A 72,089-nucleotide genomic window follows, 5' to 3' on the forward strand; every position below is an offset into this window, starting at 1 on the left:
AAAAGGTCGAAAGAACTAACCAATCAGCGAAATGAACACAGCACACGATACTATCACAGATCATGATCATTATCAGTCTAAAGGCAGTCTATCCAACTTTGCATAATTTGACACAATACACACCAATGGGCCACACACAGTTGTAAATTCAGAAGGTACAGTAGCATTTGCTAACATTTGAATATGCCCACAGAGTCGGTCAACATAAGCTCTAGCTACCTAAGAGTTGACTCACGTGCAAGTACTAACACTATCATAGTACGTATACGCCAAGGAAATATAAAGTTCAAAGTCTGAATCATTAGTGAAACAAACACCAGTAAAACTTGAAGCTTATGGTGAGATTCCAATGAAATGTAAAGGTACACTTGACATAAAATGTTACAGTCGGAAATGGTCAACACAGACATTCTATGTACCAGATGTCAATGTTTCAGCTATCCTTGGGTTGTTAGGTTGCACTGATCTTGGAATTATCACAGTTCACTCTATGTACAATTATGACACACCTACACCTAACCCTAAACCTAAACAAACACCTATCACAAGTGATAAGGATCTCGAACAAGCATTTCCAGAGTACTTCGATGCTATTGGTAGTTTCAAAGGAAAAACGATGCTTTATGTCAAGGACATCGCTAAATCTACCATAGACGCACCACGCAAGTCTATCACACTAATTGAAGGACAAAATCAAGATCAACGTGGAGGAACACAACAAGAAGATGTACTTGTTCATGGAGACGGCAAAGCAAGAAGACTCAGTGTTCAACAGCTCCAAGTGCACAATCAAGAAAGAAGCTATCAACTTCTTTGGCTCCAAGTGCACTAGATCAGATATCTACCCAGATCCTAGCAAGGTAGAAGCCAACACATTACCCAAGGACAAAGAGGATGTTCAGAAATCCCTAGTATTGTTCAAATACCTAACAGCATATGTTCCTAATTTGTGGGAAAAGTCAGCACCACTTCGATAACTTCTCCACAAGGAATTACCGTTTATCTGGGACGATGATCACGAATATTCCTTGAACAGCCTGAAATGTGCAGTATCATCAGGTGCATGTCTACAGTTCTATGACCCAGAGAGAAAGATAAATCAATGAAAGATCTAGGAGCATGCCTGCTTCATGAAGGTAACCTGTTGCGTTTGCATCCAAAGTCTTTCCACTGCACATTCCGACTACTCAAACATAGAGGGAAATCTTACGACATTATTCTTTCCGATCCGTTGAGTCGACTTCCTAATCCTAAGGAAGCATGCGATGTACCGTTAGGTGTCAGAGTTAAATCCATCTGCTCTGAGGAAAAAGATTCGCATATGCGATCGACTTATTACTCTTCGGAAAACACAAGAGGTCAGAACTTCAGAGAGAAACGGCTAATGATCCAATTCCCAGATCATTATAGCAGATTTGGCCTGAGTTGGCCTGAAACAATCCAAGAGTTATTGAAATCCCTTAGGCAGTATTGGTCGTATAGAGATAACATCGGATTATCGCATGGAGTACTCTTCACGGGAAGTCAAGTCATCGCACCGAAGTCACTGAGGAATGATATCATTGGACAGCTTCACCTAGGACACATGGGAATCGAAAGTACCAGACGACTTGCTCGTGAGACAGAGTTCTTGTCAAACATCAATGAGGACATCGACCAGTTGATAAAGCAGAGTGAAACTTGCCAGAAACATCAAGCAAGGCAGCAGAAGAAAAGAAGTGGAATATCAAGCACATTACTTCTTCTCCACACTATCCAGGATCAAACGGATTAGCTCAGAGGATGGTTCGTACAGTCAAGAATCATTTGAAAAAAATGTTCTCAGACTGGCCAAGACAGTCAACTAGCAATGATGAACCTGAGAGCAACACCAGTCGAAAGAAACTTGAGATCACTAGCAGAAATGTTATTTGGTAGACCCATCAGAACCACATTATCAAGTCACTATTTCTCGAGAGATTCTACTACCACTGATTTTCTCTTGAATAGGCAACTAGGCAAGACAAGGTGAAGGAAGTGCATTATCGACATGCAAGTTCTAATCTACCACCTCTGCATGTAGGACAGCCAGTGAGAGTTATACATCCAAGATAACACACTTGGATACCAGTTAAAGCATCCAAAGTCTCTGAGGAACCCAGGTCTTACGAAGTATCAAAGCCGAGCGGAGGAATCTTGAGAAGGAACAGATCACACGTGAGGGAATTACCATCCCCACTCCAAAGCAGGGCTCGAAATTAGCGGTGCCCGGGTGACATTGGCAACCAAAACTGCCATCATGGTTGCCCGGATGGCAAACAAGAAAATTCTGTGGTTTTTTCTCAAAGAGAATAAAAATCTCTTGAATTTTGCAGCAAGCAAAATTGCTTTTCCAGTCCAAAGTTTACAACTTCTGGATCAGGAATATATCTTTCAAGATCACATTGGCACAAAGTTTTAGCTCAAAAAGATCGCCCGAATCTAGCACATGAGCCTGCCAATGACTTCTAAGATTGACTGCCTGTCTGGCAAAGTCCTCCCTAAGAACCATAAGGCTTACATTTTGACATGATATAAGTTAATTGTTGCAAGTTGTAAAATGCAATTTACAGGAGGCCTTTTCCGTGGTACTGACTCGTCACCACATTTTCTACTTTTGAAAATAATAAATAGATTAATATCACAACCATACACATCACATCTCGATGTTCCAAAAAGACCTACCCCTTCTTTACATTGGTCAACAGAGGTTTTTGTCATTTTTGGCACTTTAATGTATCAGAATTGTTTGATTCAAATCGTAAAAAATAAAGATAACCCACTCAATTAATTTCTCATAATCAGAATACCCTCAAAACATTTGTAATTTGTTTTCCTATGACGTCGAATTGAAAAGTTCTGTAAAGAGTTTTTGTCAGAATCCAAGATGGTCGTCAAGGTGGCGGCCAAGGGACAATATTCAAGTTTTCAGAAGATCAAAATAAAGTCATTCAGTATACGACTCCAGGATTGAAAAGGTGTAGGTTAGAAAAACTTATCAATATGTTGAAAAGGTTGGTAGAGATAATGACAATATAGTACATTTAAGTCTGTAAAATGCAGTAAAAAACAACTCAATTTCTTAATAACTGTATATTATTATATAGGAAAGTTTTCTAGAAAGTTTCAAGACAACTCCTTTATTTTCCTTAGATACATGTATATGGTAAATCAAGTATTTTGCAAATTTTCATTTTTGGGGAAACAATTTCAAAATGCAATTTTCTTATTAATATCTCAGCCGAATTACCTTTTCATCACCTATGAATAATATCAACTAGTAGAAAATTCATTCATCTTCATATGAAACTAATTTTGTGTTCGAAGATAAACCTGATTTAGAAATACAGGCCTTAGATTCAAAATACAGATAAAGTGGGGGTAGCTTTCGACATATTCCTTTGAGTTGTGTATTGATGTGTAAGAACTTCATCTCAATTACCTGCAGTGCAAGTGTATCTTATAACTGTTTCCAAGAGACTTCATTAAATAAATTTCTTTATAATGTAACAGAAACACCTTTTTTGCCTTTACATCCTTCTGATTCACATTTCTATCACCATGCACATTACATACTGTACATTACGGTGTGTTAGTCATACCAACACAATCGATGCGAGAGGCTGATCTAAGCTATTGTATTATTTGAATGGCATACCATTCATCACTTTGCAATCGTTTTCATGGGTGTGACTGCCACACTGAGGTTGCTTTTTGGCATCACTTTAGCGCAAAATGGCTTAATACATTCAGCATATTTTCCTTTTATCTGAAGCAAATGAAGATACTTATGGTGGCATGAAGGCTGCCAATATTCTCGTTGATACATCCTCTTTCATATCGAATGTTGAGATTGTGAATTTATTACTAACATTCATGATAAATCTGATCAATAACAGTGCATATCCATTTTTTTACCAAAAGCATACAAAATTTTGGCCAAAAGTCTTAACTCTTTCAAAAACTATATCAACCAACTTTAAATCGAAGAATAAAGGGATTGTAGTAAATTCTACCAACAAAATAATACATAATTTCGCATTTTATTAAGGCCTTTCTCCATTTTCTGGGTTGAAAATGTGACAATATACATTAGTGTATCCAAGTCTCCGATATGCAGTAAAAAAGCTAAATTTCTGAAAATTGAATTTTCAAGTTTGAGACATTATACGTTTGTGACTATAAACGATATGGATTTGGAATTTCGTCCACTTAATAATTGTATATTAGGAAAGTTTTCTAGAAATTTTTGAGGCGATTCCTTTATTTTCTTTAGATTTATGGTAAATCATGTATTTCGCAAATTTTCAATTTTTTGGAAAAAATTCTCAAAATTGCACTTTTCTTATTAAAATCTCAGCCGAATTAGCTTTTCATCACCCATGAATAGTATCAACTTGTAGAAAATTTATTTATCTTTCATATGACACTAATTTTGTGGGAAATGAATGTTTGTGTCGGAATCTATGTACGAAAAACCAAATCCCATGAATATGGCGGCCATTTTGGACGCCATCTTGAATTTGAACCCCATGGGACAATATTTCGTTTTGGGAACATCAAAAATCATTCACTACACATCTTACGGATTACAAAAATGTAGGTTAAAAAAATATATCATTCGGGTGCATGGGAACCCTACCTCCCTACCAGACTATAAGAGGTGATTCGACCCCCCATTTTCTTTTTTCAAAATAGTGAATTTGAACGATTTATCCCTACCCATTTTCCCTGAGTTCGCTCATGCAATGCCTACCGAGACGGGTGTTCTTTGACTGTGACGTCACCGGGGGGTATTCGGTACTATGTACGTACACGCCTTCATATGGAATAACTGCAGTTGAAGTTGTATCTGCGAGCCATAGAACTTGCAAAGAGGAAATGATTAAAATATTTGTGGCCGTACTATTATTCCAAATATGTAAATTCCCTCAGAATGATACCATAGACCAGGGGTTCTCAAACTTTTTCTTTGAAGGGCCAGATGAGACTCCAAGTAAACCTGAAAGGGCCAGGGTGAAGTGGATACTTAGACAAAAATGTGCGCGAAGCGCAAAGACCCTTGTAGTCGGGGTCCTAGATGCTCTATAATCTGGCCCTTATTTTGGGAGCTTTTATTCCAACAAATTTATAACAGTTTCATACAGAACGCAGGCAAAATTAAAAAAGGTTTCAAAATACAGCGAGAGTCAATATTAATGATAACAAAATTGCAGCACTTTGTTAGAAGGAATCTAGATTTTACCTAGTATACATAACTGGTATTGGGGAGACAGATTATGTCTTGAAGTATCAATATTTTTGCAGTCAAAGTAGAATGAATAATAGAGTATGTCTGTTGTAGACTCTAACAAGGATGTCAGTCTTTTAATCACTTTCAATATGGGAAAAGTGACAGTCTGTCAGCAACAAGTTGCTTGAACCTTGGCACAAAAGGTGTAATTACCAGACGAAGGCACTGGTGCAAATGTTCACTGGTCAAGCAGGGGCCGCGGAAGCGGGGGGGGGGGGGGGCTTCAGCCCCCCACTTTTTTCCAAAACCATTTATATAAACGTAAAAATGACCATACGACTGTGATTTTTTGCATGGCCAGCGCCCCCCCCCCCCCCCCCCACTTTGAAAACCGTTCCGCGGCCCCTGTCAAGGTACTTCGGTATGAGTTAGTTCTTTAAAATGTTCATTGTGGAAAATGCACTTTCACACCTGTATGTAGATCCAAACATGGTGAGAACAGCGCTGGTCATCTAATAAGTAGATCGAACAGACAGAAAAGACTCCACTAAACTTTGTTTAAATGTCAAATTAATTTGACTGCCATTACTTTTATTACGGTTAGGTCTACATGGATACACAATGTAATCATATTGAGCTTTGTTTCATATTGTGACTTTAGTGATTAAAAAAAACCCAGCAGAGTCTCGCGGGCCGGATAGAGAAGCTCTGCGGGCCGGATCCGGCCCGCGGGCCGTAGTTTGAGAACCCCTGCCATAGACCCTAAAGGAATAATTTCAAGGTGAATAATATGAAATTTGATCGAGATCTTCTCACCAGTCGATAACGTAGCAGACGTGTTATTATGACATATTTATCCGCGTGTGACGCGGCCCTTGCAAAAAAACACAGTTGGTTGCGGAATTGCTTTGTGCCGACCGGCCGCCCGCTCCGGCGCAGCTAGCTGTCGAGCTACCGTACCGCATACCTTTCTTGTTGTCTTCAACCATAGATATGTATACTAATTACTATAATATCTCTCTGTCTTCAACTTACTTGCGAATTGCGTTTGTATGTGTGACGGTGACCCCTAGCGTAATTAAATATAGAAAACAACTCAGAAGGCCGAGGAAGAATAATACGTTGGGTTCAAGATTGTTCTGTGGAATGAGCTATGAGTGGAAATGATCCAGAGGATATAAAAGTGGAGTCAAAGACAAAAGAAAAGAAGAAAAAACGCCAGGGGATCGCTGCACGGCCATGAACTAAGTCGACATACCAGACCATAACAGTACACTCAATGCCTGGGTGTTGTGTGTACTAGTCTAGTATTATGCGTTCAGCGCGCGCTGAGCGAGAGCTGAGCTAGCCGCCGGAATTACTTTCCAGCTATTCACTTGATTGAACATCGTGATAAAATAAATGAGAAATAGTGAAAATATCATTCAATAACTCACTGTTTGCTATCTTACATCATGATTGAAGAGTTCATGATGGTTATTCATACTGTTTTTTATACAGGGAAAGTAAAGATTTGTACATATCAGTCCTATTTGTTTGATTTGAGTTGCTTTGAAAAAAAATTGTAAAATATCTTTCTCTCTCTGCATAGCATTTCTGTATGACATTCAGGCACCTCTTATACTAAATTCCCCCCGGTGACGTCACACTCCGAGTGGCTTTTCTGTACACTCGTCTCTCGGGCTCTGACAGGTGGCTAATTTCATAGACTTTCAAAGCAAAATATCGAGAAGGCAGAGGATTTTTGTGACTTGCTATCTGTTTGAACAACTTATATATACTATATATTGTGTGTAGAACCTATATTTATGGAAACTCACCCCCTTCTTAATTCAACTTTAACACTTCTGCATGATGGGGGGACCTAAACTTAGACAGCTGGCAGCCGTCTGTTTCGAGGAGTTTTTCAAAAAAAATTTATTTTGTTAATTTCTCCTCATACACAGACGGCTCGCTAGCGTGTCGCCACCAAGGCACCATTAGGGGAGGTACAATGCAAATTCCCCCCGACGGGGCTCATCGATTTTTGTCGTTATTTCATAAATATAGGCCCTATATGAAAGTAAATGGACAAATATGCGAATTAATATTCCCTCTTGGCATTAATTGCCAAAAACGAGGGAAAAATAAAGTTAAAAGGAAAAAAAACAGCGACTTACCTCGGCTGTCGTTTAGCTCCTAGTTCACTCGTTCATCCGAAGTTGATATAACACACAAACATATGCCGTTGGAAGAACTTCCGGGTCAACTGCGTATCAAAACCATTGGCCAATCAGATCATCTCTTTTACGTCGGGTTTATGAATACTAAAATTCTAGACGGTTTTTTCCATTTTCCTTTATCTCTTTCTCTTTCGTTTTCTCTTTCGTTTTCTCTCTCTTTTGTTTTACTTTTCTTTTCATTTTTTATTTCCCCTTTTTTCTTTTGTTTCTTTAACTGCTCTTTTCTTTTCCCCTTCTGTAATGTGTGATGTAAAGGTCATGGGGCGGAGTCTGACTTTCGTCGGCCACTTTTTCATGAATTATTCATTACCAAGATGGCTGCCCACTAGTCCGAGTCGCAAGTGTCAACTTTCAGAGTTAATCCCCAGATTGCTAGTTTTAAAGGGGGAATTTAGGGTAAGAAACTGTCGTTACTTATACATTTTCAGCTATAGGTGCATATGTATGAACTTTTGGTGGAAAATATCGCGGTATCGAGGAGAAAAACAAGAAATTAGCGGTGGCCATTGAGCCCCTGTACAGACGACGGTTTAACTTCGGTCTATGTATTTGGTGAGTGGAGCCAACGTAGTTCAGCGGAACAACCAACATAACAGAGACCGAAGCTTTTGGTCTAACCTAAACTAAGCTACACACTTTGTTTTCAAACAATAAAAACTATCCCAATTTTAATATTTCAACAAATATCTTTCACTAATTTGTGGCAAAAATTCTAAAGATCATTAACCAAGAGGAAAATATCGCAAAACTCACTAATACCAGTAATAGTAATACGAAAATCCCGCCGTGTTTTCCGAACGCTTCTTCATTCGCCACCCGATGTAGAAGGGGTCCTAAAGCTACGCACTCGATTTATCATGCAAAAAATAGTATTTCCTGTGCCTCAATTTCTAAAATATATTCATATTATTAATATTATAGGATAAAATGAAATTTAAGCGAATAAAGGCGGAATATAACTCCAAAATTCCAAACAGTTGTTGGTTTTCTCTGCATTTAGAGATTTACTGCAGCCTCTGTGAGTCTGTAGAAAAAATTGAATAGGAATCGTTCGTCACTCTGCAGTCACAGTTCCACACACAGAGTGCGCATTTGCCATAAAAACTGTATGCGCGATGAGTGGTGCGTAGCTTTAGGACCCGCGCAGCTTTAGGACCCCCAACCATACATGGGTAAAAATATTGGTTGGCAACGTTTGGCAAAAAATGGATAGTTATGGTTACAAAATGACATGAAGTAATAAAAGTAGAAGAGAGTTTACTTACACTTGTTGACATCGCCATCTTTGATCCTTTGTTAATGCAACCTAGTTACGTGACGCGTATAGAGGGCGGCAAAATCATGAGCGGTGCTAGATTAAAAAGTGCTAAAATGACCCGCTTCAACCACTGAACTAGAAATACGTGGAATACGTGTCCCTATTCCCAACGTACACAAAGCCGTGCGGCAACGAAGAGCATCGGGCTTCACGCTCGACTGAGCGCGCCGCCATTTTGCTAGGTCAATACTGGCTGGTCGACAAATGCTGCGTGTAGGCAGATGGGAAAAAGGAACGCAAAGAAAGTGTTCCTTGTGCTGTTTAAAGTTTTAGTTTGCTTTGTTACATCATGAACTATATATGTTATTGAATACTTTCATAACTGAAAATGTTGATTTAGTCACATTTTTGTATTAAAGGGGAGTAAACATACAGACATGAAATCATAAAAACTCGACCTTTTCACGAGCACACTGTGACAAAGGGAATAGGGACACGTATTCCACGTATTTCTAGTTCAGTGGTTGAAGCGGGACATTTTAGCACTTTTTAATCTAGCACCACTCATGATTTTGCCGCCCTCTATACGCGTCACGTAACTAGGTTGCATTAACAAAGGATCAAAGATGGCGATGTCAACAAGTGTAAGTAAACTCTCTTCTACTTTTATTACTTCATGTCATTTTGTAACCATAATTATCAATTTGTACAGAAGTGAAAACCTCAGATTCTAAACATAACTAGCAGTTTGGCGCATTTTTATAGTTGCCTTTTTCTTTGGTGCGTGGGAGCCTATATGTACAAGCGCCAGGCGTTCGGGGAGTGACCATACGTAGAGTATATTACTTTTACTCCCCAGACGCCTCCAGGCTAGTCCTGACCTAACGTTAGACCAAAAGCTTCAGTCTCTGTATTTTGGTTGTTCCGCTGAACTGCGTTGGCTCACTCACCAATACATGTGGGGATTATAGTAAAATGTCAGAAATTGTTGAATAAATCCCCAGAAACGACGGTTATTCCTGTCTAGTCCTGACCATGACCATGGCGTACGGTACAGCCGCCAAGCAAGGCAAGGATTCATATTATTACAACCACCCATGGGTTCAATTCATCTCACGTGCGAAGGAACATCACATATGCACGCAACACATGCAATTATATCATGGGCTTTTGCCCAAATAAAATATAATAAAACTCAAGTTAGGATTTCACATTGCCATTGGGTGATTTCAAGTATGGACTATGGTGTTGAAATCTGGTGTTGGTGTTGTGACAACACCAGCCACAACACTGTACTTGAAATCAGGCTGGTGTTGGGATTGACCTCGGAAAATATGACGTATTTCCTGCAGTTTCCCCATTCACCAACCCCCAGGGATTGGGAAAATCATGATTTCAAGTTCGGTGTTGGTGTTGCTGTTGGCAATCTCAAGCTCATGAACAGGCGGCGAACATGATGAAACATCCCCGTAAAATTAGCTTTTACAGTTAAGATGAGTACAAATCATTTGAGCTGTATGATGGGGGGGACCTAAAGCTACGCACTTTGTTTTCAAGCAATAAAAACTATCCCAATTTTAATATTTCAACAAATTATCTTTCACTAATTTGTGGCAAACATTCTAAAGATCGTTAACCAAGAAGAAAATATCTCAAAACTCACTAATACGAAAATCCCGCCGTGCTTTCCGAACACCTCTTGATTTCGCCGCCCGATGTAGAAGGGGTCCTAAAGCTACGCACTCGATTTATCATGGAAAAAATAGTATTTCCTGTGCCTCAATTTCTAAAATATATTCAAATGATTATAAGATAAAATGAAAGTAAAGCGAATATAACTCCAAAATTCCAAACAGTTGTTGGTTTTCTCTGCATTTAGAGATTTACTGCAGCCTTTGTAGAAAAAATTGAATAGGAATCGATCGTCACTCTGCAGTCACAGTTCCACACACAGAGTGCGCATTTGCCATAACTGCATGCGCGATGAGTGGTGCGTAGCTTAAGGACCCGCGCAGCTTTAGGACCCCCAACCATATATGTTTTGATGAAGAATAATGTTCACTCTTTCGAATTCTTGAATTAATTAAAACATTGGTATTCTGTATGATGAGAATTTAATGCATTTCTCTCCGATTTCATTTTCGTCGTCGAGACTTCTCGCGTGAAGTCGAGATGATTTAGCAGCGCAGCGCAGAGGCGTGACGTCATGTGCTATCGATAACGCAATTGGTATCATTCCTCTGAACCCAGCTCAGTGTTGGAGCTCGGTTCAGCGGCCTTTTTACGCTCTCAACACCAACACCGAACTTGAAATCACCCATTGTGCGATGAGTATGACACTTACCGAACCATTTAAATCCTTTGGTGACTTCTCTTTGAAGTTTGCTTTAAAAACAATGTATTTTTTCTTCACTCAGTGAAGATTTCACGGAGATGCCGTTCGGTCAGCAACAAAATAAATTTTTGGCCTAAAGAGGGTGCGCGATTTATATTCATATCAAAGACACAAAAAAGGAAAAGACTAGGCACCTAAACTATTTTACACGCAAATCGACGGAAGGCATTAACTACGCGAAGTCCGTGAAGTGTCCAATCTTTTCATTGTATAGACTTTGGTAGACCATATTTTTTACGTTCATTCAAGCTTGTACTGCTGGTTTCGTTCCAGGTACATAGATTTTTTCAAATTTTTTTTTATTAGTCATCGTTTTAAATTATTTTCCAAAAAGTGTTATCGCCAATAATAATCTTGAATTATGTTTTTGAAGGTATTTCATTTATTGGTGCCCATAATTAGTCAAGTAATTATAAGAATTGCGCATTCAAAGAATTTAGACACAGTAATAAAATTACAGAGGAGCTGAATCAAGGCTGTGAAATTTATTAGCACCACCAACGGGTTTCCTTGTATTTCCGTAGAAGAGACATGCGAAGTCACTTTCCAGGCCGAGGTAAGCGAATTTTGATCCAATCGACTGTAACTCTATGGAAATCCATCAGTGTCATAATTTTCTTCTACCGGAAAATTTGCACAATGTCCTTTGTAAACAAAGACTAGATCTAACACTAACAGTTAAGTATAGATATCGCTATCGTGCAGCCACCATTAGGGGGATAACAATGCAAAATCCCCCGTTTGGGCTCATCGATTTTTGTCTTTATTTTATAAAAAAATATAAAAAGAACTGTACCAAAATAAAGATTTTTTATTCTTTTTTGGCCTGAAATGCACCAAAACAGGGAAAAATAAACTTAAAAGAAAACAGTGACTTTTGCTGTCGCGCAACTTCACTCCCTGTTTTATCCGAACTTATTACATAAACATATGGCCATTGAGTCCCTGTACAGATCAAGCTAGAACTTCGGTCTCTGTATTTGGTGAGTGGAGCCAACGGAGTTCAGCGGAACAGCCAACCTTAACAGAGACCAAAGCTTTTGGTCTAAGATAGCTCTAGACTCTAGGCCCAGTGAATTTTCAAGAAAACAATGAGTGCTTGAATATATATATAGGCCTACATTATAGTTTGAAAATATTTTGAACAAACATGAATAATACATACCTAACCTTACCTTACCGCAAATACTGGAAGAATGCTGAATCAGCAGTCGAGCTTCTAGGTCTATCTTCTTGTCAGTTTCCTTCATGCTTCAATAAGTTTAAGGAGGCAGTGGGGCAAGTTGGTGAAAATTGACTTCTCATATCAAACTAAGAGTAGTGGGAATCATAATGCTTATCTTTCCAGTGTCGGTCTAGCCTGATTTTGAAGGTGTCTACTGTGGGAGCTTCAACTACCTCAGCTGGGAGAGAGTTCCAATCATTGACTATTCGGTGACTAAAAGCTTGCTTTCTCACATTTGTTCTGCATCTTGGCTTTACAAGTTTGAACCTATGACCTCTTGTAGTACTGTCAGCTAGTTGAAAAAAGTGGTCTGGGTTAAGCCTGTCGATTTCATATGTGATCTTATACACTTGAATCATGTCACCTCTCTTTATTCTGTTCTCCAAGGATGGTAAGTTTAGGTGTTTAAGCCTTTCCTTGTATGGAAGATGTTTGATCCTGGAGATTACTTTTGTTGCTCTCTTCTGAACTCTCTCGACAGCCTTAGCATCAGCAATGTACTGTGGTGACCAGATGACATTACCATATTCCAGGAGTGGCCGCACTAACCCTTTAAATAGTTTGGGGATAGTGGTCGAATCAAGACACTGGAAATTACGTCTGATGCTGATCAGTACCCTGTTTGCCTTATTGACAGCATTTGACACTTGCTTGTGGAATTTTAGATCGTCGTCAATGATGATCCTAAATCCTTTTCTTCTGTAACTGCATTCAGTGCTGTACTCCCGATGTTGTAGTGCTCTCTTTGGTCACCTGATCCAAGATGTAAAACACTGCACTTGTCAGTGTTGAACTGAAGTTGCCACTTTGAGGACCAGTCCATCAGTGAGTGCAAACTTGCTTGGAAAAGTTCACATTGATTAGGAGTGGAGACAGAAGAAAAGGCCTTAGTGTCATCTGTATAGACCCTTTCCGTGGATTCCATAACATCAGGAAGATCATTGATGTACAACACAAACAATGTCGGGCCGAGCACGCTACCCTGGGGCACCACACTCTTTACTGTGCACCACTGAGATCTGGCATTATTTACTACTACCCTCTGGGTTCGGCCACTGAGAAAATCAGCAATCCAAGTTTTGAAGCTCCCCTGGATGTTGTATGCATCTAGTTTTGCCACAAGTCGTTGATGGGGTACACTGTCAAAGGCCTTTCTAAAATCTAGGTAGACAACACCAACCTTTTCACCTTTATCCAGTAAGGACGTCCAGTCCTCTAATGTCTGGAGCAGCTGTGTAACAGTTGATCTTCCTGGGACAAATCCATGTTGGGTATCGCTGATAAGTTCATTTTCCATCCGATGTTCGATGATCTTGTCTCTGATCAGCGACTCCATGATCTTACATGGTACTGAAGTCAAACTTATTGGTCGATAATTAGTAGCTTCAGACTTGTTTCCCTTCTTATGAACTGGAACAACGTGACTTGCTTTCCATGCTGAAGGAAGTTTGCCTTCTCTGAACGACTTAGTGTAGATGATGGCCAATGGTGTACACACTGAAGGTGCCGTTTCCCGTAAAATGCAAGGATGGATACCATCCGGTCCAGCACTCTTGAATTTGGAAAGCAGATCAAGTTTGCGATGTACATCCTCTGGGGTTATGTCAAGAGCAGATAAGCATCCAGCTGACTGTCTGGGTTCAAGCTGTGGGATGGAAGAAGTGTCCTCTTCAGTAAATGTTGTCTCAAAGAAAGCATTCAAGATTTCAGCTTTCTCTTCATCTGTTGAAGTGAAGGTACCATCTGTCTTTTTGAGATCAGGAAGCCCCTTTCTGGTCTATAGATTATCAGATGCATATCTCCAGAATGCTTTTGGATCCGTCTTCACATTCTTCGCAAGGTCCTTTTTCGAAGTTACTTTGCAGTTCTCTCGTGAGGCATTAAAGAGCCTTTGCTAGTTTCCTAGCTCTAGCAATGTCAGTTAGGTGTTTAGTGATTTGGGCTTGTTGCCATGCACAATGCTTTTGTCCATGCAGTCTGAGTGCTTGATTGTTCATCCATCTGTGCTTTTTCTTACGTCGTCGTGATGACGAACACGGTATGTGTTCATAATGACCTGTCAAGATTGTATGAAAGAATGACCATGACTGTTCAGTATCCATGTCCTTCATTGATTCTTCCCACTCAACTTTATCAAGCTCCTCACATATGTCATTGTATTGTCCAAGACTGAACTGAAGTTTTGGAAACAGTGCTTCTTTTTCTGGAGCTGAGAGGGTGATGGTCAAAACAAGCCCAAGATGGTCACTCAATCCAAGAGGAGGCAGTGATTCAGTATCATCAATCAAATGGTCATTATTAGTGAACACCAAATCCAGAGTGCTGTCATTTTGTCCTACCCTATGTCTTGTTGGGAAATGGACATGCTGGTGTAGGAAGCAGTCAGCTATGGTGTCTATGAACTCTATATCTGTGTTGCTTCTTCCAGTGTAGGATTCCCAGTCTATGTGAGGATAATTGAAATCACCTGCAATCAAAAGGTCAGCTGAGTTCTTATTAGAGACTTCAAGCATGAGATCGCGTAGCTGGTTGTGATTGCTGACAGATGGACTTCTGTATATGTTGACGTTGCTGGCCGTCCATAGTTGCGATTGATTGGATCAATCACAACTCTTTGTAAGCGGAACCCTGAAGAGGCGTCGCAGCACGCATGACCCGCTAGGCCTAGATCTAGTTACCTCTAATAAAAAAGTCTTTAAGTTAGACAGCTGGCAGCCGTCTGTTTCAAGGAGTTTTTTCACATTTAAAATTTTTTTTAAATTTCTCCTCCTACACAGATGGCTCACGATCATGCAGCCACCATTAGGGGATTAACATTAGCAATGTAAAATCCCCCCGACGGGGCTCATCGATTTTTGTCTTTATTTCATACAAATATATAAAAAGAACTGGACCAAAATAAAGATTATTAGATCTATTCCGTTTTGGCCTGAAATGCACCAAAACAGGAAAAATCAACTTAAAAGGACAAAAACAGTGATTTACCTTTGCTGTCGCGCAACTCCCACTTCCTTGGTTTATCCAAACTTACATAAACATATGGCCATTGAGTCCCTGTACAGATCGAGTTAGAACTTTGGTCTCTGTATTTGGTAAGTGGAGCCAACGGAGTTCAGCGGAACAACCAATTTAACAGAGACAGAAGCTTTTGGTCTAAGTTACCTCAAGTGATGTTCGTGCAGGCTCCACTCCACTTCACTACTGCTACACCTACCTGAACATCAAGCCCATGAACTCGCTCTGATACTTCGAGTGGCAAAGGTGGGAAAAAATACATATTTATTGTAAAATCCTACACCAAAATTAGCTTAAAAAGAATAAGAAGCTTAATTTCTTACTTTTCATCCTAATTTCACTCCATATATATCCATCCTCCAGTTAGCCTCAAAATTGGTGATTTAGAGCCAACATCGAGTTCCTCACACATATAAATAATTCGCTGCAGATTTCAAAACATTGCATGCGCGAGGGTCTGAGCTTTTTGACGAGGAAAAAAAGGAAGAAATTATAAATATTTATATTAAATACAACCAGCCTAACCACCTTTCCGGAAAAAAATTCGAATTTTGGTAGCTCTCCGCGATCGTAGAAGAACTTGGCTGATCCTGATCTCTTTGTCATAAAAATTCGCTATTTTCCAGCATATTTTTGTGAAAGGTGGTATAAGCTGATTGTATTCGATATAAATTTATCTTTATCATTTCTTCCTTTTCCCCCGTCAAAAAGCAAAATTTAGGAGTAATCTAGGAGGGTGCAAAATTGCACCCTTTTCTCCACAGACATTGTAGTTAAGGCGTCGGTAGAGCTCCACCACTACGAGCCTCGCCGTTATTGGTCTATTGACTGAAGGGATGCTGCAAAGCCAGACAAAGTCTCAGCAGAGCATATCCCTGACAGAAATAGACCTATTTATCGGTCTAGTCTCCAATATGAAAGAGAGTCTCCCATATTGACTGTGCACCTCTACTGAGTACTGACACTTGGCCATGACAGTTCGACAGTGCAGTGGGAGCTTACCGCGCAGGGTGTGCACTTCCACAGGTGATGGTCCATGCATGCTACACTACCGCAACCCTTGGGTTGAGTCCATAGACATTGGACCATCAATTCATGACTTGTACAAATTACTTTAAATAACAAAATAATAACAATTCACTGAAAACAAATATTTCACATTTTCCCTAGGGAAAATGGACTATGCGTAAGGAAAATAGACTATTTCATGGGAAACGTTTTTCCTAGAAAAACACACTTGTGTGCACTCTCAATGAAACAAATTTTAGGCAATGGATATTTTTACAATTGATCAAGGTTTTAGAAATTTTATCGAGAAACTTTTATTTGTCTTTTAATTATACTTTTACCACAGATCTGGCTTTGATTATCTTGTTTGATATGAAGTACAGGTGTATCAGGTATGGTTTACAATTTAACTTAAGTTATTACTGTACTCTTACAGTTCTTTGTTTCTACCTTTATTCAATAGGACGGGTATAATGAAGGAAAGTAGATGATAGGCACAATGTTTGGGCCAGTACATCATGTCCCATCCCCCTACTTTTATGATCAGAAGAAAGTTATTCAAAGGCCTAAGAGGAGACGCAAGCAACCTCAGGAGCTCCCTCGTAGTTTACGCTTTGCCAACCTCAATCCTCGTTTAGCTGCTTTCCTTAGCAGCCAGGAACGTCAAAAGAAGAAGCAAGAAGCAGAATCTTATGAGGGACACTTTTCTTCTGACCAAACATCTTTACTTAAATACTCTGAGGAGGCAGGAAATAGTTTCTTTGCTCTTCAAAACACTGAACTTTATCGGCAAATATTCAGAAATAGCTTTGATAATTTAACACTTGATGGAGAACAAACTCAGAGACAGCTCTACCATGAATCTGTTCAAGCAGCTCCAACACTCTTAGTCAAGCTTACGTCCATTCTCTATCTCTTTGTGGACCAACATCTAGATCTTCCTCGGGAATTAGTGAATGCGCTGAGCTGTTCCTATGAAGAACTAACAGCAGAAGCACAATTTGAAAGGAAAGAATGGCAATGTATTGAAAATCTTCCTGATGATGGAGAAAAAGAAGGAGTGGAAGATGGACTTGAAGAAGACAAAGACTTAGATGATAGTCCCATAATTGAAGATACAGATGGCAAAGATAAGAAGAAAAAGAAGAAGAAAAAGACATCTGGAGAGGACCCATCTCAATCACCTGCAGATGGATTTCATGTTCCTAAATCGAAATTAGGTAAATATTATTCAGATTGGTGCTTATATATTGAATAACATTTCATCTACTGATTTTACCTGCATTTGAGAAAATATTGTTCTGAGGAAATATGTGTAGTTTCAAAGTGGTGATGAATGTTTTTTTCTTTTCATTTTTTATTTTATCCTACTTGTCATCCCAACAATCTGTTTGAGGCCTATTCACCAAGTAAGCTTCAAACCTCCTTTTCATTTTGACCAGCAAGTTTTCCAGAACGCACTGCCATGTATATTGCTGAAGGATTTACACTTTTATTTGTTAAGGCCATGGTCTTGGTCATCCTTTTAATTTTCTCAAACCCCCTCTTACAGTGTATTTCCTTCAATATTTTGGTGTTATTTTCAATTTTTCCCACCTTGCTGTATTTATAGACACAAAGTACCCTTGTAAAGTGACTGTGCTCACCTAATTTCAAATTTAACGCCTGTTACCATAATTTGTTTTGTGTACTTGAATTAACTACATGTATTTTGCTTCATGTTTGATATGTCTCCTGTTTTCCAGGGAAAGATATTCCTCCAGGGACTGCAAAATCAGCTCCAGCAGGACGTTATTTAAGTAAAACTGGAAGAGATGGAAAACATTCTGCTCTCAACAAAAGTCCAGGTCTAAGCAAGCGAGCTCATACTGCAGACCTGATTGGGGAAAGCCAAGATGGTATGTACATTATTGTATTATTTCTTAGAGACAGTGACACATGTTGTACACATGTACATGTATGTAAAGGGCAGTTTGACATGGTTAGTGTTATTAAAATTAGTAAAACAAGAGAATGGCTGATTGGATGAAAATCTATCAGTAGTGAATAACAGACTTATGGATTTTATAACATTTCAATTTTGTGATGCCACATGTGAGCAGGTCCCAAATATTCATGTCATGAATTTCTTAAAATACATTCACTACTTTCTCAGATAATTGAGCATGATTTTTACCTGTACATTATATTACAAACAAGATAAATACATGTACATGTAGTTTTTTTTCCTATTAAACTTTGAAAATTATCAAAATGGATGTTAGGTAGAATAATGTCATGAAGAGATTTTGGCCTCTGATAGATATCATGGGAAGATGATAATGAGTCTGAATAACCATTAGTCACATGTACATAAGTAAGTGTCATCAAATTTTCGAAATTCATAGAGAATTCTATACAAAAGTTATCTAAAACAATAATAGTAAAGCTAATGTAATCTGTTTTATAGTCTAACATGCCCATGAAGCTTGGGTAATCTTACATTTAATTTTTTTGATTTAAATACTATTAAACTTTATATGATGTATAGCCAGTTGTTTCACTGACTTTGTCAACATTGGGTAGCCAGGATCTTGTGACTTGTTTCCAGTATGTTGTATGTGCAATTCAAAACTTCATAGAGTTATTCTGCTTTGCAATGTACTGTTGAAACTTAAACGTTGCTGGTAAAATGAAACTTCTCCTGTAAATCAGGGTGTAATCTACCAGAAGTAAGCTATGACCTTTACAAGAATTCAACAAGAAAATAAGTTTGCAACATTCCACCTTTCACTCCAGTAGTTTAATTAATTTTAAACAGGAAAAAAAACTTACATGAGCATGAGCAATTATATCAGATTCAAGTATAAATTCTGTAATTCATAATGCACTTCAAATTTATATTTTCAATAAGTAAAATGTAGCGCAGACCGTGTAGTCATTTAAGAAGCTTTAAGTAACTTTGTAATCATGCGCATAGTTGTACCATAAACCATGGTACAAAATGCCAGTTCCTAAAATCACTCGATGCATAAGGGTATTATCTTCGTCCGCTTTTTATTACACGCCCGTCCGTCCGTCTGTCTGTCCGTCCATTAACTTTTCCTTGTAAATGCGATAACTTCAGTTTGACTTAACCTAGGCTCATATAATTTAGTGTGTATAATACTAGCATGGATCCCAGGAAGCCTATTGATTTTGAGGTCAAAAGGTCAAGGTCACAGTGACTTATTTTCATCTTACACTTCTGCAGTCTTTGTAAACACGATTACTTCAGTTTAACTTAATCTAGGCTCATATAATTTGGTGTGTATGATACTAGCATAGATCCCAGGAAGCCTATTGATTTTGAGGTCAAAAGGTCAAAGGTCAAGGTCACACAGACATGTTTTTATCTTACCCTTCTGAAGTCCTTGTAAACGCGATAACTTTAGTGTATCTTAACCTAGGCTGATATAATTTAGTGTATATGATAGCAGCATGAATCCCAGGAAGCCTTTTGATTTTTAGGTCAAGAGGTCAAAGGTCACAGTGACATATTTTCATCTTACCCTTCTGCAGTCCTTTTAAATGCGATAACTTCAGTTTAACTTAACCTACATGTAGGCTCATATGATTTGGTGTGTATGATACTAGCATGGATCCCAGGAAGTCTATCGATTTATAGGTCAAAGGTCAAAGGTCACACTGACATGTTTTCATCTTACACTTCTGCAGTCTTTGTAAACACGATTACTTCAGTATAACTTAAGCTAGGCTCATATAATTTGGTGTGTATGATACTAGCATGGATCCCAGGAAGCCTATTGATTTTGAGGTCAAAAGGTCAAAGGTCAAGATCACACAGACATGTTTTTATCTTACCCTTCTGAAGTCCTTGTAAACGCGATAACTTTAGTGTAACTTAATCTAGGCTGATATAATTTGGTGTGTATAATAGCAGCATGAATCCCAGGAAGCCTATCGATTTTTATGTCAAGAGGTCAAAGGTCACAGTGACATATTTTCATCTTACCCTTCTGCAGTCCTTTTAAATGCGATAACTTCAGTTTAACTTAACCTAGGCTCATATGATTTGGTGTGTATGATACTAGCATGGATCCCAGGAAGTCTATCGATTTTTAGGTCAAAAGGTCAAAGGTCACACTGACATATTTTCATCTTACACTTCTGCAGTCTTTGTAAACAGGATTACTTCAGTTTAACTTAATCTAGGCTCATATAATTTGGTGTGTATGATACTAGCATGGATCCCAGGAAGTCTATCGATTTATAGGTCAAAAGGTCAAAGGTCACACTGACATGTTTTCATCTTACACTTCTGCAGTCTTTGTAAACACGATTACTTCAGTTTAACTTAAGCTAGGCTCATATAATTTGGTGTGTATGATACTAGCATAGATCCCAGGAAGCCTATTGATTTTGAGGTCAAAAGGTCAAGGTCACACAGACATGTTTTTATCTTACCCTTCTGAAGTCCTTGTAAACGCGATAACTTTAGTGTAACTTAATCTAGGCTGATATAATTTGGTGTGTATGATAGCAGCATGAATCCCAGGAAGCCTATCGATTTTTAGGTCAAGAGGTCAAAGGTCACAGTGACATATTTTCATCTCACCCTTCTGCAGTCCTTTTAAATGCGATAACTTCAGTTTAACTTAACCTACATGTAGGCTCATATGATTTGGTGTGTATGATACTAGCATGGATCCCAGGAAGTCTATCGATTTTTAGGTCAAAAGGTCAAAGGTCACACTGACATATTTTCATCTTACACTTCTGCAGTCTTTGTAAACAGGATTACTTCAGTTTAACTTAATCTAGGCTCATATAATTTGGTGTGTATGATACTAGCATGGATCCCAGGAAACCTATTGATTTTGAGGTCAGAAGGTCAAAGGTCAAGGTCACACAGACATGTTTTTATCTTACCCTTCTGAAGTCCTTGTAAACGCGATAACTTTAGCTTAACTTAACCTAGGCTGATATAATTTAGTGTGTATGATAGCAGCATAAATCCCAGGAAGCCTATTGATTTTTAGGTCAAGAGGTCAAAGGTCACAGTGACATATTTTCATCTTACCCTTCTGCAGTCCTTTTAAATGCGATAACTTCAGTTTAACTTAACCTAGGCTCATATAATTTGGTGTGTATGATACAAGCATGGATCTCAGGAAATCTATTGATTTTGAGGTCAAAAGGTCAAAGGTCAAGATCAAAGTGGCATATTTTCATCTTACCCTTCTGAAGTTCTCTTCATGCAATAACTTTAGTTGAACTTAACCTAGACACATATAATTTGGTGTGTATGATACTAGCATAGATTCCAGCAATTCTATTGATTTTGAGGTCAGAAGGTCAAAGGTGAAATCGCCACCTTCCACTTTTCTTGCTTGACCAATAACTCCATTTTCCGCGTTACAGGCGGGCGAATTATGTGTTCGCCTTAGCGACACTCTTGTTTACCCTGCTATAGTGTAGAAACAATGGTTTAGCATGATTTGTAAAATCAGAGGGAGGGGGTTATCAATTTTGAAAAAAATTTCAATCTTTTATCCTTAAAACAGTAAGAACTTTCAACTGAAATTTGGTAAGTCAATAGAGTTGAAGACTTTGGTTAAAGACATGCTTTCGGTATCTAGCCAAAAAAATAATTTTATGAAATTTGATCGAAAATTAGGTTTAGGCCAGTTCATGAAATCACTGATGTCATGTGTATGCCTACCGGTATATAAATGGGCATGCTGTCAGTCGGTCAGACTGCCTTACCATGGTTACTGCATATTTTCTTCACATGTAAGGCCATCATGATAGAACAAGGGACCCAGAGGTAATAAGCCTTCATTAAAGGACAAGTCCACCCCCCAAAAAAGGTTGATTTGAATAAAAAGAGAAAAATCCAAAAAGCATAACACTGAAAATTTCGTCAAAATCGGATGTAAAATAAGAAAGTTATGACATTTTAAATTTTCGCTTAATTTCACAAAACAGTTCTATTCACATCCTGGTTGGTATGCAAATGGGGAGACTGATGACGTCATCCACTCACTATTTCTTTTGTAGTTTATTAAGATGAAATATTCTAATTTTCTCCTCATTGTCAAGTGAAACAATGATTAATTCCTCCCTGAACATGTGTAGATAGCATTGTTTTATACTATATGGTTCAGTCAAGTTGGTCCTTATTTTCAAATCTGTAAAAAATTAAAAATTGTATAATTCAAACAATAAAAAACAAAAGAAATAGTGAGTGATGGACATCATCGACTGACTCACCTAATTGTGCATATCACAGTTTTGTGAAAAATAAGCAAAACTTTAAAATTCCATAACTTTCTTATTTTACATCCGATTTTGATGAAATTTTCAGCGTTATACTTGTTTGATTTTTCTCTATTTATTCAAATCAACATTTTTCTGGGGTGGACTTGACCTTTAACAATTCTAGATTTGTCTCGCCCTCCAGAGGTGAAGGCGAGACTTAGGGATCCAAATGTCGTCCATCCGTCACAAACATGACACATAACTCTGCAACCGAAAGTCACTTTTCAACCAAACTTATTTGGTAGATACACTTAGGGGACCTGCATGTTATGCTGTAGTCGGAGGTCATATGTTAAGGTCAATGGTCATTTTCAGGTCAACGTTAAAGTGTACATGCAAGACTCTCTTATGACACATAACTGCAACCATAAGTTACTTTTCAGCCAAACTTAGATGGTAGATGCACTTAGGGGACCTGCATGTTATGCTGCAGTCGGAGGTCACATGCTAAGGTCAAAGGTCATTTTCAGGTCAACGTTGAAGTTTACATGGAAGACCCTTACGACAAATGTTATTCCATCCCAGTTATTTCACAATGAAGTTTTGATACGATTCTTATGGATGCCCTTGTAAATCGCGATATTACTGGTCATTTTTCACAAGTGGGCGAGACACAACATCACTTATGCCTTGTCTTTGCAGAGAATGGACAACCAATTCAATAGAGTATGTACACAATGAAACATAGGGCATTGTGTAGAAAAAAAACGTTAATTTAGAATGATTTTCTCTTTTTGTGATTATTCCTCCCCTTTTTACAACTTGAAGATATAAAATCAGTGAAACAGAAATCAGATGAGAAAGCAACAAGACGTTATATGAAGAAGGGTCGTAGGCATGCTACTACAGCTGTGGAGTATTACACCTCATGTTATGGTAGACATTTGTAGATTTGTATGGTGTTTTGAAGTTGAATTCACACGGTTTTTAGTTATTATTTTTTGTTTTGAGGTTTGGTTTAAATTACTCACTATTAAAGGTTTCAATTTGGTGTTTGAATGGGTTTTTTACTCATTATTTTTTTTTACTTTTCTACAATGAATGTATGTATACATTAGTACTTAATTAAAATATCAAGACATGCATGTACATTTTTTCAAAATAAGATATTTCTTAAAGGGATGTACATGTACAAGTTTAATATGGCCTCATCCTCATGAACACTAACATAATTTTATTTTCCTGAAGGATATGATTTTAACATTTGGTATATCTACCTGGTACAGCTGATACAATTCCCTAACAAATATATAACAAATGATACCCTCTGTATTTCTATTGAACTTACTTTCGTATGGAGTACTTCATCATTTACCTTGTGAAATATTTTTGGGGTTATTTCTATTCATTTTATCATATTTTGTTCTCACAACCGTATGTTTTTTTTATACACCTTTCTCTTTCATTTACATCTTGGTAAAGGGAAGCCATTCATTTTCTTGGCATAAAGGTATTAAATCAAAGCCTTTTGGGTAAATCTCTTCTTGTGGAAAAAGTGGATAGATAAGAATATTTTCATTTTGAATTTGAAAAAAGAAACTTATATCAAAATTAGTTTGAAAAGTTGATGTTGGATGATCTCAATTCATTTTCTACATTTATCCTAAAATTTGCAATGTTTCTTCATAATGAATTGCATTTTAGACAACTCTGTGATGCCTAATCCACTGAAATTTTCAGATTTCCAACATGATCTCATAAGGCGCAGCCTGCATGTCTCCATGTAAGAATAGATACTGTGCATGATTTACTTAAGAAAATCAAATTCACACAACACATTGAGTTAAAAGTAGAATTTTTTTTTGAAAATTATAGCACACAACATGGAAAGTTGTCAAAAAGAAAGGCAATTTTGAGGGAAATATTCCGGGGGGGGGGGGGGGGGCAGTCAAATATATTGCTGTACACACGTGTGACCAAAAAAATGCATTTAAATGGACTCTTTAAAGGAGAATGAAACCCTTGAAACCAGCTGAATCCATATCAAAGAGAAAAATCAAAGAAACATATTGTTGAAAGTTTGAGGAAGATTGAATGAATGATAAGAAAGTTATGAGCATTTAAATATTGAGATCACTAGTGCCATGTAGATCCTCCCATCGGCAATGCGACCAAGATCTGTGATATCACACACGTACAACTCCCTCATTACTCTAGTACTTATTTCACCTATATTCTCACTTTTATAGAGTCTATCACAAGGTGAGGTGTTCTCTTTATGAGATGACAAGTACAGAGGTTTCACAACATTATACCATTGATGAATCGTTTGTCATATGATTAGAATAAGCAAAAAGAGATGTTTTGGGGTATATTTTCAGTGTCCAAATGGGAGAGTTGTACGTGTGTGACATCACAGATCTTGGTCGCATTGCCAATGGGAGGATCTCCATAGCATTAGTGATCTCGACATTCAAATGCTCATAACTCTTTTATTGCTAGTCCTATTTTACTCAAAGTTTTGTTGATCTTATTCTTTGATTTTTCTGCTTTCACAAAAGCTAACTTGCTCCAAGAGTTTCATTCTCCTTTAAGGGTATCCAAAACACAGATTTTCAAGGAAAGGGTGGTTTAAAAGACTGGTCAATGGTCAAACGTATTTAGGTAATTTTTTCTCAAAGCTTTTTTTTTTAAAAAGACTAGCCCCAAACATGTTTATTTTTATTTATTTATTCAAATATATTTATTCAGGATGACAAGATCAGTTAAAAACCTCATTCCCCGAGCTTTTCCCCCGAGGCCATATTTTGGCGAAAAACTTGTTTAGGGGCCAAAATGTGTAAATAAAGCCCACGAAAATCTTGTTTAGGAGGTAATTTTGCACACAGAGAAAAACTTGTTAAGGGGGTGTTTGGAAATTACTTGGTCATGTGCGTGTACAGCAATATATTTGACTGCCCCCCTCCCCCCCCCCCCCCCCGGGCAATATTGCCAATTTTTTAATGTACACTATACAAGTAGTTTTTCTTAATAGAAAATGACCATATTTAAAAAATATATGCTTTCTCTTTTCCATTATGATTGAAAATGATTCCACCCCAGAGGGTTTTGGTTTCCTTGGAAAAGTATACCAGTACCATAAGTCCCGCAGCAGGTCTCAAGCTCATAACCCCACAAGAGATAGACTTTTCTCGAAGTGTTGCATTGCTGTTCGGCATGTACGTTAACGTTACCCTTCGAGAAAAGCCTCCCGCCCCGAATGTGATTAAATTTAGTTGTCTTCTAAACTCTATTTTGATTTTTTAAAATATGTTAAAATGAATTTTTATGTATTGTATTGGTTTATGAATAATGTATTTTTTGTATTTGATTATTTTTGTGAAATATTTTTGGACATTATTCCAATCATGAACAAATATTGTCTTGATAAGAAAAATTTAAATATTGATACCTTTATGAATTTTAGTTAGAAAATGATTATTAGATTTGGACATGAAATTGAGATTTGAGTACATGAAATTGAGATTTGTACATGAAATCATGTTTTTGAGCAATTTTGGAACTGTTTATCTGAGAAACCAAATGTTTGTTTCAATACAACTGAGTCTGTTCATCTGTTCAAAGACACTGATCTTGGTACAGAGCTACAAAGTTTCGAAAGTTTCAAACAGCGAACTGAGGAATTTTATTACAGTTCAGATGTATGTATACATGAATTAACTGGTGTATGAATTTTGTACTTTTTATGAATCTCCAAACTTCTGCAAATAAAGAGCCCTCTTTATTTTTTTTCTTTCAAGTTTAATGTGGTGTTTGTTTTTCATGGATACGTGTGTTTAATTTCATTTTGTTATGATTTGCATCAAATTCAGTGCACAGGAACCTTTTGTTTCCTAGTGTTCAGAACTGCATTTGATGTAATGCTGTTTAATTTTCACATGATTTTTTGGGGGGTGGGGCTGTGGGGTTTATTATGTCCTCTATTTTGAACTATGTTTGTAAATTGTTTTTCATACTGAAGTTCCTTACAGTTTACTTGATTTTTTATACGCCCGTCCTAGACTGGATGAACATACATGTATTATGGTATCATGCTCAGTGTCCGTCTGTCCATTTGTTAACTTTTCCTTGTAAACGCGATAACTTCAGTTTGACTTAACCTAGGCTCATATAATTTGGTGTGTATGATACTAGCATGGATTCCAGGAAGCCTATTGACTTTGAGGTGGAAAGGTCAAAGGTTAAGGGCACTGACATATTTTCATCTTACCCTTCTGCAGTCCTTGTAAAACGCGATAACTTCAGTTTAACTTATCTTAGGCTCATATAATTTGGTGTGTATGATACTAGCATAGATCCCAGGAAGCCTATTAATTTTGAGGTCAAAAGGTCATGGTCAAAGTGTCATGTTTTCATCTTACCCTTCTGCAGTCTTTGTAAACGCGATAACTTCAGTTTAACTTAACCTACAGTAGGCTCATATAATTTGGTGTGTATGATATCAGCATGGATCCCAAGAACCTTTTGATTTTGAGGTCAAAAAGTCAAAGGTCAAGGTCACACTGACATGTTTTCATCTTACCCTTCTGACGTTTTTGTAAACGTGATAACTTTAATTTGGTGTGTATGATACTAGTATGGATCCTAGGAAGCCTATTGATTTTGAGGCCAAAAGGTCAAATGTGAAGTCGCCACCTTCCACTTTTCTTGCTTGACCAATAACTCCATTTTCCACATGATAGGCGGGCGTATTATGTGCTTGCCTTAGCAACACTCTTGTTACTATTACAATTTTAACATATAGATGAGTGCATGCATCTTAATGGTTTGCAAAGAACAGTTGCTTAGCATTAAGCATAACATGGTTCCAAGTTCACATAATGTTTTTAAGTTTATTTCCAAATTTTCACCCGAGGTATTGCATGTTGTCGTGCTTGAAGATGCATGCTTACTCTATATAATTTATTATGTTTGATGATTACATTGAAATAGAAAGAAAATTGGCCATATCATATGGGAGCTATATTGAAGCTGTGGTTTCTGTATGTATCTTCATTTTCTTTTGGTCATTTTCAAACTTTCATACTGATTTTCCCACATACCTGTAATTACAGATTATACTCATCAATTTTAAGTTACAAATTCAAGCTTCACAGCACATTTACTCTTTTAAATCTCCTACCTTAAGTATTTCCACTTTATACATTGTACATGTAAATGAATTCAATTTTTGTTCATCAAATTCTGTATTGGAGTGGAAAGATGTGATTCTATATTTAAATCCCTTACTTTTTCTCCTCTAATAGATGTTTTTAATTGAATTCTTGATTAGTAGGTGGTGGTGTGGCTCAGCCTAGTTTTCTTCAAGTAATAAGTTTCTCCATTACTAAGGCTAAAGAGGAGACTGGTTGGTTGATTCAGCATGAAGATGAAGATGAGGCTGTTAGGAGAAGTATCTTGGAGACTATCATTATGAGACTCAACCAGTCATCACAGGAAGCGTGAGTATTTGTATGGATTATTGTAAAAACAAATTCTACTCCTCAAAAAATTTTAATTTAAAATTCCTTGTCATGAACATAAACTATTATATCCCGGTACTGTTGAAGTACATTTCATTTCTTATTTCTGTCAACTACAGGAAAGTTGCTGCATTTGAAGCTAAAGAGAAAGGCCACACTAATCCACTATCTAAGCGTTATTATGGTGATAGCAGAAGAGAGGCAATGGCAAAGTATGGCAAGAAGTCAACTGTTGCAGTAGCTCCAAGACTTTCTTCTACCAGTATGCAGAGGTTACCACCACCTCCTAAGCTTCCACAGGCAGCACCTGAAGAAATGAGACCAAAATTTCTGACTGGTTTACCTGATGGATCAATAACTTTATAGTATCCTTCACAAGATTTTTCCACATATTAAATGGGAATTGTAATATTTTAGTTGTTATAGTTTTTGTCTTACCTGCATGGCAGAGTGAGACTATAGGCGCCGCTTTCCGGATGCGGCATCAACATCAAATCTTTACCGAAGGTTTGAAATGACGGCATAACTTAGAAAGCATATGGACTTAGTTCATAAAACTTGGACATAAGTTTAATCAAGTATTACTAAACATCCTGCTTGAGTTTCAGATCACATGATTAAGGTCAAAGGTCATTTAGGGTCAATGAACTTAGACTGTTGGGGGAGTCGATATCGAAATCTTAACCTAAGGTTAAGTTTTTGAAATGTCATCATAACTTAGAAAGTATATGAACCTAGTTCATGAAACTTAGCAATGAGGGTTATCAAATATTACTTAACATCCTGCCTGAGTTTCAAGTCACAGGTCTAAGGTCAAAGGTCATATAGGGTCAGTGAACTTTGGCCAAGTTGGGGGTATTTGTTGAATCGATCCCATTCCAACTCTTTTTCTGAAAAACTTCAATAGATGAATTCCAATTATGACAACAATTGTTAATGATTTGTTTGTAACTGGATGCTTCTCTGATAAATTCAAATGTGCCAGTATTTTATCTTTACTTAATTGAAACTCCTTGAATTCAGAAAAGCTAAAAAATTATCGTCCAATCGCTAATCTGAGATTCTTTGCCAAGATCTTAGAAACTCTTGCAGCCTCCCAGTTACAAACTTATCTTAAAAAAAATAGTTTGTATGCAAAATTTCATTCAGGTTATCGTCAGTTCTATGGTGTCGAAACTGCTCTGCTTCGAGTCACAAAGGATATATTGGTGTCTTTGGACAAAGGTGAGAAAGTTGTCTTATATTGTTAGATATTTTTCAGCTGCTTTCGACACCATAAGACATGACATTGAGATAGCTCCATCATATTTGACCGAACTATTAACTTTACATCAGACTAAAGTGTACTTATACTCTTAAGATCAAGCACAAAGCGGCTGTTTGCTATTCCTCCCATTATCACCAAAACATATGGTGAGCGCTCATTTGCACATGCCTCTTCAATCTTTTTATGGAATGCACTTCCTAATTATATGAGAAATATACATGATTTAGATAAGTTTAAGTCTTCCCTAAACAAGTGTCTGTTTAACATATAATGAATTCAGTGCCCAACACTCTTTACTTGCTTTCAAATTTCATTCCTTAAATTCAACCAAGTGCAGAGGGATATGCACAGCTATGTGTTATGCGCTATAAAAGGACTGAATATTCTTTATTATTATTAATTACCATGATAATTTTGAAAGTTTATGGATCTGAATCATAAAACTGAGCATCCTGTGCGAGTTTCAGGTCACATGACTAAGGTCAAAGATCATTTAAGGTCAATGAACTTTTGCCAAGATGGGGGGATTTGTTCAATTACCATCATAACTCTGAAATTGTATTGGTCTAGTTCATAAAGCTCGCGTAACGCAGGTGAGAATGCCAGAGGCGCCCCACTTGTTTTTATTTTATTTTTTTCTTTCAACTCAAATTTAATTTCCAGATTTTTATCATGCCAAAAGAAAGTGCATGCACTGACACAGATTTTAGGTAACCATAAATAGCTGCTCGTTAACATTAAACAACTTCTGTGATTGTCCAGAAACTCATTGAATTATTCATGAAACTCAATTCCATGGAGATGAATGCATCAATTTAGGAATGATGCTGTTAAAAGTTCCTCCTCTGATAAGAGAGAGGGGCTGTTATTGTGTAAGACTTGTCAGATACCTTAACCTTTGTTTTACCAGCTATCCATCAGGTCGTATTGCAATCATCACAAGTCCTTCAGGGGAAAATAGACAGGGACATTATACACATGTGTATGAGGATGATGAAGAAAATTCCTATCTTGCTGTGTTCACACCTACAGGAAGAGGGTGTGTCTCTGATGTGAAAGGAACTATCAGGTAATATTACTATACATGTAGCTAGCCTTTTTTTTTAAATCCAGATATAAATTATTAATGTGTTTGAAATCAGTAAATGCCAATTGCATTGTTTGTATCAGTCAGAGGAAAAATTTTATATTCTGCTTGGTGGTAATTCATACATGTATTAATAAATATAATCCCTAGTAACTTTTACTTATTTGAAATATGCTTTGACATGTAAATTTGAAGGATATTTCTCTTCCAGGTTATGGTGTACAGAGAAAGGAGGCATGATAGCTGATAAGGATGGAGCACTCACCACCAAGTGGGAATGGCCTTTACCTCATCTCAGACTTAATAATCCAGTGGTTTACAAGATCAATGATTACATCAGTATTCGCTGTGTGAATAGGGCAGGAGTTTCATTAACATTCACATGTCATAAGGAGACATCCAAGGTTTATGTTGGTCAGACCATCATGGCTACAGAGCCTCAAACACAGGAAGAGATGGTAAGTTTTAACACTTAAAAACTGTTTTCATTTCATGGGAATTCTTACCACAGGTCCTTGTGCAATATGAGAAGAAAAAGATATTGAATCAGTAGGAACTTCCAAACGACTTTGGATTTTCTTTGTATTATTTTTTTACTCCAGTTCTCACAGTTAAAAGATACTGTGGAATCGGTGCATTTTAATCAGGTACCAATGCATACTTTCTCTGCACCTATTTTGGGGAAAGAAAACAAAGTACTCTCACCCATAATGACCCTGCATCCCCATTTTTGTGAAAGTTTGTCAATAGGGCTGTGTAGAAATGTTAGTAATCTTTTGTCCCTGTTGCTGGACTTGCAATGTTGGCAGGTATGCCAATGTACTACATATTTTGTATATTAGTTTTTGTCTCACCTGCATAGCAGAGTGAGACTATAGGCGCCGCTTTTCCGACGGCGGCGGCGTCAACACCAAATCTTAACCTGAGGTTAAGTTTTTGAAATGACAGCATAACTTAGAAAGTATATGGACCTAGTTCATGAAACTTGGCCATAAGGTTAATCAAGTATTACTGAAGATCCTGCCTGAGTTTCATGTCACATGACCAAGGTCAAAGGTCATTTAGGGTCAATGAACGTAGACCATGTTGGGGGAATCAACATCAAAATCTTAACCTAAGGTTAAGTTTTTGAAATGTCATCATAACTTAGAAAATATATGGACCTAGTTCATGAAACTTATACATAAGGTTAATCAAGTATCACTGAACATCCTGCATGAGTTTCACATCACATGACCAAGGTCAAAGGTCATTTAGGGTCAATGAACTTTGGCCGAATTGGGGGTATCTGTTGAATTACCATCATAACTTTAAAAGTTTATGGATCTGATTCATGAAACTTGGACATAATAGTAATCAAGTATTACTGAACATCCTGTGCAAGTTTCAGGTCACATGATCAAGGTCAAAGGTCATTTAGGGTCAATGAACTTTGGCCAAATTGGGGTATTTGTTGAATTACAGCCATAAATTTGAAAGTGTGTTGGTCTAGTTCATAAAACTTGGACATAATAGTAATCAAGTATCACTGAACATCCTGTGCGAGTTTCAGGTCACATGATCAAGGTCAAAGGTCATGTAAGGTCAAAGAACTTTGGCCACGTTGGGGGTATTTGTTGAATTGCCATCATATCTCTATAAGTGTATTGGTCTAGTTCATAAAACGTGGAAATAAGAGTAACCAAGTATCACTGAACATCTTGTGCGAGTTATAGTAGTTTTCAAAATCAGCACTGCTGCTATATTGAATTGCGTGATGCAGGTGAGACGGCCAGAGGCATTCCACTTGTTTATTTGTAAACAATCAAGTATAGTCAATTACAGGTTATGTTGATGTGATGAAGATTTATTGCTGATTTGATTATTTTGCCACAAAATCAAACTGTTAACAAACCATGTCAGGATCAAAAGTACTTTAACATCATGTGGTTAAGATAATTATTTGTTAATTACAGGGATATCTGGTGTTAGCTGAAGACACTTACACATCTGTATCGGCTAGTGAGAGCTATGCCCCACCACCCCCACCAAAGCGGAAGAAACCCAAGGATGTTAATGTCTTGAAACGTACTCCTAAACCCAAGGTGGTCATTGACCCTATGGAAGAAATCATAAAGTCTTTAGAGCTGCCCAACATTGGAGAGCATGGTATCCAAGCAGAGAAAGAACTCTATACACTCAAAACAAAAGCAAGGTATTTGTCATGACTTTACTCTGTGTTAAACAGTCAAAGATAGACAGAATTTTAAAATCTTTATGAAAATAATTCTTTATATCCTTGATATTTTAAATTACATAAATTTCAGATAACAGCGTTTATAATTATATACAAATTAATTCATAGGAAACATCCTCATCCTCTTTCTGCTTATCTTCAGTACTTCAGCCATAATTATGGAACAAGACAGAAGGAAAATGATAGTCTAGTACTTCGAGAGTGCATACAGAACAAGGGAAAAGGTCAATTGCATTTTGTTGATCTGAAATGTGGAATGCTTTACCAGAAAACATCAAATGTAAACAATCAGTTAAATCCTTTCGAAAATCATTTAAGTAAAAAATAATGCAAAAAATCAATGAAAATGACTAAAATGTTTATATAGTGTATATATGCATGTAAAAATCTCAAATCTTTTTTTTTTAATGCAATCTTTTGTGCTCATTGTACTCTAATGAAATCAGTTTATTTGTTTTATTTTTCACCATGCATAACAAAAGTAAATTGACAGAATATATTTTTACATTGATAATGATCATTGGCGGCTGAAGCCAAAAATTTAAGGGGGGGAACACCACACAATTTTTTGACAAGCAAAAAAAAAAAAAGAAGGTTATCAACCACAAATTATATATATGGGGGATGCAGGAACAAAAATTGACAAGCAAAAAAAAAAAAAAAAAGTTACCAACAAAAAATTTAGGGGGGACACGTCCCCCCGCTTCCGCCGCCTATGATAATGATACATAGTAGGAACTAAGCAGAAACAAAATATGTTTGGGTCAAAACCACTATCTCGGCGCAATTGGAAAGTCAACAAATCAGAAAAATAAACTTTGTTCAACACATATCATTTTATTGTGAAAAGAATGCATGTATTGTCAAGTTAATATCCGTTGATTATTGGCTTTTGAATTTTGCTGATTGACTCAATTTTCACGTTTTCGTAATGACATGTATAATTCAGTGTGAAACCTACGTTACAGAGCATTACACCTTTTATAGTCGTGGTGAAATCTATTTCTATTGAGTAGAACTTATTTGCCACTTCTGAAATAATCAATTTGGTGCCAAAAATTGTACGATAATGGTCTATTACTTCCCTTGAGTTTGATTGCGAAAACCACTGAGGGGAATTGAAGTTTGAAAACATTAATTTCTATAAAGAAATTTGACTGTCAAAATCACGAATTGTATCTTTTTACTTTGAACAATAAATCTGAAAGATAAAGGTAAGATTTAAACATTTATAAAGTCATGTAATGATTAAGTTTACAGGATGTTCATCAAATTCAACGAACGGGCAGCATGTACATGTAATACATGTATGTAATTGTCTCATTAAATATGGTAACGTAGGTTTCATGAAAGGTAACGTAAATTACATGTTATAAAAATCTGAAAATAACTACGAAGGTTTAGAATTGTATGCACGAAAATAATTGAAACTTAAATGGTTACATTCTCAAATAATATCATGAAACAAAATGGACCCAACTATTATCACAAAATGGTTTTAATCAACGGGAAATTTAGATTACATGGTGCTCAGAATATGGGCATTTTTTATTCAAATGAAAAGTGCCAGACATGTGGAAGTGTGAGTGATAATCAAAACGCGGTAAGTTGTGTTTTCAGATAATGGTATTTATATCAACTCCCTCTTTCTGTTTGCAATTTTAATTAAATGTAGAGAGTGAAAATTAGAAATAAAGTTACTTTGAAAAGAGTAACGTATGTTACTTTAATATCTGACAATGCTAAACAATTGTCCTACCACAACTAACATTTAAAATCTGCTTGTTTGGATGAAATATAACACCAATGTGCCAAGAAATTGCTATTGCAACTTTAAAATTTAACAATTTGTCTTTTTGAACTTTACCAAGGTATGAAATACTAAAGTGTGAAAGAACTATAACACCAATTTGAAATTGTGAATAAACTATAACTCTTATAGATCAACTATACGTCAACATATATGGAAATGTGGTTGATCATCAAAACGTGGTTATTACCTTTATTTTCCAGATGACTTTATATCAATTCCCCATTTTGATTACAAATTTTGATTACGTTTACATAGCAAAAATTACTAATAAAATTATTTTGAAAAGAGTAACGTATTTTAACTTCAATATCTGACAATGTAAAACAATTATTTCATCTCAGCTAACATTCAAGATCTGAAATTGTGGATGAACCACAAAACCTAATGTGCAAAGACTCGCAACTTAAAAATTCAACAATTAGCCTTTTTGAGCTATAAGCAGTAACTATACTATGGACTGTTCTCCAGATTCTATTCGCAACATGACAACCACCTACTGTGGATTTCCATTAAATGGAAATTGTTTTAAAACACATATCATGAGAGCTGAATAGCAAAATGATATAATGAAATTGTATACAAAGCTTATTGTAGCATGAAAGCTGATGAACATGCCATGTACATTATTAAAAACGTTACGGTATGAGTATCGTGATTTGCTTGAATTGAAAAAATCCCCCACTAATTTTATAAGACATTGATTTGCATTCCGAAGAAGGTGTAATGAAAATTGAAAGAGAGAGATGAAATGAGGAAAAGGGAGATTGCAGTAAGTAGATACAAGATGAAAAACAGGAAGAAATTACCCCCCCCCCCCCATTAATATATTTCAAATCTTATTAAAAGGTGTCGCGTTTATCTGATATCAACAACTTCTTGACACAAATATGCCTTATACTGCTATTTATAGTTTTTTTTCTCTCTTTCATTAAAAAAATATTAAGGTATATATACATATATTTTTTTAAAGAAGGCAATTATATAAATTGATATATATAAAAGAAATTTGAGGGAAGGAAATCAACAATAATACATTTGATAAACCGATATACGCCCCTCCTTTATATTGCGAAAAATAAAATTTGATCATGGGGTTGGGAAAAATCTCAACTACATGCACTAGGCAAAAAAAGTTCTTGGACACTTATAAAAGTTAAAATATTCCATATAGATATTTGATTAAAGGCAAATTATTGTATATCAACATGTATGACATGACATTTTCATGTGAACAGTCATGCATGGGTGGTTAAATGCTTTAAACAATAATAGCAATGTCAGTAAAAGAAAATTGCAAGAAATGGCTAATGATCATGGCCATCCTGTAGGCATACATTAAACAATTTCAACAGGGGGTTATCATTTGAATTGAATGCGTAGGGATGCATCATGAGATGCACAATGAGATGGATCATTTGGACACTCACTTTCAAGATGAAGCTTTCCAACCAAGAGCGTGCAAGAGCAATAGGAATGTTGCAGTCTGGGCAGTCATTTAGTGGCTCGATATTTCCAAGTTTCACCAACAACAATTTCAAATTTGAACCAGCGGTATTTGGCTACTGATTAAGTTAGAGACCGCCCTAGGAGTGGTCAACCTAGGGCTGCCACCCCTGCAGAAGATAGGAGGATAAAGATAATTTTCTTTTGCTTATGCCCAGATACTGAAATTTGACATTTTTTTCATCGACTAACTTTGACTTAAAATTCCATTGGAATAGTGATGCATCCAAGGTGGATAACTTTCTCTTCACTTTTAGAGTGGTATTTGACTTTAAGTTTGCTTTTATCGTTTAATGGATAATTATGCCACACAAACTTTCACAACTGAAAGAATGACTGATCGTTTTTCTTGCAATTTCTTTTACTGACATTGCTATTGTTTAATACCTGTAACCAGCCATGCACTGACTGATCCATTTCTTGCAATTTTCTTTTACTGACATTGCTATTATTGTTTAAAGCATTTAACCATCCATGCATGACTGTTCACATGAAAATGTCATGTCATACTGGAAGAGGAATATTTTCTTGTCATGTTGACATAAATATGGAATATTTTTACTTTTATAAGTGTCCAAGAATTTTTTTTGCCAAGTGTAGTATTCAAAACTCGGTACCAAATCCTGAAACCTACGTTACTATAATTTGAAACCTACATTACTATAATTAGGTCGATAAAATATTAGCATATGAACTTTGTTATATACCTTAATTCAACCAATTGAGAGAGATCTTATTTATGAAGACTATTGGCAAGTATAAATGTAAGAAAGGTATGGACAGTGTAGCAAAATACCGAGTCCTTTAAAGGGCTAGTTTTATCTTTAAATATTTCATGAAAACAAAAATTGAACGGAACATAAACAATGCTTGAAGTGATAGTAATTGTACTATTTTTCTTTTTTTGTTCCCGAAATTCCACTGGTAATGAAATTGAATGTAGTACTAGCTTATTATAAACATAAAGTTACGATTAGCAAGATTAAATCCCCTTATATCATCTATGTATAGGACAACTTCTATTGTGAAACATACGTTACTAGAGTTGAAACATACGTTACATTATTATTACTAGCTTCCAAGGTATAAAATATTGATTTAAGAGTAATTTCACATTCTTAAACTTTTGTTTGATTTTCTACCACTTCTTAAGAAGCCCTTGACTAATGGTTGCACCTAAAATACACTCAAATATTTAGAGGAGTAGAACCTTTAAACATTTTGATGGAATTGAATACTTACTAGTCAGCTTGTGATGCAAGGGATTAGAAAGATGGGACGAGATCCACCATAGACTTGTAAAAAGTTGTTGCTTAGCTATATAGGCTTTCTGAGAATGATCATAGATGGCTCATCTTCGTTATATATCAAGAAAAATCCTTTTAATGCCAAAAAGGCCGAGGTCTGCACATACGGTAACGTAAGTTACATGATGGGGTAAATAAATAGTTGCTGATCCAAAATTGCTCTTTGTAAGTATGATTTTGTTGGCCCTCTGACTTTCCTTTTATCAATGCTAACTGCTGATATACATATCAGCATCTAAAGTCTATACACATTTCCCCAAGACGGTAACGTAAGTTTCATCTCTTAACGCTACGTTTCTATAAATTGCATTTAGTTTGGTTTTGATAAGATAATTCTTACTTAGGAATGGGAGTACATAGGTATCATTTCTTATCATATACCGGAGGTGTCAAATAAATAAAAATAAACATATTTACGATGACATAAAGTAATTAATTATTGATCTAAAATACGGTAACGTAAGTTTCACTACATTTGGCGACACATTTGGTTTTATCCGCATGTGAAAACAAAAATTTTTTATCAAAAACATTGATTGTATTTTGTGGAGGGATGACTTATATGAATATTAATTTAGTTTTAGGGCAGTTGCTATTTACTTTATTTTGGCAAGATACAGAAATTTAGAAAATATATGACCGGCGACACGCTGTTTTTCAATATTACAACGGATGGGTTTGCTAATTTCTCATATACCAAAAGAAGGTCAATAATATGACTTTCTTTTTACAGAATGGATCTCATATAGTAAATAGAATAGCTTAACTCGACCATTCTATATCGATTTTATTTTTAATTGGACCCATAACATGCGGGACACGAATTTTACGCAATTGCGCCGAGATAGTGGTTTTGACCCGTTTGAAGCACAGAGTCCCTTAGATAACATCATAGGTTAGTAATTTTTTTAACTAAAACATGTCTCAAAATAAGCATTTATAGATTTTAAAAAAATTGACAGTATATTGAATTTAGTCCTTAGATTATACATTTAGCCCTTAGATAATACATTTAGCATGTATCAATTACTTTTGAAGAGTTATATTTACAGGGTGTCACCCAATTAGCAGCTATTGCTATTTTGTGGTCCCTTTTAGAAAAGACATTATTTTCATGTTTGTACATCAATAACAGTTTCTATGCAATGCATTTATATTTTTTGTATAATAAAGTCTCAACTTCAACTTCAATTCTAATGAGTTTTAAATTCTAGACTGATTTGGAATGGTAATATAGGGGGTTTAATTTTTCATTTTTGTATTTGATTTTCCCTCTATTGATATAATATTTAACATGTTTATGTTTTAGAAAAAATATATGCTCACATAAGTTCATTTTAGTGAGAAGTAGTGTTCTGGGTGTCAGTGATTATACATTTTTCATCATAAATGTCTTTATAGGCAGTCAGTCCGCAAGCCCTGAAAAAGTAGCTTCTTTTATCCAAGTGATATTCATGACTAGAGGGTTTTTGCATAGTTAATGAGCTTGGTGCGAACCAAAACACCTCTTTTTATTTGGCCATTGCTGCTCTAAATATTGACAAAATTTCATGTTTTTGGTATCTTTGTAAAGAAGAAGAATCATTCTTTCAGGTCATGTGTTTGGATTTTTAAAAGAATGTTGTAATATAGGAAAAAATTTTGATCTAAAACATGAAACAAAATATTTTTTTTCATGCAACAAAAGTTGTTGTTTTCACACTTAATTTCTGTTTGGGCACAAATGATTTTTAAATCATGATAAAGCTGAAGATCGAAGCTTTAATATGATATAATTTTTATAAGAAGATGTATTTTAGATGGGTCAGCAGCCAGCTTTTCATAGGCCAAGTACATTTTGCAGCTCAAAAACAAGAATACTGCGCTCTGATTGGTCATAGAGACCACACACCCACGCAAATTCCAATGTTCCCCACACTGGGCCTCTGCAAGGTCACACTCACCATGTGGTAATCTCTTCAAATTACCCGCGCCTGTTTGTTTTGAAAACAGTATTCAGCCAATCAGAACTCTGGATTTTATGTTACTCAGAAATTTCAGAAATCTCGTCTTGCATCTTGATGGAAAAAGCTGGCTGCTGACCCATCTAATAGATGCCACATATCAAGAGTGACATTGTAAGAAAGTATAGAGTTTGAGCTTTCTGATGATATAAAAAATGTTGGTGCCTAAAAAACAAAATGTTGCACAATTTGCAAGTGAAAACAGAGGAAGAAAATTATGTTTGATGCATCTTTTCAGGTAAAAAATTCACTTATTTATCAAAATATTTCATTCAAAAGAAATGACCAATATAAAAGAGTAACATTTACTCTTGCCCATGGTACAAAAATAATCAGTATTACTCAAGGAGAAAGTGGTTAAATTCTTTGAGAAAGAAAGTCTCACAATTCACGAGATTTTGCAGGGACATGAATTCAGCCACGAGAGGACTTAGATAAATCTTGCTCATTTGCTCATTAACACAGGGGCTTGCGGACTGACTGTAGGTACAAGAATGCAGAGGAAATATAAATCATGTTACAGAAAGGCCAGCCTTCGACAGTTACCTTGAAGATTCTTTTAAGGTTGAGTGACTTTAATAAATGAAAACTGATTGACACTATCCACATGTATAGTCTCATTAGTCTCTTTGGTTTTATGTGGCTTTAGAAATGAAAAAAAAAAAATCAACAGAAAGAAAAAGTAAATTAATGGTAACTTCCATTGAAGCCTTGAATGACTTAAATAAGTTTAATGTGGTAAACAAAGGTAAGATTCATGTAACAGGCCTCAGAAAATTAGCTGATGTAATCCTTTGATTCCCTGTTTTTTCCCCCTATTTCAGACACTTATTAGATGAATGGATGGATCATTATCGTATGATACTGAACGTTTCCAATCCTTCACTTGCCCGGGTAGGAAGTGCTATTACCCCAATCAGACACCGAACCCGTCTGATCAAGTCTGCCAAGCCCAAGCTAGAATCTGGATCAGAACGTCCACAGTCTGCAGCTTCTGATTTCTTTCCGCGTCCTAAGCTCCCTATGAGAGCTCCATCTGCTCCTGCTGTTTGTCGCCTGCAGGGATCCAGACCATACAGCTCTATGTCACTTAATACCGAACAGCCTAAGAGGGATGATATGCCAGGAAGACAGTCTAGAGTAAGGATAGAAGTAGATGGAGTTGACCAAGGTTATCACTCAAGGTATTCAAGAGGAGGTTCCTCATTCAGCAGGTTTGTATTTAATCTCATCAACATCGATTCATGTTTTGTTTTTTCCAAGAACTACTCAAGATAATTTTGAAAGTATAATTTCCTATTCCATCAAACTTACATATAATTATTATCAAGTATCAGCAAATATATTACTTTATTTGAGGTTATTAAGCCAAGGTCAAAGGTCATCAAAGGTCAATAAACGGGTAGCAACTCAAAAGATATATAATTAGATTTAAAGATTTGGTATCTGTTAAAAATGATTTGTTAATCACAACTCTTAATTCTGTTGGACTCTGATCTGCTGGTTAACATGTATCCCCATTCAGTGAATTCTCAATACGCTGTGCCATCTATCAGTTGCAGCGGAAAGGCCAATTTCTAACTTCGGGGTCAACATCAGGCGCAGGCAGCGCACAGTGCTATGTGCTTCAAAAATGAAAACCATATGGCAAAAGTGGAGGACTGGAATCCAGCGAGAACTTCGAAAATCAATATGCAGCAAATTTCACTCCCATCTCCGGAACCCTGATAAACGGCACAATTTTATGCAAACCGGCTGAACTGCATTGGCCAGAGCATCATTTCGCATGCATGGGTGGAAGAGATGTCGACTTTTTCCCATAAGGCATTGCGAATTTTGGCCTGACCGCAGCAAACGATAGGTGGCGCACCATATTGTAAATCCACCAAATGATGAAAGCTCACTTGGTTTCAGTCAAAGGTCATTTAAGATCAATTAACTTTGAATAAATATGAAATTTTTTCATTGTTTAGAATTACGGGTTGTTTTTTTTCAAATCAGAAGATGCTTTCGTGAGATGATTATTGGATATTACAAAGTATTTACCAAAGTATTTGTTTCGATGCCAAGGTCATAGGTCATTTGAGGTCAACGAACTTGGTGTTTATTATAGTTGTTTTGTTTTTTTCATTTATTTGAATACTACAACAATATTACATATAATGAGTAACAAGAATCAGCCATTAGATGAATAAAATTTCAAGCAATTGGATTAAGGTTAAAGTTCATCTCAGGTCAAAAACTTTATTGATAATTTATATTTTATAGTTTCATAAGTAAATGGTCTTATCCATTAATAACATCTAACTCTAACATTGAGTGCACAATGCATGTATGGTATTCTTTACACATTAAAGAAATCAAGGCCAATCTAAGAACAGAGAAGAGATTCAAGTCTTTCACTCCGCTGCCTGCCTGGGGGTGTTATGTAATAGACGCCGGCATGTCTGAAGGTCTAATATAGGAGAGTGAGAGTTAGTAGAATAACCGACCAGATGTAAACTGCATGTTTTTAATTTGAAACATGTAACCTCACAGAGGATGTTTATTTTGGTTTAGCAATCAATACCCTTTTTACACAGGATTTTCTTAGCCCCGGACTATCGCTAACCCCGTACTATCCTTAACCCCGTACTATTTTTTTTCCTTTTTACACATGCCAAATTGTTATTGCTAACCCCGGATAAGGAATGCTTGCTTTTCACACACGAAACTCGCTAACCCTGGACTAGTGGTTTTTGTCGATCATTCGTAGTACAAGTACTTCACTCGTACCTTTTTACACACGCTACAATTTCCTTAACCCCGTACTATAGGTGGGGCCAAATTGCCATTTAGCCCCACCTATAGTACGGGGTTAAGCTTAGCCCACTTTCGTTTTACACTAGCGATCTTAACCCCGTAATATCGCTTTTAGCACCGCAATTGCTGGGATAACCCTACTTTTTTGCAGGGACAAATAATCCCGTACTAATGGTGGGGTTAGCCCACTTTGCAAAAATGCTGTGTAAAAAGAAAGTGGGCTAAGCTTAACCCCGTACTATAGGTGGGGCTAAATGGCAATTTAGCCCCACCTATAGTACGGGGTTAAGGAAACTTTAGCGTGTGTAAAAAGGGTATTTGAGACCTGCTAAGAGTCTGGGAATTGGGATTGTTCGAAACTAGAACTGCAACAACCCGAAGTAAATAACGATCACGGTTCAGTCAAATTTGTGCTGATTCAATTTCCCCATGATTTGTCAATGGCAGGCCACTTTAATAGTCTAGTCCAGTATTATTCTTACAGGGAAAATACTTTGCTTTACATGTTAACCATTTGACATTATACAGATTCGACTGAAATACATAAGTTACTGTTTTGTAATATCTACTTTGATACCATAATGTAATTTTGTCCTTAATTGTCAATTCAAATGAAACATAAATCATATAAGAAGATTAATTCAAACTCATGCGTGTTTGCATTATTTTCATCCATGCATTCAAATTTTCCCTATATGGGAGTTCACCCTTATCTCACTTGTCAACCCTTCAATGCTTTGATTTATATTTTCTCTGAACATTTTGAATAATCAATTGACTAAATAAGTTACATACATGTACATACAAGAAAAAAATCATCAATACTAATACTAGTTGTAATTGAACTATGAGACTTACAACAGAATATATGGATATATAGAGACAATCAGTTATCAAATACCAAGTTTGCATTCTTACACCAATATGCTAACAAAATTCATATCAACAAATTCTGGAAAAAAATCAATTCATATAACTTGAAATCGCTTGAGTAAGAGAAAATTAAAAATCAAGAATCACACACACATTGTTTACACATTATTACAAAATAGTATGAAAAGTGGGTTTACCTTGATACCACAGTCATCCAAATAAGTAAGTTTAGAAGAAAAAAATAATTGAAATACCAAATGGGCATAAAACATTGATAAAAATTGTCCTCTGTCTGAACACAGTTTTACAGGACAAATCTGTCATGGTCTTCTTTCTTTCCAGTCTTAGCTTAAAGATGGTTAAAGTCATGATAGCTTGGTTGCAGTTTCTCTGCAATCTCTATGTTCATATCAGTCTATTTATCTTTATTACCATAGTTGATGTCCCTTGTGCCATTATAAAGTGTTGTCTTTGTTGCTATCCTTTTTGGTCCATCTGTTTCTTCCATCTGCTCTTCCATCTGGACAGTAAGTCTTTCTATCTGTCTCTTTCCATGATTACTTCCGTCATTACAATCAGCGTCGTTGTCTTAGGAGGAGTTAGTAAGTAAAATGTTCAAAATCATAGTCTGCAAAGAAATCCTCCGTCTCTTGTTATATGGCATGATCGCCATTGTGATGTGTACTGGTGGATCGAGTTGATGAATCAAATTGCTTGGTGAAAACAGGTAACTCCACCATGTTACGTAGTTATTATCATTGTCATCAAAGAATGAACGAAACAAAATACCATCACACAAAATGTATCACTCTGACTTGATTTGTACAGCTATTGCTGCTTTCTTTGTCACTTGGCAATATATCATAAGCCAAATAGTCATAGACTGGCTTATAAAATGGTTATATTTCTTTGGCAGTCCTCTATGTTCTCATATCATTCGGCAAAGTGTAATCCCCAATGGTCTTTCTCTTGATTACCTCCATGATTTTGTCTTCCTCTTGTTGTTTCGGCTACTACATTAATCACATTAAGAGGTCTAGGAGGTGTGTACAAATCACTTGTTACTTCCCTGTAATTGCCATGTAGAGAAGATTTTTTCTTCTTATCAACTAGTCTTGGTGTGACTTGAACATCATGCCTACTAGTCCTAGGTGAACAGGTGGGTCATTATTCAGTTCAGTCTGACCACATTAAGATCTAGATAAATCTCTAGTAATTGGTAATGGGCCATTTGTGGTCTGCTGGGAAGTTTTCTTTGATTTATTGGGATCTGTTCATGTTGTATTGTTTCAGAAAGTTTCTTTGAAATACAAATCTGGGACTAAAATTCCCATCTTGGCATAAGCCCTAGTAACAGTTCGCTCTATGGGTTGTACAGGGCTAAGTAAAGCACCACTATCAAGTCTTCTTTTGAGAAGAGACTATTGTAACTACATCATCTTTGCGTGGTGCATGAGATATAAAGTCGGCCAAAACTAATTCTGATCATTTCTCGTACCCAATTTTGAATGAATATTCTGAAAATTTGAGTATTAGCTTTTGTTAGCATTTAGTGCAAGGTTCTTCTTTTGATTTCATGGTCAGTACTATTGAGCTATGATCAACAAATGCATCATATTCACAACCTTTTAGTAGATACTTTAATGCAATGACATTTATCAAAAGTCCAAATAATTCTAATTGCTGTTATTACACAAATTTTCACTTTTGCTATATGTGTCTGAGACAACGTCTGAATCAACTGAAATATCACACTCTGATAGTTCACTCTTTTTATCACCTTTATCAAGACGATGCAGCATTGCTAATGCTACCTATATCTAGTAGCCTTTTCCTGTTGCACAAATTATCGCCACGTAGAAAGTAACCCACGTCCATGTGTAATGTCACTTGGAATATCCATACACTTTTAACTCTTTGTGCGCTGGACCATGAACCCATCTGTACTGAATTAATTTCAGGGAGGGAAACAATGCATTGTTTGTTGAGTGTGAAATGCGAAGTTCGCACCGAGTGTGCATTGGTGCGAAGTACGTGTGGAAAGGGTTAATGATACCATTTACTCCAACCTCTGCACTCCATATATTGACATGTATTATCATATGGAGTTTCACATGTACAATAGAGTGCAATTTTTCTCTCCTGGATTTTCCACCAACCAATTATCTTACATGTATTTATGTTTTTTTAACTTGTTTTTCATTAAAAGAGGGCCATCATCCATGTTGTATCACTTCTTCAGGGGGAGGTTTTTTTTTTCATTTAATCATTTAAAGGATATTTTATTCAACCATCAAAAGGATAAAAACAGTACAATATACAGTATTAACAAAGTATCAGAAAAAAACATACAAATAGATGGTTCGGAGAAGCGATGCTTATAAAAGGGGTCACCACGATACATTAATACATTACAAATAACAAAATTAAAGAGTAAAAATCTTAGATCAAAATTAAGTGAAACACTCCTGCAGCAAAAGGAAAAAAAAAGGATGGGGTTAAGGGGGGGGGGGAAGAAGCACTAATGTAAGATGTGAGATTACATGCATATGATCAATAAACGGAAAATAACATTTTCCTGCATAAAAATCTAAATCTTGATAAGGCAGAACTATTTTTTTTATATCATTTGGAATTTCATTCCATAGTTTGGGGGAAGTAAGTCTTAAATGAATTAAAAGCAAGGGATGTTCGAACAAGGGGAGGGCGTAGGCATTTGCTGTGACGAGTATTGTGAGAATGGATTTGAGAATTTGAAACAAAAATGTCGCTGAAGAGAGGTGGTAAGATTCTGGCATTAAGCTTGTACATAAAAACTAGTGAATTTAATGATATCAGATCTTTTAAAGTTAATAAATTTGATTGTAAAAGCAAAGGCTTTGTATGACTATTTAAAGGAGCATTTGAGATAAGTCTTATTGCTTTCTTTTGTAAAATTGTCAATTTATCTAAGTGTGTTTTGAATGTATGACCCCATGCAGTTACAGTAATTTAAGTGAGGAAGTATGAGACTGTTATAAAGAGTAATTAAAATTGAATGGGGAACAAAATGTCTAATTTTAGAAATAACTCCAATAGATCTTGAAACTTTGGTACAGATTGAATTGAGATGTGGTTTCCAAGAGAGGTGTTCATTAACCCTAACTAGGCCGGGCTTTTTTGGCTGTTCTGTGGCTGGGGGGGTTGATTCAACCCCCCCCCCCCTGAGATCTTGGCCGCCAATCGCGCGAGCGCCGCAAAAATTTGCACGCTGGTAGTGTGCGATGTAATCTACAAGGCTGTATGGTAAAATTTTCCAAAATAATGAGATTTTATTTTATATGAATTAATTATGCTTATTTATGCATAAATCATACTTTTTGCTCTAATTCACTAAATAAAGCTCCTAGAATGCTAATTTTTGGTAAAAATATTCTTTGTAGCATTCTTAACAATGGCAATTGAAAAAAACTTCGGTTTGGAAATCAATTTCTTATGTATTTTATTGTTTTATGAATTTCTTATGTATTTCTTTGTTTTTCAACCTTTTGTTTTTCTTTGTTTTTTTCATCAGATTTATTGCACAACCTTTTTGAAGCATAATTATGCTAAAATCAATTGCTTTCAGCTGTTTAAAGTAAAAATAATCATATCTTTATGAATAAGATGAGAAAACTCAATTTTCATTGACTTTGTACACAAAATCACGTTTTGGAACAATTTTTGGTCTGACATGCACTTACAAAATGTTGCGTAATTTCGGAACCACGTACCCGGGCGTCGTAAATTTGGTCTTAAAAAATGCGCGAGACTTAAAAGTATAAACTCTGCGAGTGGGGCGGTCAAAAAATTTCGCGCGGCGGAATGATCGCAGAAAATGTGGAGGGGGGGTTGATTCAACCCCCCCCCCCCCCCGGCCATTTTAGGGTTAAGAATTACTACTAAAAATTGAAAATGTTTTACTTTGTGTTATATTATGTCCACCAAGAAAAATATTTAGAGAATGAGGAGGGTTCCTCTTGCCTCGAGTTCGAAAAATGATATACTTTGTTTGATCTAACAAAAGTTTGTTTGCTGATGAGACAAGATTATTTATTTTTTTATGAGATAATGTGACTGTTGTGTCATCAGCAAACAATGAAAAGTTTAGAATTGGGGAGCTATTAATTATATCATTAATATAAACATGAAACAGGAGGGGACCCAACACAGAGCCCTGAGGAATTCCACAAGATATGTCTCTGTGTTGAGATTTGACACCATCAATCACCACATATTGGTTTCTATTAAATAAATAATTAAGAAACCACTGAAGGGGAATTCCTCGAACTCCATAATATTCAAATTTTTTTTACAATATGTGGTGATCAATGGTGTCAAAATCCTTAGACAGATCCATAAAGACACCAAGGCAAAAATTAAATTACCATCATCTTTTGAAATTTCTTTTGAAATTATGTTAAATAAATTTAGGACACCAAGGTCAGTAGAAAAGTTCTTCCTTAATCCAAATTGTTGTGGTATTAAAACATGATTAACTGTTAGAAATTTGTACAACCTGGTATATACTATCTTTTCTAATAACTTGGAAAAGAATGGTAATAAAGCAATTGGACGGTAGTTTACAATGTCATGTCGATCACCCCTTTTGAAGATGGGAACTACTAAAGCAGTCTTAAGCTTATCTGGGACTATTCCTTGTGATAAAGATTCATTTAAGATATAACAAAGAGGGTTTACAATGGTATGAATACACTTCTTTAGAACACGACCAGCAATAGAGTCAGGACCTGGTGAAGCAGATGTTTTCATGGATGACAGAACGTTGATACAACACCGGATCATCTACATTAGGACAGTGCACCTCAACCATTTCCGCAATCGTTCTTTAATATTGCATTGATTTTTATTCCAATGTCCTGTAAATAAAAAAACAGATTTCTTATGGCGAGATGTTGGCCAACCAAGTATTTGTTCTACCTTTGCATAGAATTTTGTATCAAATGCAGGAATTTCATTCCCTTCTATAGCTTGAAACATAGCATAAGCAATTCTGTTGATATCTACTGCTGCACACTGACCTTTGTAGAAGGTATCATTTGTGGTGGTCCTCAACAATCCATTAATGATCAGATCAGTTTTCTGTAATGAAGAAAAAGCTTTTATATTGTATGTTTATATTTTATGTTTTCATACTACATGAATAAGTTGCCTGACACATAAAAAATACATAAACAAGTATAATACAAGAAAATCTGACAAATTATTAATTCCTTTTACTGTTTTTCTTGAGAACAGTCGTAAGTGACAGTGGACCACCCGTAAGGAATTATTTGCCTCCCTGAAATGAAATAATGTCCTTCTCTAAATTCATTTAACATAAAATGTCAGTCATATTTTTTTAATAAGTATACTTCCCCATGTTTTCAATGAATAAGCTTACCTGTTATATTTATATAACTTATGTTTTTATGTGTTTTGTTGTTACTTTTGTTGTTGTTGATTCATATTATTTACCAGTTTGCTTATTTGGTTGATATTGAAGTCTTTATGTTTCTTGCAATCTAGAAAAGTTGATGGGAAGATGAATGTTAATCAGGGAGTAGCCTAGATAGGCCAGTTGACTATTTGCTACTCACTCACATCCCATTCATTGCCTTATCTTTTTTTCCATTTTGTCCACATTTTACAATTTTCATTGCTATTTTACTTTATTATGAACTCATTTGATTGATTTGATCTTGATGTACTGTAGCTTCTGCAGTTTATTTTATAAATTAAAGAATGTTTCCAAACCAAAATATGCTACAGATATATCATCTAGGTCGAATTTTGCCCAGGTCAAACATATTTTTTTTTTTGCTTTTGAATTTCCATAAACTTAACGTTACAATTACTGGTATAGGTCATGCAGCATGTGAATATATTTAGACATGTTCTCTAAGGCTTAATTTGTACTATATATCCTTTACAATCCAACATTTTTCCCCCTCAGAACTACAAGACTGAGCAGTCCACAGCGAATGATGTCAGGGAAGACATCTATAATAGAAACTGAAGCAAGTGGAGACAAAGCAAGAAGATCAGCTCCACTAAAAGGCTGTCCAGTGTATCCTTGTTCTGTAAATGATTTATTTAGACTGGTAATTACTTTTCTATCATCAGCTTAGATATTTCCACTATAGAAAATAGTTGTGATCCTTTGCCAAATAATGTTAGACAGTGTTATATTGGTGCATTAAGATACTGAGAAAGAAAAGTATGGTTCAAAGGTCACCTTATCAAACACCAGTCAGTCTGTAGCTGATTTATTGAGTTCTTCTGAATATTTATCTGTTTCCTTTAATTTATTTTGAGTTAGTATCTGGACTTTTTTGTATATTAGTCAGCACCATATTATATCATGTATACATTTATTTCAATGTGGTAAATACATAAGTACTGTGTTGTTCAGATATTTTTTCTTTCCTCTTAGTTTTTTTTTTTTTTTTTTAAATTTGCCCAATACTCTTGAAGAGTGGAATGTTATGTTGATTTCCAAGGTATTTTCATCTTTATATGACACTGCCCATATATCTATTTCTCTTTTTTTCTCTTTTTCTTTTCTTCTTTCAAGCGCATAGGGACTTAAATTTACTTTTTGTGATATGCGCTATAAAAGAATGGTTCATTATTATTATTCCATGACCCCGAGAAATTATTATCAGTGCCTTACGAGCCGAGATGTTAGGAGACAATGTAGCAACATGTAAGTGCAGTCGTCACCGTATCCCTGTCATCACAGATTTAGAGCTTGATAAGTTCTTAACAGCCCAGGTACCCCGTGAACAGCTGGTTGTATTATGTGTGGTTTCATCTATGTTTCCTGGAGCTATGCCATGTGGTGATATGTTGGTCAGACTCTATGAAACCATGAATAGAAACAGGACTAAACCATGCTATCAGGTAAGAATTCCTTAACACCTATATCCCCTCCTTTCAAACATCTGTCTTCTCTTAAGAATGGTAGTAGTAGTAGTAGTAGTTACTGTAGTAGTAGTAGTAGTAGTTACTGTAGTAGTAGTAGTAGTAGTAGTTACTGTAGTAGTAGTAGTAGAAGTAGTCGTAGTAGTCGTAGTAGTAGTAGTAGTAGTCATTTTAGTAGTAGTATTAGTAATCGTAGTAGTAGTAGTAGTAGTTGTAGTCCTAGTAGTAGTAGTAGAAGTAGTCGTAGTAGTCGTAGTAGTAGTAGTCGTAGTCGTAGTAGTAGTAGTAGTAGTAGTAGTAGTAGTAGTAGTAGTAGTAGTAGTAGTAGTAGTAGTAGTAGTAGTAGTAGTAGTAGTAGTATATTTCCATATTGAAAAGCATATATACAATTAAATATATGGATTGCCCACATTCAGCTCATCTGGCATAGTCATGCTGGTCTTCCTTGTCCAACAAATAAAAAAAAACATTTAAAATTGACATATACATGTATAAGGTAGACATTATAAACCAATATTAAAATAGCAAATTCATGTACAGAAGGTAAATAGAAACCGTAATGAACATCAAATTGTTTTTAAAAATACAAGTAATCAACACAAACAATAAAATCATGAATTAGATATCAATAATTAAATGGCCAATTGTCAATGAGCAAGTCACTGAGCTTTGAATTGTGCTGCCTTACTACAGTTTATTAAATAGTAGATGCTATGTTGAGTCATAACATAGATTTTCTATATTCTATAGGTTATGTATAGATTATATCAAAGGGAAATTAATATTTTGATACAGCAAATAGATTAGACCATTAATATTTTACTCATAAAATTATTTGCTCATTAAGATTTAAAGCTTTGTAATAACAGTTTAGTATTCACTGAACTTTTGTGAAATTATTTAAATGGTGAGATTAGTGAAAAAAAAAATTGTTTATTTTTGTTGTATATGTCTGTGTAGTGTGGAGGAGACAGGTATAGACTCTTGATATACGACACTATTGCAGCTGTACATGGAACCACAAACAAACAACCAGAGCTTTATAGAAGACACAATGCAGTACCAGGCATGTTCATGGTGAGTTTGAATAGATATACAAATAATGCACATTAATGAATGTGTCATGGCGATGCAACGCATTCTAGGCCATTTGCAATATATACAAAAGCATGAGGCGCTTGCCCCAAGTGCTTTTGCATGTTATTGCAAATACCCGAGATGCCTGCATCGTCATTAAAGGAGAATGAAACTCTTGGAGCAAGTTAGCTTTTGTGAAAGCAGAAAAATCAAAGAATAAGATCAACAAAAGTTTGAGTAAAATAGGACTAGCAATAGAAGAGTTATGAGCATTTGAATGTCCAGATCACTAATGCTATGGAGATCCTCCCATTGGCAATGCGACCAAGATCTATGATGTCACAGATGAACAACTCTCCCCTTTTGGACACTGAAAATATACCCCAAAACATCTCTTTTTGCTCATTCTCATCATATGACAAACTTTTATTCATCAATGATATAATGTTGTGAAACCTATGTACTTGTCCTCTCATAAAGAGAACACCTCACCTTGTGATAGACTCTATAAAAATGAGAATATAAGTGAAATAAGTACTAAAGTAATGAGGGAGTTGTACGTGTGTGACATCACAGATCTTGGTCGCATTGCCAATGGGAGGATCTACATGGCATTAGTGATCTCAATATTCAAATGCTCATAACTTTCTTATTATTCATTCAATCTTCCTCAAACTTTCAACAATATGTTTCTTTGATTTTTCTCTTTGATATGGATTCAGCTGGTTTCAAGGGTTTCATTCTCCTTTAACATCACAAATTTCGATGTACATTATTTGTTTTATATAACGAGTTGGCAGTATAAATTTGTGGTGGAAAGAATGTTCGAGTCTCTCCAAATTTTCAGGGATCGCACAGATAAAGAGATCACACCGGCTGTCTATTATGACATCACAGGTGTATCTAGTATCAAAGGATTTTAAGGGCAATTCTGTAACATAATCACTGTTTTATTGTTTTACATCTGTTCTAATTATCTCTATCTTTTATTCACTTTATGAATTACTCAAGCAGTGATTATTTGAGAGCATTACACCTCTTCATATGAAGCACAAAGCAGAGGTGAATCATTTCAGGAAGGTCCTGCATATTCTATAGGGGGATCAGATGTACATTCTTCATGGAACTGTTCCCAATCAAATGCATCATCTAAAGACATCCGTGTTAAGTTGATTTTTTGTATGATGCTAGATACCAGGAGATATTGAGAGATGGTCATATCGTGATTACACTCTTATGATGTTTAATCAGTCCCAGGCTCCCGATAGAGCCACAATTATATTAAATTCACTCTATTTTTAGTTTGTTTCTCTTGATTCTATTTGAAGGTCAAAGCTTCTTCTTATTTTTCTTGTAGATCTATGGTGGAGGTAAGCTGCTCTTCTGTGATCATATCTTCAATGGTTATGGCAATGCAAGGAAGGATTTTCAAAAGCAACTCTCTAGAACTCTAAAAGAGCACAACATGGGCCATTACCTACCCAGAGATTTCAGATTCAGGTAAGATTTTATCTTAACTTGATGAATGTTTATATCTTCACCAGTTTGTGTAATGAGCCGAGTGATAAATATCAATTGTTAATCTGTTAAGGCCACCGCACACCTTACGACCCGACTGGTCTGCGACTGGCTTGCGACTGAGTGAGGGGAGATGAATCGCAAGGTAGTCATAAGCCTCGACACCGCACACCTTGCGATCCGATCTGCGACTCACGCATGCGCTTTTTGCTTTTTGGCATAGCAACTGAGAAAGTGCGCTTACTACTGTGTGTGCGCGTTGTTTATCATATACGCGTCGTGCAACTCTGCTGTCTGATTGGCTGGAAGTTGGATTGAGCTTGCGATCCAGTCATAAGGATTCGACATGTCAAATCCTTAAGATTTTCCTTGCAACTTGTCTCTGACCGGTCTGCGACTCGAAGCTGACAAGAGCTGTGACGTCACATCTCCCCTCACCCAGTCGCAAGCCAGTCGGCGACTGGTCGGGTCGTAAGGTGTGCGGTGGCCTTTAGGCTGTGTTATCTCGGGCTATTCCATAACTTTCTCTCTTTACACTCAGTCTAGATGAAATTTTCAGTATGGCACTTCCCTATTCCCTATTTGTTTAATGTATTGCTTTGATAGACTTGATGAATTAATACTACACCTATTATTACTTTCATCAGTGCAAGCCGAGGTAAGCATGGACCAAGGTCTGCTTGGGGAGGAGAGATAGGTGGCCCATACTCTCAATCAAAGAAAGAAGGTTTGGCTTTACCAGGGCTTGATGATCGTAATGGTATCGCCCAATCAGTATCAGTGTCCTCCCTTGCCAGCAGTAAAGCACATTCTTTTGGTAGTATCATTCTTCCTCCAAGACCACATACTAGTGGAAGGTAAGCCTTGTAAATACTTTGCACTATTCTTCCTAGCCTTACAGTGTATATTACACCTAAATATCAAAACTGCTAATACTGCTATAATATAAAAATTTAATGTTGCATATTTTGTTGATCGCAAAATCAGGCGAGACTTGTGGTTCATGAACCACCTTGTATATAATATGGTAGAAAAGATTTGATGGCATGTAAGGTTGACTGTATACATAATCAATTTATTGATTGAATTAAAGTATACAGAAAGTATTTTGGTTTTAGGACTTTTACAAATTGCTTTGTATTCTTATATTCCTTTTCGACATTTTGGTAGGCCTATGCATTTGAATAAGAAATAGTCATGAGTAATGTTTTGTTCGGAAGAGTTTTGCCATTGAGTATTTTGATATCATTTGTTTCTAGATACATTGAGACAAGGGCAGACAGCGTCATGAGAAGATTACCTCCAACCGGTCATTTAGTAGCTTGAGACTTTTCTGGATGAAAACCTTCTATCATTTTGTGTGCTTTGGAGATTATTCTTGTTTACAGCGATACCTGTACAAGATGCTAATCTGTCCAGAGTCCTTGTTGGACCTCTTTGGGAGATTGATTTTGGATTGTCATCTCATACCAAAAGACATTGTGTACAGGGTAAACTTGAACCTATCATCTGCCTGTCATGAAAGTGAGCCTTACAGAGAGAAAAACCTACAAATGATCTTATAGCACAAGAATTGATGCTTCATTAAGAATGAGCTTCTTCAAAGTCATCTGGTAGCTTACGGATCTTGGATAATCCTCCCCAAGTTGATTATAGTGATAACAAATAAATGGAAAAGGGGAAACAGTTTTGCTCTTCCTGCTAAATACTACATATCTTGGTCTAGTGGTTCCCACAGATGGTCATGGGTTGGAATCCTTGCCATGGCGTTTTTCCTTCTGCAAGAAATTTATCCACACTGTGCTGCATTTGACCCAGGTGAGTGAGTGGGTACCCGACAGGATTAATTCCTTGAATGCACTGGGTGCCAGTGAAGGTAGCTCGAGCTAAAGCCTGTGTTTTAATAGCAGTGCTTTGTATCCTCAGGCACAAAGCGCTTTTTAAATCCAGCTATTATTATTATCTTTCATTTGGTATTCATATTTACATTTCAAACAATATTGACAAAGGAAAGGCCCAACCAGGTCTATCATAGACATGAGCTAATTCAAGCAATATCCTTGTAAGAAATGGATTTGTCTGAAGTTGTAAGCATAATATAAGGTCAATATTTGTACTATGTCTATTCCATATTGTTTTTATCACAAGTGAAAGACTTGTTATATCATAGGGGTAATAATAATAAAAACGTGCCTCGAGTAATAATAATAAAAACGTGCCTCGGAATAGCAATTAAAACTTGACATGTATGCAATCTGGCTATCTGTTGAAAAAAAAAAAAAACAGAATTGAAGAGAGTACAAAATCCCCTTTTTAGTATTATGTCTTGCCTTATTCCTTGTTATGACTTTACTGATATCAGTATTTGAAAATTTATATTATGGAAAGTGAAAACCCTTCCACTTGAATTATTCAGAGCTCTAAGAAATAAAATCTCAGAAAAACATTACTTGCAGTGTTGTGTCTTATCACAGATTCACATAGTAAAATTAAAAAAACAATTAGTTCAGTTCTATGTGAGCAGCTAGCAGGATAATGATATAGATTCTAGATGCATGAAGTGCTATGTGTTGTAGAGCATCTTCATTCCAATATGTGTACCATGTTTATGCAAACTAGTAATGAAATATGCAAATTGTGACATCACATATAACATACTAAGTTTACTGTTGTGATAAGTGTAGTAAAGTTATGATAAAAAGTTATTTTGTTCATATTGCTTACAATCTACAGATTTTTTGTATATGATGATATTTTTGTATAGAAATATGAATGGGGACCTCAGTGTAATGCCAAGGTTATCAAAAGGTGTCATGGTCTAGTGATGGGGTTCTCAAATCTTTTCCTTGAAGGGCAAAATGGGACTCCAATGAAAAAACTTTGATTTGACTTATGATTTTTCATAATAACAAGATAGAACAGACAAAAATGACTCAAAATTTGCTGAACTTTGTTTAAAAGTCAAGTTGATTTGACTGTCATTTATTTTATTATGGTTGCATGGACACACTATGTAATCATATTGAGGCATATTTGATATTGTGACATAAAAGTGATTAAAAAGAGCATTCTCATGGGACATACTGCAAGCCGTAGTGCATACTTTGAGAACCCCTGGTCTTGTGGATATTATCTCCGGATTATAGATCACAAGGTTCCTACTTGGCACTAGCATCTTTGGAAAGGTGTTGAATCTTTATCGACATACTCTATCTAAGTGAGGTAAATGGGTAATTGTAGGAGTTATTTATTGAAGTGCCTTACAAGGGTTGCGGAAGCTGAAGGGGGGCTTCAGCCCCCCCCCCCAACTCTTTTTTTCCAAAACCGTGTACAAAAACGTAAAAATTACCATATGATTGTGATTTTTTGAATGGTCAGCCACCCCCCCCCCAACTTTGAAAACCGTTCCGTGGCCCCTGCCTTATTGGCAGCTATGTTAAAGCCATGGTAATATGCAGTGCCAAGAAACATTTGTTTAACAAGCTTTAAAAATATTGAATATTATTATTGATATTATTTAATAATTGCTATTTTCATCATTATTATTATAATATTATCATAATTATTATTATAATTATTATCATCATCTTTTTCATCATTACCATCATTATTATTCATATTAATTTGGATAGTGTATGGATAGTTAAGTCGTCAGTACCATTTAGGGAAATCGGAGGTGATTGTATAATTTGTCAAATGTGACAAAGTAATTAGCAAGAATGTATGCATTGAATGCGCATCTAAAACCTTTTATAGTAGCAACATTCCATTTTGTATTTCATTGGCAGCTTCATATGATTTTTCTAAGTTTAGTTTTTGGGGCCCTCCTGCTCTAAGAGGCATTGAATATTAATGATGATCTTTATTAATATCATGCTCTTTATTTGCAATGTATGATTTATCTTAGAATCAAAGACATATGTATTTGAGAATTTACATTGTTGACTCATTTGACTAGGTAGTGTATTTCATCATTTGAATATTTATCAAAAAGCATTCTTTATAATTGGAAATTATTGCTTGATGTATAAATATAGACGTCTTTATTTATTAGGTAATTCAATTTTTGATTATATACATATATATATGTATATATATAAACATATATATATATATAGATATACATACATATACATATATATTGCAGCTTTTATTCAATATTTCATAGCAGATATTTATTAAAGGAGAATGAAACTCTTGGAGCAAGTTAGCTTTTGTGAAAGCAGAAAAATCAAAGAATAAGATCAACAAAAGTTTGAGTAAAATAAGACTAGCAATAGAAGAGTTATGAGCATTTGAATGTCGAGATCACTAATGCTATGGAGATCCTCCCATTGGCAATGCGACCAAGATCTATGATGTCACAGATGAACAACTCTCCCCTTTTGGACACTGAAAATATACCCCAAAACATCTCTTTTTGCTCATTCTAATCATATGACAAATGATTCATCAATGATATAATGTTGTGAAACCTCTGTACTTGTCCTCTCATAAAGAGAACACCTCACCTTGTGATAGACTCTATAAAAGTGAGAATATAAGTGAAATAAGTACTAAAGTAATGAGGGAGTTGTACGTGTGTGACATCACAGATCTTGGTCGCATTGCAAATGGGAGGATCTACATGGCATTAGTGATCTCAATATTCAAATGCTCATAACTTTCTTATCATTCATTCAATCTTCCTCAAACTTTCAACAATATGTTTCTTTGATTTTTCTCTTTGATATGGATTCAGCTGGTTTCAAGGGTTTCCATTCTCCTTTAAGTATGTCTGGGTCACACCATGTACTTGATATATTGCATTCACAGTTACTGTGCACATTCCCATATTACAGAACATTTATATGATTATTTGTTCTTATGCATTTGTAATCAACAAAAAATTAAGAAAGAAAAAAAATGGCTTAGCTTCTAAAGACATATTCACAGAGAGAGAGAGCGTGCAATTTGTGTATGTTTTGACACACTTGTGATTCAAACAAATTAAAGGTCGGCAAAATCACTGTCAATATCACAACCAAAGGAGTGATAGATGTTGCATTAAGAAACTAATACTAAGCAGGTAATTATGCTTCATCATGAATTAAGCTGCAAGCATTTTTTTTATATGTCAAGATTCAATCCAGAATGTTAAAATATTGGGAGTATTATTTGCTCCAGTTATAGAGAGCATTCGCAAAGTGTGTTGTTTTCAATGTGTGCATGGGTAAAGGGATTAGGTTTTCTTTGTCTATTACATGTTGGTTTCACTTATGTATATGATTTATTATTCGGTCTATTACTTTTGTATCTCTATATTTTATGGTTAGAAATAAAATACAACTTCGCAAATTTCAAAGAGAGATCTTATAAAGCTGATTGTTTCAGCTTGACTTTTATGAGATAACTATGTTTAATTTGATGTAAATTAAGTTATTTATGTGATTTTTTCAAACATTTTTCAGTAAATATGTATGAGACCACCATCTAAATGTTTATTATATTTCTGTAACTGAAATCATTATATCTTTGATCATTTCATTAATTGTGAAATCATTGATTCAGTGCTTTCCTATTAAACCGTCCGTAGTAAAGGTCTTTCAACAATGCATTTTGTATATTTGATAAATTCTGTTGTATTGTTTCGCTTTACCACAATTGATGTAGTGGTTGGAGGTGAAATGTTTGGTATGATATAATAACTAAAGGAAATGAGTGAAAAGCAAAGAGAGAGGGGGAGTAGTGGATAGTATTTTGAAAGAACAGCAGTTACATATATTTATTCATTAAATTGATTTATGTTTATGCATGCATATAAATTGAAGCATACTTGAAACCTTGATTTTTTTATTTATTGAATTATAGAAAATGGAATATTTCAAATTACATTAATATAAAGGTAATGAGGGCGTTACATTGTCTTACGTCAGTGTTATGCCTTTAGTTTGTAAAACTGCAGAATTTACACTTACCAAAGCTTTCCTATTTTACTTCCAATTTCGTATTTCTTTGAATTTTCATTAGAGTATTTGGAGGTTTTTTGTCTCACCTGCATAGCAGAGTGAGACTATAGGCGCCGCTTTTCCGACGGCGACGGCGGCGGCGGCGTCAACACCAAATCTTAACCTGAGGTTAAGTTTTTGAAATGACAGCATAACTTAGAAAGTATATGGACCTAGTTGATGAAACTTGGCCATAAGGTTAATCAAGTATTACTGAACATCCTGCCTGAGTTTCATGTCACATGACCAAGGTCAATGGTCATTTAGGGTCAATGAACTTAGACCATGTTGGGGGAATCAACATCAAAATCTTAACCTAAGGTTAAGTTTTTGAAATGTCATCATAACTTATAAAATATATGGACCTAGTTCATGAAACTTGGACATAATAGTAATCAAGTATTACTGAACACCCTGTGCAAGTTTCAGGTCACATGATCAAGGTCAAAGGTCATTTAGGGTCAATGAACTTTGGCCAAATTGGGGTATTTGTTGAATTATAGCCATAAATTTGAAAGTGTGTTGGTCTAGTTCATAAAACTTGGACATAAGAGTAATCAAGTATCACTGAACATCCTGTGCGAGTTTCAGGTCACATGATCAAGGTCAAAGGTCATGTAAGGTCAAAGAACTTTGGCCACGTTGGGGGTATTTGTTGAATTGCCATCATATCTCTATAAGTGTATTGGTCTAATTCATAAAACGTGGAAATACGAGTAACCAAGTATCACTGAACATCTTGTGCGAGTTATAGTAGTTTTCAAAATCAGCACTGCTGCTATATTGAATCGCGTGATGCAGGTGAGACGGCCAGAGGCATTCCACTTGTTTCTCCTTTAGATGAAATTGGATTGTTCTTGAGTGGAGTTGGCCGTTGCGAATTACTATGACTTGATATAATTGTATGCTTTCATGGTGAAAGCACATTACTTGATGTCACATGATTGATTCAGATCAATATCTATCGACAAAGACCTGTTGTAGTAGGATAATGTTATTTTATTATCAATATTGCTTGTAAGTTTCCCTCATGCTCATGACCAAAGTCATTTGAATGGAAAGTATGTGTTTAGCGAAGCATTATCTACCTTGATAAAATTGGTAAGGCGTGCATAGAGGTTTTATCGTTCCTCAAATCTCGAGGGTATTGTCAAAGTGGCGCAGCAGAGATGAGATGCCTCATCTAGAGAGGATCGGGAATAAAATTATACCCTGTAAACTCAGTTTATAAGATAAATAAACTGAATACACGAGAAGTAGATAGAAGAAGAGAATGTAGAAAATGATGAATGAATAAGAGGAAGAAGAAGAAGAAGAGAGAGAAGACAGGTACTATCTGAATGAATAAATACGAATGGCAAGGAGATGGAAGTGGATAGAGAGAGGAGAAAAGGACAAGCGTATAAAAAGCAACATTTCTTGCACGTGATTATATGAGAAGAGGAAATCGATTAATTTCACAGGTTGTTTAGAAGACAAAAGTATAGGGGCCGCGGAACGGTTTTGAAAGGGGGTCATTTGTTTACGTTTTTGTACACGGTTTGGAAAAAAGTGGGGGAGCTGACACCACCCCCTTCCCACGGTTCCGCAGCCCCTGCAGTATATAATCTCCTTTTTTTTCATACTTCACATTCAATGTGTGGCTGAATTTATGTATATTTTAAAAAGCTAATATTTTTGTTATCTTGGTTCTGGATAATTACAAACTATTAGGGGATCTAGATCTTGATCAGAAAAACCCATCTAGCTTCTTCATTAAAAATCGAATTTAGTTTATCTCTGAAATACCTTAGATTGTATTTGTTGGAATGAAAAAACATAATATGCAGATACCAACAAGAAAAAGAAGAGTGTATATACTACAAAAACCAGTGGCGTACCGTGGGTCACGATATTGGGGGAGGGCACCAGCAAACATTTTGAGTCACTTAGTGGGCGCGCGAAGCGCGCTCAATAGGCAGATATACTGACATAATAGAGACATTTTAAAGACTGCCATTAAAAGGATATGTATCTCACTGATAACGCGATCGCAAAGCGCGAGCTGAAAATTCTTTATCTTTAGACCTATAAAAGAAGGTACATTATAAGAAAAAATTTGTCTTCATGATACGTACCTGTCTCACTAAACAAATAATGCGAGCGGGAGCTAATTTTTTTATATTTAGACTTAAAAAGGGACATTATAAACAAACATTGTAACCAAATAATGCGAGCGGGAATCGCAAGCTGACATTTTTGTATATTTTGACCCCAAACAGGGACATTTTAAGGACTACTTTTTAGGAATTCATGAAGAGCATGCAGATCTTACCATATTCAGTAATGCGAGCGCCAAGTGCGTGCTGATTTTTATTTTTTTAATTTTATATTTTTTAGAATGACATCTAAACGCATGAAGCACTTTTTGTAATTAATGATACGTATCTCACCAATCAAATATTGCGAGCGCGATGCGCGAGCTGATTTTTTTTTATATTCAGACCTGAAGAGGAGCATTCTCAGTCTTGATTGTAGGAATTCATTAAGACCATACGTATTTCACTAACCATAATGATGCGAGCGCGAAATGCGAACTGACAATTTATATTCAGACCAGAAAAAGGGGACAATTTAAGGATTTTTTAAAAGGAATTTATCTACAAATGCGAACGTAAGCACGGACTGGAAATGTTTTATATTCAAACCTTAAAAGGGGTAGTCACTTTAAAGTAGTCCTGAAAAGGAAGCATGTACATAAAACTAATAAAAGCTCGAAGTGCGAGGAAATATATATTTGGTGTATATTTACTTGAAAATGGGACGTTTTGGTACCATTTAATCCCCTTGAACAGGATTATTTATATCGGACAATGCGAGCACCAGGGGTGATGAACACATAGGCCCTAAGCAAGTTATGTTTAATAAAATTAATGAAAAGATATTTTTATGAAATATAATATGATATAATAAATGTAACATAATATTATTTATTATCTTCTCCTTCCTTACTACATTTCTCTTTTTTCTCCCTCTCTCTCCTTTTCCTCCGATTTCTATTTTCATTTTTTGCCAGCCGATGGGGGGAGGCACGTGCTCCCCGTAGTTACGCCACTGTACAAAACCATAAAAGTGCCGCAATATTTCAATTAATGTAACGACCTTCGGCGTATTTTGGTAGTAAAAAGAAAAGTGCTTGTTGAATAGAGTGTTCTTACAAGAGTGAAAAAAAAAGTTATTAAGTCGCAAACGTATAAAAGAATTTTTCTTTCTTCGTTCTAAATTATATTTCTTAATTTTGTTTTTTTTTTTAAATAAAAATAGATGTGGTGTGTTTTGTTTCATGTTTGCGTCTATTCAGGAAGTAAATTTACAATCTTTAGTGGTAATCATGGTATAGGCAGCTTTCGAACGATATCATTTCCAGCTATGACAATTTAAATACCATGTAACAAAATCAAAGCGGTGGTTGCATTTTGTCCTTTTGATTTTTGTCTCACCTGCATAGCAGAGTGAGACTATAGGCGCCGCTTTTCCGACGGCGGCGTCAACACCACATCTTAACCGAAGGTTAAATTTTAGAAATGACAGCATAACTTAAAAGTATGTAAACCTAGTTCATGAAACTTGGCCATGAGGTTAATCAAGTATTACTGACCATCCTGCCTGAGATTCAGGTCACATGACTAAGAACAAAGGTCATTTAGGGTCAATGAACTTAGACCAAGTTGGGGGAATCAAAATCTTAACCTAAGGTTAAGTTTTTGACATGTCATCATAACTTAGAAAATATATAGACCTATTTCATGAAACTTGGACATGAGTTTAATCAAGTATTACTGAACATCCTGCTTGATTTTCACGTCACATGACTAAGGTTAAAGGTCATTTAGGGTCAATGAACTTTGGCCAAATTGGGGGTATCTGTTGAATGGCCATCATAACTTTGAATGTTTATGGATCTGATTCATGAAACTTGGACATAAGAGTAATCAAGTATCACTAAACATCCTGTGCGAGTTTGAGGTCACAGGATTAAGGTCAAAGGTCATGTAAGGTCAATTAACTTTGGCCAAGTTGGGGGTATTTGTTGAATTACCATCATAACTTTGAAAATCTATTGGTTTAGTTCATAAAACTTGGACATAAGAGTAATCAAGTATCACTGAACATCCTAAGCGAATTTCAGGTCACATGATCAAGGTCAAAGGTCAATTATCTTTGGCCATGTGGGGGATCTGTCGAATTACTATACTTTGAAAGTTTATGGATCTGATTCATGAAACTTGGACATAAGAGTAATCTTTGAACATCCCGTACGAGTTTCAGGTCACATGACCAAGGTCAAAGGTCATTCAAGGTCAATGAACCTTGGCCATGTTGGGGGTATTTGTTGAATTACCACCATATCTCTGTAAGTGTATTGGTCCAGTTCATAAAACGTGGACATAAGATAAACCAAGTATCACTGAACATCTCGTGCGAGTTTCAGGTCACATGACCAAGGTCAAAAGTCAATGGACTTTGGCCATGTTGGGGGTATTTGTTGAATTACCATTATAACTCTGTAAGTATATTGGTCTAGTTCATAAAACTTGGACATAAGAGGCATCAAGTATCACTGAACATCTCATGCGAGTTTCAGGTCACATGACCAAAGTCAAATGTCATTGAACTTAGGCCATTTTAGATTGCTATCATAACTTTCAAAGTTTTTAGGTTACATATGATGAAGGTCAAATGTCAATGAACGTAGTATTGTATCATTATATGAATCGTGTTTTTGTGAATAATTATTTTATAGTAGTTTTCAAAGCCAGCACTGCTGCTATATTTAATCGCGTGATGCAGGTGAGACTGCCAGAGGCGTTCCACTTGTTGTTTAAGTGCATTTTGAGTGTCCCAAACTCAGTGGTAACTGACAAAGTCTCAATCTTTCATTACAATGTCGTATACCATCGGCCACTATTGGATATTATATTAGATAATAGAATAGTAATCTCCGGGATCAATTCAATACATGAATTATTGTTTACATTGGTGTAGTAACCTTTAAATCAATCTCCGAATTATCTTCATTGTCCCTGCATTTTATTTGTTTTTAGTAATAGATGCTTAAAAGGTCCACTCATAAGTGCAGGGAAAACGCTACGACCTCTTTTCAGATAGAGCTTTCGGTCAGTATAAATCCCCTCATTCAATAGTTCCATTTTCCTGTCTCGCACTCTGACGTCATACGTATTATGACAAGACAGGACAAATCAAAGTTACGATTATCTATTGTCAAAATAAACCACAGAGAATCATCATGGTAATGCATTTTTTATCTCCCAAAATTACTGACATTTTAGCCGATTCTTCTCCAACAATTTTGAATGAATTATCATACAATACTTGTGAAATATTGAGCGAACTGTGTCACTCTTTCCTTCTTTTACAAAATAGGAGTCGGGCGCCTTTTTACGGTCGGTCGGGGGCTGAAGCCCAACCTCTTACCCCCCCCCCCCCAAAAAAAAAAAAGAGAGAGAGAGACAATGATGATAATTGTAATGAACCAATTAATAAGTAAATTGATTTACGATTATTTAAGAGCAATGATAAAAGTTTAATGTTAAAACACCCCCAAAAATGATAATATTGAAAAAAATAGATAAATGACTTTTAAAAGATAATTAATTGGTTTATTTGATTAATTAATTGATTAGCAAATCATTAGACTATCAATTGCCATTGAACATACTGAAATCATCTTGCAGTTGTTTAAACCGTTTCGAATCAATATGTACTAATGAACTACTGAGGTACCATGGAAATCTCTATAGGTAAGTAAGTACACTTATACTCTATTCAAGTATGATGGATCATTCAAATATCGTATTCATATAAAATCACATTGGTTTAGGTTTTACACTCACTCATGAAATCCACTTTCAAATAGTTTCATGCAACCACTTTACTCCAGCAATATCATTTTTCATGACAGCGAAGCGCCCGAGTATATTCTCTAGAGAGCAAAATAGGCCATCGTTGCAAATTTGTTGGCGGGACTCGCTTCGCTCGCCGGTTGAAATATATATTTTTCAAGATAAGGTACACAAATAATTAAATGTAATAAGAATTATTAATGCTATGTAGGCGACATTTCGATTTATTTTAACATGTTGGAATGTTGGAATTCCTCTCCCACGGCTTTTGCTATGATTATATTATCATTATTTAAAATACATTTGAAAATAATCAAAGAAGAACAATGAAGAGAAGAACAAAGCAATGCTACACCAACAAGACTATGTAGGCCACAAATGGTAGAAACAAAGCAAAGACAAGTCGAAAAGCAAATAAATTTTATCAAGTAACTGAATGAACATCATAATTTTATGTCTATATATGGGCATAATATTATGTTTATCTTAATGAAATAACAGTATAGTCGTACCACAAAAAAAAATTCTCGGTCGCAGCACTCATACAAATACGGGGTATAGATACAGGATGAGGACCACCCGGTCTCCCCCATTGATATCCCCTTAGTTTTTTTTTTTTTTTTGGGGGGGGGTGAGGTAGTCGATAACTGCTCCTGGAAGAAGTTTGTGAGGATGTGTGGGGGATTGATTGGGTGTCGGTGCTTTTTTTTAACTTCAGGTCTGTACTGGTAGTACGATCCATGAATAAGGTGATGAAATAACGTTTTGCAGGGCCGACTTCGGAGCTTCGATGCATTTCTTTTCTTTGTTAATGGATCTCTGTTCAAATTGCATTCCGTCTTCTGGATAAATTAAGCGCATTTAATTGATTGGTTTTTCCAGCCGTAGGTCTTACTCCGGTTAATACCTCTCGCATTTTTTTAAATCACTGAGATGAAGATGAAAGTCGGTAAATTAGGACAGTTTGAGATGTTTTTATTCTCATTTAAAGGTCAGTTTTGATTCGAATGATATGGACCAGCTATATTTGGATTTATAGATAAACAAATACGAAGATTATTATTACACTGACCCATGATGTTTAGCTGTTTCTTGGAATAAGGGGCATTTGATGGTATAGCTGGAGTTCAGGATTTCGGTTTAAAAAAATCATATTTTGTAATTAAAAGCTGCCTTATCATCATTATGGGCATATAAATATAGTTTTCAGTAATTGGCTTATGAATCACTACAGTAATGTCGGGAAAATAATCGATTTTTTTGTAATCTCGGTTATTTGTCTATGTAAAAGCCCCGTATATCCTATACTGTAGCTTAATTTGTCGTTTTAAGTTGCTGTTGATGGGTAGCCAGAAGTGACACAATCATCAATTAAAGAGTCACAAACTATAACCATAATGTGGAACTAAAATATAAATAAATCTCAGTCAAAGATACACTTTTCACCATCAAAAATGAGAAAAGAGTTATAAATAAATAAATGTAATAAGATAAAAAAATTAATATAATTATACAATGTGTAATATTTTCGGCTTGACATGATTGCTTAACACAGATTGTTTGGGCAATGGATTTCACATTCAGTAGTGACTTCGCAACATTAATAATTATATGCCTCGTTACATTTGCTACGATCATCGTACGATCGATTTGTATACGATTTTTTAAAACAGTGGGTTTAAAGGGCTGTGAGTTTTGTATTTATATTGTTTACGGCCATCACATGATTTGCCATCGTACTCGTAAAGGGTTTAAGACAAAGCCATTCAGACAGAGGCCTGGATCGTACAAATATCGTACGATGCCCTTGCGCTGTTAGCCGGTTTGCATGATGCCCGTACATGATACGATGCCCAAACTGGCTTAGCTTGCATTGAGCCATTACCTTCACCGGGGGGGGGGGGGATAGTCGACCGCAAAAGTGGTAGGTATGTGCCGTGGGCGAAACCAAAAACGGCCGGGGGCTTTGGAGCGGACTTATTACCAAAAGGAGGGTCCTCGGAACGGGCTTCGGAACTACAAATGTTTGTGAAAACGGGGGTCCATGGAACGGTTCGCCTGCGTGTGAGTGCATAAAATAATTATACATCCATACGGAACGGGCATACGTGCAGCGTGCATGCCGCTAGCTGCGCTAGCTACATGTATAGGCGATCGATGGTCGGACAGCTCTCTGCATGGGGGCCGCTTTTTACCAAAAATGCAGAATTTTAGGAAGGCACTGACTGCTTAGACCCCTCTCCCTTTATAATCCCCGATACTTTCATCGGCGAATAATAAAAAAATCCCCCAGTTACTGAAAATTTGTTATGTTTTTTGTTTTTCTATTCCTCCCCCCCCCCCCCCTCTTTATTTAAGAATGTCGATGTACGAAATGCCATGTTGTTGTTCCTGCTGCTGTTGCTGTTGTTTCTAGGGCATCTTAAAGGCACCCAAATGTAAATGACCCAGATTTTGAATATGAATTTTTTAATATCAGGTCCATTACATTATAGGGTATTAGGGGTAAGAGGTAGCTGAGATGATGGAACATAATTCACTTTGATGTGTTTAATGGAAGATCCCTACTCTCATTTCGATGGGGTTTTTAAGTAAACCCTTCGGACATGACCGACATGTCTGCAGCTCAAAACTTACATCTGCCTTTTAGAATGTCATTTGGGAATCTTTGAAGTATGTCCTCGTGAGATCAAGAATAAACGGCTGGTCTCTAATCATAGCTATTGGGACTCGTGGTCAAAGCCAAGAATAATCAGAACCACATGCACACATTCATTGTATTTGCTCTATGGTTTTTCACACAGTCATTGTGCTTACAATCTTATCTAATCAAGAGTGTCTGTATAAGTCACCGATTTTAGATGGAGAGAGTGATATTAGAGATTTTCAGTAGACACGGATACCAAGTGGGAAGGGATTTTGTTTTTCATGTAAACTTATTCACACTCTTGAGGTCTGAACTTGAGGTATAATGCAAACGCGCTTGGTTCAATAATAATCGATGAGACGAAAACAGGAGTGAAATTCAATAGTTGTATCTTTGGTGTGATAACTCTGAATTCAAACAGTCACTCTGTCGGAATAAAAGTGCAAAGCTCGTCATGTATGTACTGTATAAGTCTCGGTGTAAGATATATGGTGCGGAAGGAGGATGAGGTCAGTTTAATTTGATATTAAGTGACCGATGACAAAATTTCGCTGTGCTGAAGGTCAGTGGTATATTGAATGTGATGGATGAACCTGCGAAATAAAATGTTTACTCCTGATCAGAAGGTCGTGAATATGAACAGTATAGGCGTACATAAAACGGTTTATAATCAAGAAATTTAGAATGGAGACTGTGGTGTTTGCTTGTACTTTTACTATATCACAATTTCAATGTTTTACTGTCCCCGCGATATTTATCGATTATTGTTATAATTATTGTTCTTAATTCAAACTTCTTTATGTCTTGGATATTTAATCGTGACGCCATAATTTTATTCAATTCATTGATATTCATAGAAGCCTGAGCTTGAAACCCATGTAGAAGATACAAGTAAAATACCATAAGTTTATACATCACTGTTTCGTTGGTACATAGTTAAAGGACAAGTCCACCCCAACAAAAAGTGGATTTGAATAAAAAGAGAAAAATCCAATAAGCACAACACAGAAAATTTCATCAAAATCGGATGTAAAATAAGAAAGTTATGACATTTTTAAGTTTCGCTTAATTTCACAAAATAGTTATATTCACATCCTGGTCAGTATGCATATGAGGGAACTGATGACATCACTTACTCACTGTTTCTTTTTGTATGTTATTATATGAAAAATGAAATATTCTAATTTTCTCCATATTGTCCTGTGAAACAAAGTTTTATTTCGCCCTGAACATGTGGAATTACCATTGTTTAACATTTTATGTTTCAGTCAAGTTTGTCTTTATTGTCAAATGTATAAAAATTGAAATATTGTATAATTCAATCAATAAAAAACAAAAGAAATAGTGAGTGAGGGACATAATTGATTTTCTCATTTGCATGTGACTAAATTGTGCATATAACTATTTTGTGAAAAATAAGCGAAACTTTATATTGTCATAACTTTTTTATTTTACATTCGATTTTGATGAACTTTTCAGCATTATGCTTGTCTGATTTTTCTCTATTGATTCAAATCAACATTTTTCTGAGGTGGACTTGACCTTTAATCATTTACATCGTTTCCTTCATACATTCAAGCGGATAACTCTCCAAATAGACATTACTGTGAAGGCCCGGTCCCACTGCACTTACGGATGCAAAGAGGATGTAAAATGGGGGAAATCGTGCCATCTGTTGGAAAATGCTATGCATCCGTTGTGTACTCTTTGCATACGTGCTATACGCTCTATCCATCGAGCATCCGTCCACTTGTGATTTCATCCGCGCAAAAAGTTTTGAGCTGCACAAAACTTTTAGAACGGATGAACTTTCCGCCGGGAACGATGTAAATCCGCAACATATGTGAGCAAAACAAATGTCCGTTATCCTACGTTAAACGTCCGCTTTATCCTCTTTGCATCCTGTGGGCATCCTCGCATCCACTGCAGCAGAACAACGGAAAGAGGGAGGAAAGATAAGGAACGTCTATACATTATTAGTAGCATGGAAATAGAAAGGATGTAAGCGCATGCATCTCGTATATAAATTATTCAAAACCACAGGAAACCCCTTCGGAGCTCAGCCTTAGTTGCCAGCTAGTCTACCGCTTATCAAGCATTTTGACCACCTACCGCTTTTTATTCTCTTTTCAATTAATAGAATCTACCGCTTTTTCAAATATCTGTTAAACAAAAAATTTTCACCCATCTTTTCTATAAAAAATAGATCTAAAAGATTCAATGCCTATATATGATAATTACTGCTCACAAAACCCTTTTAAAACCTACTTTGGATTGTGATACGATACGCGTGCATGTATTCCATGTTCCGCAAGTTTTTTTTAAATACTTAACCCAACGGGGTGTGGTGGGTCAAGGAGGAGTAGTCTAGTTCTAGACGATTTTAATCGAATCTATTTTCACCGATATATACGTACTATCCCGTGCGTACGCCCAGCCGAGTGTGCGCGCAAAACCGAGAACCTGTACTCCGAGGAAAAATCGTCTAGACCAGTTGATTTTTCCTCGGAGTACGAGTAGGGCCTACATGTTCTAGGTTTTGCGCGCACACTCGGCTGGGCGTACGTACGGGATAGTACGTATATATATCGGTGAAAATAGATTCGATTAAAATCGCCTTGAACTAGACTATGAGAGGCGTGGCGGGGGCACGGCTTATGTGTAGTCGAGACTCTAGCAGTGGCGTAACAGGCGGGGGGCAGGGGGGCCCCCCTGGCGGAGCTCACCGTGAAAATAAAAAAAACGGGAAAAAGAAAAAAAGGGGGAAGAAAGGGAAAGGGAAAAGAAAGAAAAAAAGAGGAAAAGGGGAAAAGGAAAGGAGAAGGGGAAAAGGAAAGGGAAAGTAAAACTAAGAAAAACATAAAAAGGGAAAAACGGAATGAAAACGGGAAAAGGAAAGAAAGAAGAACGAGAGAGAAAGAACAATTCTCCCCGATATACAAATACATTAGCATGATCAGTAACACAGGGAAATAAATTAAAGATGACAAAAAGTCAAACAAAAAGCGGGAAATGAAGGCAGAATGGAATTAGCCAAAATCTAAATTGGAAAATAAAGAAAAGGGCCAAAATAACATACACTACCGGGCTGCCGAGGATTGAAGATAACGAGCGGGAAGAAAGATGGATGGTATATAGCATAATGTCGTATGAAAGTCTATCATAAACTTGCTAAATCTCCAAAGCTAACGGGGGCTCTGCCCAAGAGTCAAGACCCCGTGCAGTGGGGCTCTTCATCTGTAACCTTTAATGGGTTCTATAACGGGCCCCTATATGGACCCTTCCTGCATTAAGCTTTGCGTTGAAGCAATGGCGTACGGGGGTGGTTCCACAGCCAAGGGGAAATAAAAGAAAATAAAGGAGGCAGCGAAATGACATGAATGAAAAAAAATATATGACATGATATTTGCTGTGATGTAAAAATCTATCACATAATTAGAATTTCATTTTAACAGGCCATTTTTCTTTCTTGCTCGCTTCGCTCGCTGGCGACTTCTTACAAATTTTCCCACATTTTCTATGGTGTGCCCCTCACAATATTTGGATGATTACGATACACAACTGTATTGAATTTATGTGTTGTGTAAAAGCTATATAAATATACACGCAATTTGATTAAAATAGGTGGCCATCTGTAAGGTTTAAAATGGCTTTAATATCAAGAGGTTCCGGGGCTCTGCCCTGGACCCCACCCATAAAGCACTGTTATATGGATGAGTTCGGACCATGGCCCCCAAAAATTCCACAACCAAACAAAAAATGAGGAAAGAAAGGAAAGTGTATTATATTTTTCTGAATATCAAGTTAAAATCTATCTTCATGTTAGATTCTCATGAAAAGGTGTTTTTTTATCTCGCTCTTTTCGCTCGCGCGGGACCTATATTAAGCTACTTCTTGCCACAAGCGCCATATTCAGCCCCCTCGAGCATATAGAGCTTCGCCCTGATGCTCACAATCATAACAAAAATCCTGTTCACCGTGGCGTACAAAAAAAGAGAGAAAAAAGGAACGAGAGGAGGGTGAAATATGATATCATCTTTTTAACATTATGTCAAAATCTGTCACAAAATTGGATTTTTGCAATAAAAATGTCAAAAAAATTTGCTCGCTCGCATTTATATATATATTTTTGCCCGATACGCTATATCGCCCCCTCAAATTTTTTGCCAAATGACGCCATTGCCTGTTCCATGATATGACCGGGAAATTTTTGGCTCTTGCCCCCCCCCCCCCCCCCCCCTGGCCACTGACCCCTGTTACGCCGCTGGACTCTAGAGCGTTAGAACTTCTCAATCATTTATTTTGCGTATGCGCAAAACATTGGTAATAAGGAACTCGTAAATGATGGCGGCTAAGGCGGCATCTAAAAGACGCCCTCGGTATGACAATACCTATTGCTCCAGTTGGAGTGATGAGTTCGAAGAGATGTCACCATCTAAGAGAGGAAATTCTCTTGCATTTTGCAGGGCTTGTTCTTCTGACTTTAACATATCCGACGGAGGAATAACTCACATATAAAATAATGATGTCAGAAAACACCAAAACACCTAAAAAGAATGTGAATTGTGCCAAGGCCATTACAAATAACAAATCGGTATTTTCTATGTTTGAAAATACATCCACCCATGCTCAAAATCTAGTAACTGCAGAGTTTGCTAATGAATGGGTTCATATCAGAGCATAATCTGCCCATCGCAGTGCAAAGCCATTTTACAGAACTAGCGCCAAAACTCTTTCCAGACTTCAACATCGGGAGTAAAGTAAGACAATTATATTAAAGTTTCGCTTATTTTTCATAAAGCATGTCATTTGCGCAACTCATTGACATGTAAATGAGAGAATCGTGGGTGTCCCTCACTCACTATTTTTTCTTGCTTTCATTGAGACTTGAGCACTAGCGTACCTAAGGGGGGGGGCAGACTGCCCCCTGCCTGACCGAGACACAACTGATCCAGGGGACGTGCCCCTGCCTCCCCTGACGA

The 72,089-nt window shown here is 36.2% G+C and overlaps 1 protein-coding gene across 4 annotated transcripts; it reads left to right on the top strand.

Moving 5' to 3' along the window:
- The first annotated feature begins 13,482 nt into the window (after positions 1 to 13,482).
- On the top strand, positions 13,483 to 54,839 carry LOC129256796 (uncharacterized). Of its 4 annotated transcripts, none has more exons than XM_054894961.2 (15): positions 13,483 to 17,594; positions 18,120 to 18,272; positions 23,446 to 23,553; positions 27,950 to 28,118; positions 28,259 to 28,504; positions 30,317 to 30,475; positions 30,705 to 30,951; positions 32,449 to 32,687; positions 40,180 to 40,569; positions 49,005 to 49,118; positions 49,717 to 49,954; positions 50,936 to 51,052; positions 52,410 to 52,552; positions 53,218 to 53,427; positions 53,830 to 54,839. In XM_054894961.2, exons 1-15 carry the CDS (start codon positions 16,862 to 16,864, stop codon positions 53,894 to 53,896), a joined length of 3,333 nt encoding a protein of 1,110 aa, XP_054750936.2. In that variant the 5' UTR covers positions 13,483 to 16,861; the 3' UTR covers positions 53,897 to 54,839. The 4 variants fall into 4 exon arrangements, with proteins under 4 accessions (XP_054750936.2, XP_063953684.1, XP_054750937.2 ...); XM_064097614.1 differs by having other exon boundaries at positions 27,953 to 28,118; XM_054894962.2 differs by lacking the exon at positions 23,446 to 23,553.
- Positions 54,840 to 72,089: the final 17,250 nt, after the last annotated feature.

This window comes from Lytechinus pictus, chromosome 3 (assembly GCF_037042905.1).
Source record: "Lytechinus pictus isolate F3 Inbred chromosome 3, Lp3.0, whole genome shotgun sequence".
In the NCBI taxonomy this organism is placed as follows: domain Eukaryota; kingdom Metazoa; phylum Echinodermata; class Echinoidea; order Temnopleuroida; family Toxopneustidae; genus Lytechinus; species Lytechinus pictus.

Bases quoted from the DNA above. Each gene is read 5' to 3' on its own strand.
- LOC129256796 (XM_054894961.2), top strand. From the start codon at position 16,862: ATGATAGGCACAATGTTTGGGCCAGTACATCATGTCCCATCCCCCTAC. The intron at 23,554-27,949 runs GTAGACATTTGT...ATTCTTGATTAG, and splicing joins GTATTACACCTCATGTTATG to TAGGTGGTGGTGTGGCTCAG. The intron at 28,119-28,258 runs GTGAGTATTTGT...TGTCAACTACAG, and splicing joins AACCAGTCATCACAGGAAGC to GAAAGTTGCTGCATTTGAAG.